Consider the following 72,089-nt stretch of genomic DNA (forward strand, 5'->3'; position numbering starts at 1 on the left):
CTCACTAGACTCACCAGAGACTCTTTTGAAGTACATTGGTGGTCTACACAGCTACATGAGGCATACCATCCTCATGTTTAATCCCACTAGTAAAGATGAGGTATCTGTACAAGCTACTCATCTAGAGGCTAGAGGAAAGAATGGCTATTTGGAAGTTGGGGGACCATCCCAACCCACTGTAAGCAAGAGCAAGGAGAAAAGAAAACAGAAGTGGAAGGAAAGGAAGGCTAACACTGCACAGAAAGCCAAAGCTTCATGCACTCACTGTAAAAAGGGGGGGCATGATGATGAGCATTGTTGGATTCTGCATCCAAAGCTGAGACCTAGGAAGTCTGAGGGCAAGAAGAAGAAGACAGTTGTAGCTATTCAAAGATATTTGGGGTCAAAATCAGGAGATGAAACAACTATAGTAGCCATAGGTATAAAAGGTAAGAATTCTGAAGCATCTACTAGTAATTATGCTCAATTTGTTATTGATGAAGAAAATGAGAGAAAAAGACATGAGCTTTTCCATATTCAAGTTATTTCCAAAAATCAAAAGATTGATACTTTGTTTGATAGTGACTCTCAAGTAAATTTGATTTCTGAAGCAATTGTAAGGAAATTTGGATTAGAAACTACATCTCACAAGAAACCATACACATTCAGATGGTTGAATGATAAAGCGCAACTACAAGTGACTAAATAGTGCAAACTCAAGTTTTCTTTTGGGTCAGAATTTGTAGATGAGGTTGAGTTAGACATAATTCCTTTGGATATATGTGGAATTGTTTTAGGAAGTCCTTACTTGTATGATAAAAAGGCTATTTTCTATAGAGCCGAGAACAAGTATCTACTAGTTAAAGATGGAATCAAATACTTTGTAAGAGCTCATAAGCTCCAGAATAATTATACTCTCATAAAATCAGGACAGATGAAAAGAATGATTAATTCATGCAAAAAATTCTTAATAATGGTTGTAAAGGAAAAGAAACCTGATAAAACCAATGTATTTGAGGGCAGTAATGTTGAACAGCAAGCTGATATAGAAAAGGTTGTTTCAAGAACCTGAAGGTCTGCCACCCAAAAAGGGAATAGTACATGATATTATTTTGCAGCAAGATGTTCCATTGCCTAACATTGGGATGTACAGGTTGTCTGCTTTAGAGAATGCTGAAATCAAGAAGCAGGTGTAGGAGTTGCTTGAGAAGGGCTTCATCAGGCCTAACACATCACCATGTGGGTCACCAATCGTTTTGGTGAGAAATAAAGATGGCTCTTGGATAATGTGCATTGACTATCGAGCACTAAATAAGATCACAATCAAAAATCGTTATCCCCTTCCTCACATAGATGATCTTTTAGATCAATTAAAAGAAGCTATTTATTTCACCAAGCTAGATTTGCACAATGGATACCATCAGGTCAGAGTTGTAGAGCAATATGCATGGAAGACTGCTTTCAAAACAAAGCAGGGATTGTATGAATGGTTGGTTATGCCTTTTGGCTTAACTAATGCTCCTGCTACTGTCATGATATTAATGAATGATGTACTCAGACCTTTTCTTGATGATTTTGTTATTGTGTATCTGGATGACATTCTGATTTTTAGTAAAATGTGGGAAGAACATTTAAAGCATGTTAAGAAGACATTAGATGTTTTGAAAAGATAAAAACTTTATGTTAAACTCTCAAAATGTGAATTTGGCAAAACATCTTGAAACTACTTGGGTCACATAGTAGGGGGAGGTGAATTGAAAATAGATCCCTCTAAAGTGGCAGTCATTGTGAACTGGCCTAAACCCAGGTCTACTATAGAAGTGAGAAGATTCCTAGGAGCAGCACAATATTGGATGAAGCTCATCTCTAACATCTCCTTGATTGTAGCTCCCTTACATGCTTTAACAGGATTGAATAAGGTGTTTTAGTTGGGAGGCAAACATCAGAAAGCCTTCGACACCTTGAAAGAGAAAATAAGTACAACACCTATACTAGCACTGCCAGATTTACAAAGACCATTTGAGATCCAAAATGATGCCAGTGACTATGCCATGGGAGCAGTGTTGACCCAGCATGGCAAACCCATATGTTATCATTCTGAGACTTTTAATCCTGCAGTAGTTAACTATCCTACATATGATAAAGAATTGTATGCATTAGTTGAGAGTGTGAAAAAGTGGAAACATTATTTAATGGGCAAAGAGATAGTAATACATACTGACCATCAGCCACTTCAATATTTACACTCCCAAACTAAGTTGCAGCAATCAAGACATTACAAATGGATGGGTTTTCTACAACAGTTTCACTTAGTCATCAGATATAAAAAGGGCATACATAACAAGGTTGCAGACATGTTATCTAGACCCATTATAAATGCATCTACCATACTTAAGCATAACTCTGTGCTACATGAAAGCTACATAGAACAATATGCTCAGGATATGGATTTCAAAGATGTATATGCAACTTTGAGTAAAGGCAAAAGAGTAGAAGAATTGGATTATCATATAAAGGACCGAATCTTATATCATTGTGGGAAACTCTGCATTCCAAAAACTGAGAGGGTAAAGATAATTAGGGAAGCACACACTTCTTTGATATCAGGTCACTTTGGGGTATGTAAAATAGTTGCATAGCTGCAAAGATTCTGCTATTGGCTGAAAATGAATGAGACAGTTTCTAGATATGTAAGAGGGTGTGCCATGTGTGCTAAAAGCAAGCGCAGCAATAGAAAACTAGGCTTGTACACTCCATTTCCAGTTCCTTCTCACCCTTGGGAGAGTGTTTCCATTGATTTTGTTGGAGGACTGCCTAAATCTAGGAAAGGTCATGATTATCTATATGTTTTTGTGGATAGGTTTAGCAAAATGTGTATTTTGATACCTTGTAGTAAATAGATAATAGCTGAACAGACTACAAAATTGTTCTTTGAACATGTATGGGTTCATTTCGGATTACCCATTTCCATTGTATCTGATCGAGACACTCGATTTGTGGGGAAGTTTTGGTCTAGTCTATGGGAACTGATGGACACAAAGTTGAAGAAAAGCACATCTTTTCATCCACAAACAGATGGCCAGACAGAAGTAGTAAACAAGACTGTGATCCAATTACTGAGAGGTTATTGCAGTAAACATCCTAAGCTTTGGGATGAACACTTGTGTTATGTGCATCATGCTTACAATAGAGCCAAACACTCTTCTACACAGAGATCTCCTTTTGAGACCTGCTTTGGTTTCACACCAAGGTCTCCTTTGGATTTTGTCTTTGGTAAAGATACCATGGTTGATGGACACAGTGATGTGGACAAGGAAACTAGGTTCATTGAACAAATCCAGGAGATCCACCAGGCAGTACAGGAACAACTGGAAAAGAGCCAGACCAAGTACAAGGCTAGGCATGATAAGCATCAGATGGAGCATAGTTTTCAAGTTAGAGACCAATCTAGCTATATATCAGTAAGCACAGGATGCTAGGTGAAGGTAAAAAGCTAAAGCCTATCAGGTATGGACCTTTTAGGATACTTGAGAAGATTGGTGAAAATGCGTTTCACCTTGATCTACCAGCTTACATGCACATCTACTCAGTAAATGCAGACTGCTTGAGATTGTTTGAACCTTCAATGATTGAGGACCCTGAAGAGCAAAGTCGATTGCTTTCTATTGATGACCTACTACCTGAATACCTCAATGTGTTGGAGGAAGACACAATGCTAGAAAGGAAGGTGAGGACAATGTGTAGGGGAGAAGTTGAGTACCTCAGGATTGGGCTCAAAGGTTCAAATCCGAGTAGCGCAAAGTGGATTGATATTGGACAAGTGAAGAAACAGTATCCTCACTTAGTTGATGCTTGAAAACCAACTTTTGGTGGTCCAAAAGCTTTTTCAGTAGGGAGGCCGTGATCCAAATTGGATCCATAGAAAGACTGTCGAGAACCATGACTGAATCAGGTCAAACAAATCTCTAAGAAAATCCAAAACAGTATCAAAAACACATTGAACTAGTGGCAATGGCAGCTGACGTGGAACGATGAGGACCTCAGTCAAAGCGCGCAGACAGAGCCCCATGGAGATCGCACAGGAGGCCAAAGTAGCCCTTAGCAGCCCCGGAATGGGAAAAGGATGAGGTTCTAATTGCGCATCACTAGGCGAACAGGGCCCTGGAGGGGAAGCCCGAGCACTCAGTCACATTGGGAGCCAGGAGACCGCTGGTGGAGAAAGCAAAAAATGCTAACATACGAAGGTGGGACCTCTGCACTAGAAAACCGATGGTATTGATCAGGGCGCCCTTGAACGGCAAGAGGTTTTGGACAGGAGTGGAGCGATTCCATACACCGATCGACGAGTGGTAGACGGAGGTGAGAGAAAACCACCGTTGATCATGCGCTATCGGTCGAGCAAGTTAACCATGCGACACGTGCGTATGGCGTCAAATTTGGAGGGCCCAGATCAGATGACTGACATCGCACCTGATGGAAAGAAGCAAAATCAACAGGGAAGTAAGTTGCATTCTAAAGGGATTTAGAATTCATTTAACTGCCACCGTGGAGAAAGAACACATCCATGACGTAACTGAAGAAATGAACCGACGAAGTGTGCTGGCGCCATTTAGAGGAGGACAAGTGGCCACTCCCTGAGCATTCATGATGACGCTGAACACTGGGAACTCCAAGCGTAGCTACAGAAGGTGAGTCGACAGGCAGAAGAGGAACTAAACAGGCATAGGGATCGAATGGCTAAAGTAATGAACAGAGATAGTAGAATCAGTTAGAGGTGATTTGGAGTCAAAATTGAGAAGAGTCCAAGCGACCAAGAGAGACAGTGAATAGTGAACCCTGAGAGGAGGATTGAACACAATGAATAGCAAAGCCAAGCAGAAGAGACAGTGGGCCGAGCTGACCAAAGGTAGCATCGAGCACTAGAGAGCTTGAAGATTCAATCCTTCCCATAGAGGAATCTGTCAGGACTGAGCATCACATTTGGCTCTTTCCACTATAGACCGAAGGGTCATAGAGCTAGTAGGAAGAAGAAGAGTCTGTGTACTCCAAGTTGCTTGGGGAATCCAAGAAACCACCCTGCCAAGCTAAATCTGCTTCAGGAGAACTCATATTGAATCCCTGTATTGTAATTTCTCTACTTGAAGACACAATAAAACAAGGCCACCACTGAAAGTTGGACCGAAGATGTAGCCCTGGAGAATAGGGTGAACTCCTTATTAAAATTGTTTGTGTCTTTGTGTTGCTTACTGTATTTCTCTGCTGTCTTTCTAATTTATTATCTGTGTATTGGCAATCTAATCGATCCGTTGTTTCAATAACACAGAACACACACCAGCACATGAGTCTGTAATACCTTTTGTTTAATAAATCTTTAACTGTTGTCACTCATAGGGTGAATATCAAATCAACATGTCACAATTCTAGTGGACCATGTGACCTCTCCTAGATCATTGTTCAAGATAAATGTGTAGTACACTAAGCCTACCCTTCCTTCACAATGCATTGCACAATATTAGTCAGCAAGCCATCAACCCCTATCCACTAGACTTCTCCACTTCATAAAATATTGTCCTAACCCTCCTACACTATGCACTGCATAGTTCTAATCCATAATTGTATCTCCCCATAGTCACTGTGAAGCTCAATTGTGCCATCATTGCCTTCCTTCCCCTTGATCCTGACACATTTTGTAGCTTCAGTCAGTAGACTCATCAACCTTGTCTCTTACACTTTCCCACTGTGTTAGACCCTGAAGAGTCCCTCCTTTTAATGCATTGTGCATTTCCAGTGAGCACTGGTGAATTTTTTCAACCACTTCTTGAGCTCAATTACACAATTCCTATGAAGTATTTCCTCCTCAATCCTCACACAAGCCCATCACAATTATTCTCTTCCATGAGAAAAGTAGGGGTAGATAGATGATTTCCGAACTAATATTTCCTTGTCATTTGTGAAATTCATTGGTAGGTATAACTCCTTAACAAGGAAAGGAGATGCTTAAAGAGAAGAAATAAAGAAGCACTTGCAAAGAAGAACCATCATGAAGAAATGAATAGATCATGTACCATGACAGAATGATGAAATTTCATGATGACCCAAAATATTCCAACACTCACCCAATACCCTTTGGAGGGTGAAGCTTAAACGTAGATCAAATCTATCATACAAGACATAGTAGAAAGGAGAGGAAATTGGCACATATGCATCACAATGAAGTCTTATGGCATAGTGGCCCACTCATGGCCTCTCAAAGTGTCATCACATAGTGATACCGTGTCCATGTACTTTTCCACATGATGTGTAATGTAATGATGTACTTTCAAGAAAATGAAAAAATTGTAAATGTGTGGATGTCCAAGAGTCACATGTACAATATGGAAAGTCACATATGGACCAAAGAGTAAATAAAAGTTCAAAGGTAACTTAGGAGCCCAAGAGTCATGAGGGTAGCTCAAGAGTAATAAGGGTAGATGAAACTTCATTCCTCTTTTTATGAAAGGAACCTCATAACTCAAGAGAAGGGATTTTTGGAGGCTTAAAATTTGGAGAGTTGGATTTGGCTTCTCTAGCTTGACATAGGAGAGAAGATCATTCCTTGGAGAAGTAAGAAGTGACTTAATGTTCCACTATTTGATCTAGTGTCATCATTGTAACTGTGTACTTGAATCTTCCACCTAATAATCAAAAACTCATTGAGCCAACACATTTTCATGCGTGTATCATCAATATTTTAAGCCTATTCTTTAGATGTTTGTTGTATATGTTATGTTCATATGTACAAAATAAATTGAACTACTTCATTGTAATTGGTGCTTATATTGTTGAAAGTGTGTTTTATTTTTTTAATGATCATTGTGATTATGTGAACTATTTCACTGGATAACTAACAAATCTTTCCTTGCTCTTATGTTCAGATCTTAGGATAGTACTATTACTTTTTGTCTAGAGAATCATTCTTGTCTCCCCTCTCGTAGAAGCCTCCTTTTACACATTGTAATTAGTGTTTCATAGTGTCAACTTAATTTCTAATTTCAAAGGTTATGCAAGTAGTCTATTATGTTATCCATTACAGTCGAGGAAAACGTTAGATTTATGGTGGGCGGGTTGCTACTCCGGCTGGGGCTCCTACTCCAAATAGTGTGTGGTCTAATTGGGACATCAGATAAGGGAGACCCCCTACTATTGGCAGAATCCAACAACGTCAACTGATTCAAAAGGGGCAAATATATGTTTATTCTTATTCACTACATATGTGGAGTAAATTGATGTAAGACATCTAAATGTCCAAAAAATCATATAATGCATCGATAAGATGTGAATTTTGAAAACAAGTCACATAGGAATGTCAAGAAACCATTGTTGGTGAAAATTTAATGGTCGTTCAATAAGAAAAATGTGAGAATTTAATGGTTTGGACAATGTTATTTAAACCTAAAAAGAATAATACAAAAGTATAAGATATGAAATACAAAAGTAAGGTTTATAATTGAATGTAATGCTCATGACAAATGTTATAATATAGTCACAGATGGTGGGACTATAGAAAATTTGGTCTCTAAAAAGTTCATAGTAAATGTAAGTTAAAATGTATTCCACATCCCAATCCATACTACATTTCATGGTTACAAAAGGGACAACAAGTGATCATCAAAGATCGTTGCTTGTTAAATTTTTAGATTGGAATCTTTAGTGGACATGTTTTATGTGATGTAGTGGAGATGGATGCATGTCATGTATTTCTCAAAATACCATGTTTATTTGATAGAAATGCAGTCCATTATGGTCAAAAGAACACTTATGAATTCACAAATGCTAGACAACAAAATAAGTTACACAGAATGATGGAAACTACAATGACACTAGCATGAAGTTGTAGAAATCAAGAAGAAACAATAACAATTGAATTATGTTTTGTTCATCTAATGATTTTCTGAAAACGGTCTTCTTGTGATTGGCCATAACTTCAAACAAGTCCAATAAGGTGTGAAAATAAAATATATACCACTGCATATTCAACAGTTGTTGAAATAATTTGAGGGGATCACTATGGGTGATTTTTCAATAGGAGTAAGTCCCATGAAGAGTATGTCACATTAGATTGAATTGATACTAGGGTTAATTCTGCATAATAAAACACATTATTGTGACTCCAATAGACAGTGGTGAAGTGAATAAGGAGGTAGAAGAGTTTCTTAACAAAGTATTAATCATACAAATATTAAATACTTGTGGTGTACCAACAATATTGGAACCCAAGAAAGGAAGTGATTGGTTAACGTGTACATATTCCTAGGCTATTAATGGGATTATTATCAAGTATAAATTTTTCATTCCTAGGATGGATGGCATGATATATTGTTTGAGTGGATCCCAGTGATTTTAAAATATTGATTTGAAGATTGAATACCATCATATTTAAATAAGGGATTATGATGAATGGAAGATAAAGATAAGATTAAGCGTGGATTGTTTGAAAGTATGATCATGCAATTTGGGTTAACCAATTCTCTTGTTACATTTATGACACTTATGGATGAAGTCTTAAAACCATTTTTGTGAAAGTTTTTTGTTGTATACCAGAATGACATTATAATATTCACTAACATTTAGGAAGTACAATTGGAGCATGTGATACGAGTGTTTTTGGTTCAGGGAAGAGAAACTATTGATAAATTTGGAAATGTGTATATTCTTAAATGAGTAGTTAGGGTACTTGGGATTTAAAATTTCTTGGTAAGACTTGAAGATGGATCTTGAAAAGGTAAAGGCCATTTTAGATTGGCCAGAACCTAAGTGTACCTTTGACGTGAGAAAATTTCATGGTTTAACAAGCCTCTATAGAAAATTTATCCAAAATATCAATGATATTTGTTCACCACTTACAAAATCTATGAAGAAATGTATTTTCTAATGGACAGTGGTAAGAATGAAACTATTTGAAATCTTGAAGAAAAAGGTACTCTAGAAGAAAATATGTTCCAAGTTGTTTTAAAATTTTGTATATCAACCACAAATGTAGGAACTTATAGAGGTGGTTAAATAGATCATTGGAAAATTGTTAAGTAGATTGAGATGAGAGAAAGAAAGAGATTAGGATTTGGTTTTGGTCTGAGCTAAATTTGTCTACAATGATTTAATCCATATATTTGTTGGAAAGATTCCATTTCATATTATTTATGGAAAATGACAAAAGGATTTTTAGATTTCGTTAAGTTTCCAAATATAGAAGATAAAAGGAGTGTTGATACAAGTGACTTTCCATAAGACATGTAGGAAATGCATGAGTACCTCAATGTATGACTACAACAAAGAAAGCTAAATATAACCAAGGGGTAAAAATATGAGGAATGCAAAAGGATTTTGATGAAGGAGATCTAGTGATGGCACATTTAAAGAATGAAATGTTTCCTAAAGGTAAATATAGTAAAATCAAGTGCAAGGGAATCAGACCATTTTGAGACTTAGAGTGGATTTCTAATAATGCCTATAAGTTGGAGTTAAAGAGAATTTTTGTATTTCTTCAATATTAAATTTTTTTGACATGTATAAGTTTCATGAATGGGAAAGGGATGGTAAAAATGGTACACTAATTATGTGGAAGAAACATTATTCATTTCTTTTTACTTGTATAAGTTTCACGAAGGCAAAAGGGATGATAAAAAGGGTGTTCTAGTTATGTGGAAGAAACAATTTGTAATTAAGGAAACTAAAGAGTTAAAGTAGGTCATACTGAAGAGGATTATCAAACAACATTTAAAATAAGGAGTATTATGAGAACTTTTTCAAGTGGAAAAATAGATATTTTAGGGTTGCACCATGGGTTTCTAAATAAGAAATGGAAAACCTATGACGGGATTACTTCTTTTGTAATGGTTACATTCATATCCAAATGAGCTAGAAGCTCATGTTTTTCCAAGCAAGGATGTCTAATGTAGAAGCATCTTTCACCTGCAAGCATTTTGCATCAACAAATGTTAGTTAGTACCTTATAACATGAAATAAGAGTTTTGCAATATAATTCCACAACACTTTCCCAATGTTATAATGATACTATACAATTATTCTTAGAGTGTCATGACTTCATTATTACTATGGAATCAACTCATTATTACAGTATTTTGACATCATTTTTTTAGCAATACCTTGAATTCACTACTACTGTGACATTGTTTGACTATTACAATGTGATGACACCATTGTTATAATACCACACTACCATTACAGTGTTTTAACATCATTGCTATTTCATTTCCACAACTTCATTGTTGCTACAAAACTATTATCATTACAATGTTATGACTTTACCATTGTTGTGGCATCACCTTGATGTTACAATGTTGTAACTCCATTGCAATAGTACAGATCATTACCTGTAGTGATTACACCTTTATTAAGGGTCTTTGTGTGAATGGATGGGAATCCTCTACAAAAAAATAATGATTATCTAAGGAACCATGTGAGGAAATAATAATTATTTTTTAAGTAGAACCACTATGACCATTTAGTATGCAAAAGAATGGTGACTAGATTGGGATATGACTAAGGAATTTGAACCACTATGACTGCTCAATTTCTCAACCATCATTTAAGAGAAAGGAGTGAACAAATAGATGAAGGAGAGAGGTGGATGAAGTAGTTGAAAAAAAGGAAGAGATACAAAAGCTAAAATTTCAGTAAAAGAAGACCATGTGTAGTTTGGAAAATGAGTTCGGAAGAAAACAAAAGAGGAACAATTAGGTGTGCCTAGTGATGAAACAAATGATATGTATGTAGAGGCATAACATAGAATATTATTGCACACTAGTTGTGATAACAATTCAATGTGCATGTGGATATGAGATGAAGATTTGTTGTTGTATATTATCTTCTATACTATAAATTTCTCAATTTTCTCATTCTATGTGATAGAATTTAATTTCAATTAATGCAAGAGAATGAGTAATTGTGCACTCTATGGGAAGAGACCAGATTCCTATAATTGTTTTGTACATAATTGTATCCTCACATATGTTACAAATGAAATTTAGTAAAAGGCTCATAATTTAGACAAACATAGTTGTTAGATATAGTGTCCTAGTTAGTTTAATCAGGAACTTGATGAAGGCTAGGGAATACAAGCTTTGCAATGACATAAAATATTGTATATGAAGTATTCCAAATTTTATTGTTATTTTAAACACTTTATGAATTTATGCTTACTAAATTTTTTCCAAGTGTATATTCAAAGAATGTAACTTGGACCTCACAAAATCAAACTCAAATATACATTTTACTATGATGAGGATGATATGTTTAGAGGTAATGTTTAATATTAGGAGTAGATAAGTTTATTCTTTGCAAAATATCTAAAATATAATGTAGAAACTAGATAATTTCAATATGTTTTTAGATATATATCATTATATTTAATGGAAATCTAGTACATAGATTTCTCTTGTCAAAGGTTACATATATATTTCAATCCTCTAACCCTAGGCCATGAATGGTTCCACTTATTAAGAAATCCTAATACCACTTAACAAGTTGTTCATACCACAAATATAACAAGTCATCCACATAATTATAACAACACACAACCCTAAACTTGTTACATTTTCATAGAAACTATTCCATATATATATATATATATATATGTGTGTGTGTGTGTGTGTGTGTGTGTGTGTGTGTGTGTGTGTGTGTGTGTGCAATTCTATACCCTATGGTTATTAGACATCCATAAAAAGAAATTAAAAAAGAACTAATTTTAGTTAGACGCATTGAAATTACATAGCGATATTCTTCTTAAATGTGCATCTAATCTTCACTCCTTTTCATCTATGTGGCAATAATAAAGATATTTCGAGATTTTCTTTCCCTCTTTCTTCAACGCAAGGAAACATTTCAGCCATTTGGTATCTTTTCCCATTCTAGAATTTCAATTTTAATCTCACAACCCAATTCTCAACACCTTACATAAATGATCGAGCAATATCCATTATATTCTACATCCACAATATGCATGACACAAACAAAAGCCACATGAGTGCAATGAGGACTAGTATCATAGTGCATAAACAACATTTGTATTTGTAAATACATATAAACATAATATAGATATGGAAATTTATGAATTTATATGCATTGAACCTATTAACTTCATATAAAAACAATTAGTCCCCAACTAGCTAAAAATGTTGAAAATGAATGTGCAAGATACCCAAAAAAATTCCCATCCACATCGATGGAAAACCCATTAAATCACCTCAAGCTCAGCCTATGGTTCTGTACAAAATAAAATTTTGGTCTCTTGCAAATCCTATCAGAATTATGATTGTTTTGAAACATTCCCATGTGGGTTCCTTTTTCTTCTGGAGGGGCGTACTCCTCTTGCTAGGTATATTTTATATTTTGTTTGTTATATGAACTTCCCAATTATAAATATGATTGAATTACATATGTACACTTAGTATAGAGAAAATTGTGTTCAATCAACAGAAGTGTCGCACAACCTAGGTAGGAGGGTTGTCGGTCTAAGTAAGGGACAACTCCTAGAAATGATAAAATAACAAATGCATGTAAAAACTTGACAATAGGAAAAGTAGAAGCCATTGATATGGGGTTATATTAACATGAATTAATTATATGTAAGTATGTATATATCCTTATTTACCTCTACCATATCTAAGACATTATATTCTATCATTAGTAAGACAAATTCATTACTTCTCCTTTTGTAATAAACAATTTTGGGAAGAAACAAAAATAGAGAGTCTTAGGAAAATGTTTATCACCTTTTGCTTTTGCTACTGTAGCTACCTCCAAATTTGGTCCCAACATTATTTTCTCCTTTTCATGGGATATTAGCGTGATATATTTTCATTTTCCTTGAATTGGGATTGATTCTCTAAGGTGAGAAAGAGGTATCTCATGAATTACTTAGGTTAAGAAGACCTTAGTGCATCACAAGAAATATTTGGTTATTCTTTAGGTAAAATTTAGTTTCATTAAAAAATTAACGGCTGTTAATACATGTCTGTGAGGACAAGGAAATTACAAGAATGAGTATATAATGATTTAGTTAATAGAAGACATGGAAATTGGAGAACCTGGGACAATGCATAATATTATAGGTTTAGAAGAGGCTTAAAGTCATTAAAACTTTTATAACTTTTATGCCTTTTTAGGTTAGAAATGTTTTAGGAATCTTTTATAGTATATAATGCAATGATTAAAATTGTAAAAAAATTTATAGTTGATATTAGAAACTTTGTGTTTCAATTTTGATATGTGTAAATAATTTCAATAATGAAAATGATACAACATTTTTTTATAATAAAATTTACAAACTCATTAGTTTCTATTTAAGAAAAGGATAAAAATAGTGAATGACTGAACATCAAGAGATTACCATGATGAGATTAAATGTATCTTTAATTATAATTGGCTTAAAGAAATATTGCTAAAATGATAGACCACATGATTTTGTCATCCTGGTAACACTAAGAGAGTTGAAGATGAAATATTTGTTATGAAACCAACCTTGCTAACTTTCTTGCTTGTCCAAATTATAACGATTTAGGAATGTTTTTCTTAAAGTTTGTAATGGTGGGAATTTTTTATTAATAAAAGATTAAAGTTGAGGCTTAATGCAATGACAACAAAGTAATTCAATCCACCATGATGAGATTTTACAAAATTCCAAAAATTAGTCTCTTAACATAAACTTGATATTACGTAAAACAAATGCTAACAAGACTTGGTCTAGAGCCAGTATTTGAAAAAGGATGACTTATTGAGAGAGAGAAAATGAAAATAGACATTAAAAAATATTATTGAAGCCTAAGAGTAGTGTTAGGATTAATGTTGTGCTTCTATGAAATTCAGGTGACCAATGAAGGTGGTGAAAACTTGCTCAATCCTCTTAAGAAATTGATGTACCTTCTCATGTCTCTCATTTTGCATCACATTTTCTAGGTATTAGAGGTGTTAAAGAGAGGGTCCCAAGAGATAGGGAGATACCAGCCCATGAGCATAAGATAGAGATGTATGAAGCATTCAAAATAGAGTTAGAGGATGACAAAAGTAACTATGAGATTTGGTGCACTCATGTTTAGAGTAAAGAATGAATACCATTAAATTCCTAGAGAGTAAAGAAAATATGCCAAACTTTTGGAGATCGTAATAGCTAAGATTGAGATTATTTTACTTTGCTTAGCAAAGGGTGTGGAAATCTTTCATCAATGGTGAATCCATCGTTCCACCATGATGCCAAGATATGAAGAAGAGGCATTTATTAGATCAACCACAAATTAAATGTATCATGAAAAATGGGTGGTGGTGTCTTATCTATCTCATTTCAACTAAGCGTGGAGCACCTATCAAACATATTGGCATTTGTATTGATGATGTGTTGATGTGGTTTGATATATGTCATTTGTTGGTTGTGAAAGTGGTCATTAACTTGGATTGCACCCCCTTTTTCCTAGTTGCATAATGGGCCTTTCAATCAATTCGGCCATTATGTTCACATGGATTATGGAACCAAGAAAAAATTCAATGGAAGTACCTTATTCCATGGCATTGTATAAAGGCGAAAACAAGTGGGAAGTCGATAGACTGTGTGCTTGATGATGATGCAAAAATCCCTTAACATTGAGACTGTGTGCTTGATGATGATGCAAAAATCCCTTAACATTGATTGTGCATGCCTTGATCAGAGATTTGTATGATTCCTTGAAGAAAAACATAAGCTTATAATGTTATGTTATTAGTAATTATGGGCACATTCCATTCAAAGGTGTTGACAATATAGCCCCTTAGACTAATAATGATCATTCCCTCACATGAATAAAATTTTAAAATAAACCAAATAACTACTCATATTTTCTTTAAAAATTTTATAAACAAATAATACCATAACCACCATTATCACCCTAATATATTTAGGCCGATAGGCCTTCCTATGCATCAACACAGTCGTCAATACTTTCAATTTCTTGTTGACATCTGGCATGGTTTCTTATTATTTTTGTCTGTCTGCGAAAATTAAATCGTTGTGGTCCACGTAGCCCTCATTAGACGGTGCCGCATGTTTCTGGAACCTACGATTCAAATACACCTACTTCAGCGCTGAGTAATTAAGATATGGAACCGAATATATGGATGGCGTGGAGGGTAAAAATTCTCAATGTGCGTAGGTAGGTCGGATTATTCTATTGATTCTTGGCCGGGAGGTTACTTGTTTTTCTGAAGATTACCTCCTGTTCGAATGCTTTTCTCAGTTACAGAGTCCCGACGTATTGGAAATAATAGCTACTTACGGCTCTGTCTGTATCTTTCCTATTTTAACTATCCGGGAATCAAATTTCTATAAAACATTCTGATCGACTTTTAAAGGAAAGACCTATAAAGCCGTGAATCCTTCCGCCAAGATTGGAAATAGTTTAAAAGTATGAATCTCGAAATATAAAGCTGCGGGATCTCCTCATATTTTGTGTTTGTGCTTTAATGTTTTTGCATCTTAAACTTGAGCACGTTAAAATCCTCACTGTTTAGCCCTTAAACATTAAGTCACCCTCTTTCTATTAAATGTTTAAGCTCAGATCAAGTTCCACTCTACTTGCCAGAGTAATAGTTTTTAAAATTTAGGAAATATCCTTAGAATCTGTAATTTTCTGCCATCTATACACCTTCTATTTAGAAAAACGGAGATACTTAGAGTTTCTTTCATGGGTTTTGCAGTGTTTCTATCCAGTTTCTTAAATAGAAGGTACCAAATCTTCGTTTTCCACAGAAACCCAATTTTATCTTTGCTTATTAACAACTTGTAAGATCCAGAACTTTTATTCCTCTAATACTTACCCAAAGGACAAGGAAAAAAAGTGAATAGTTGTCAAGGTGCATGGTGACAACTGTTTGCAGTTCTTGTTTGCGAACTTTTCAAAATTACAGACTTAAATTATGTAAACCCTAGTTCGTTGGCACACTATGTACATTTTTTACAGACTTGAATTATGTAAACCTTAGTTCGTTGGCAGACACTGTACATTTTTTATCCTTGTCATTCACCGTAACTCTTCTTCCTTGGTGTTCTGCCTCGCTCCTTCTTCTGTGGCATTGCAATACTTCAAAGAGTGATGAATATTGTGTGGTGGGAGGCAAGAGATATTGCAGAGGTGTCTCATGTCGCCTAAACCTTTTACATCGCCTGCTTGAGTAGATCGTCGCTCCCTCATCGGCAACGCTCTTTGCACAACGGCGCGTAGCCTCCCGTTGTCGCCTCTCACATGGTGGTACTTCACCTCCTCTGCACCAGTTTTGACCTTGATCCCCACCTCATCTCTAGGGCCACATGACGCTCTCTTTCTCCAGGGCTTCTTCTCTACATGATGGGTGTGCACACTGTTGTCGTGAAGGCACACATATCTTCCCAATGAACGCAGCAGCAGCAGTACAATTAATCTGTTGCAAACTCTGGCTCATGATGTTCCCATCGCTGCATCTTTCTGGTTCATGTATATTTTGGGCACAAACAGAACAGAGATTCAAAATCAAAATCAAATGCGCAGTAATGGAAGTTTTTGAATAATTTAAAATGGGCGCGGCGGTAATGAAATTTGAAGCTCCACCTGAAGGGCAGACGCGACACTAATGGCAAAGTGGAAATGGTGAAATAACATCGTCGTCGACAGAGAACATAGTAACTAGAATCGTTGATCGATGGCGTCGTAGCCTGTGGAAATCATTTGTGTTTCGCCATCATTGGAAAACAATTCTTGGGAAAATTAGTCCCCTGGGTAGACCACTCCTTATGCAACTAAAAACAAACACGTTGTTGTTGTGAGTATAACTACACTTGTGCATAACGGATTGTTGGAATTCACCATTAAATTATCTATGATTAGAATCCACTAGAGAGGTTTTTGGTTAAAATACTTGATAGACATATTTAGATTTAAGTTTTTTTTATTAATTATAAATCTGGCTATCTTTTTATAATAAAACATAATAAAATACTTGGTTGAACTGGAGGCAGGCAAACCTGGGCTTCAGCAAGGTACTGACCTTGTAGAGAAACAAGAATCAAGAAACCAAAACCAGGATCTTGGAAAATTCTCCACCTTGTTTCTCAACAAGATGTACTACTGTTCAGTAAACATCAAATACAAGATCCATAATCAAAGGTGGTTGACATCATTACCTTTCTCAGCAACCTGGGTAAGCCTCCATGACTGAGGTGCCTAGCTTCAAATATAGTGGCAGTAAGAGTACCATGAACTACTTGGGATGCCATTGGAGACCTGTATTAGAAATCTGTAAATCACAAAAGTAATGCAATGCACTGACTATGGAGATGTTTCAAGCTACACAAATTTATAAGAGTACAGGGAATTTGAAGACCAATGGTGGACCTACAATAGCATAATTGATTCCAAAACATTGAGGTCAAAGTTGAGAATTGATGTTTAACATCCAACGACATCTGTTTCTTATTATCCCGAGTAGCAGCTGATGGGAATTTCTGATAATTCCAAAACAACAATGAACAGAGAATAATGCTCTATTTTTAACACAGGAAACAAAAAAAATGTTTCTAGAGGATAGAGTTTTACACACACAAAAGACTTCTATTCATTAATAAAACTGACTGTTACAAAATTCGCTCACGGAAGCTGCAAATCAAAAACAAACATCAGAGCATGCCACGCCTGTGTAAAACTTCCTACAATCACTGGAGCCCTCTGCCTCTGCACTGTTGTGCATTACAAAAACACTCTGTCTCCTCTGAAAAATTAACACTGCTGTATGTGTAATTTTTTCTTTCACTTCTTACATACGCGCATATTACATTACATTCCAAAACAAAACAAAGAAAATTACGTTTCACTTGTTCTGTAAAAAAAAACGACTCCCGTGAATAAAAAACAATAAAATTAAAAGTCTTCACCTACATTTACCAACCGCAGTAAATTTCCATTAATTACTTCACATGGCGATAAATTAATTTCTCATCCTTCACCTCTGGTTCGAGAGATCCATTCCCTAGATCTTCGATGAGAGCAAACATTCCACTTCCAAAAGCCTATGACTGTCATTAATCCAATCGTAGCAGCTACATATCGCACGGTCAAACCATACAAACTTTACACGCCGGGGGAAGTTGTTTTTTGCAAAACTGCTTAGGGCACGTGTCAGCTGATTAGTGTGATCGCTGCCTCCGGAGAATTACCACCATTTCGTAAATGGTGGTGCAGGGAATCCTCAGACAGTTTTCCAAAAAAATAAACGCTGCAGTTGAAAGCAACATTTCAACACTCCCCTTTAATTTCAACTGCTAGGTTATCAGCCATACCCAAACATTTCCTCAAAAACTCAAAACTTTTCTGCCCCAATGGTTTGGTTAGAATATCTGCAACCTGCTTTTGAGTTCTGCAGTGTTCTAAAACAATTTCGCCATTGTTTACCAATTCCCTGATGTAATGAAACTGTGTGTCAATGTGTTTCATTCTCTTATGAAACACAGAATTCTTGGATAATGTAATAGCTGAGCTATTGTCACAAAAAATCACAGTTCCTTCTGTTTTCTCTTGGCATAAACTCTTTAACGTCCTTCTCATCCAAATTACTTGGCACGCTGCTACTGTAGCTGCCACATATTCTGCCTCTGCTGTAGACAACGCTACAATAGGCTCTTTTTTAGAATCCCATGAAATGGCTCCTAAACCCATGTGAAAAACATAACCAGATGTGCTTTTCCGATCATCTACACTTCCAGCCCAATCACTATCAGTGTATCCAATTAAATCTGAACATTCTGAAGTAGTATATAAAATGCAAAACCTTTTAGTACCTTTAACATACCTCAAAATCCTTTTTGCTACCTGCCAATGTGCTTCTTTTGCCCTCTCCATGAATCTGGAAATCAAACTAATAGCATGCATTATATCTGGCCTAGTTGCAGTCAAATACATGAGGCTGCCAACTATGCTCTTGTACAAACTAGGATCAAAATCCTTGTTGTTGTCCTCTTTGTTGAGTTTTAATCCCATCACTATGGGAGTGATTGTTGCTTTGCTCTCCTACATATTAAATCTTTCCAACACTTCATTAACATATTTTGCTTGTGAGATAAAAATCCCATTTCCATTTTGTTCTACTTCTATTTCTAAGAAGTATCTCAGCAAACCCATGTCAGTCATTTCAAATTCTTCTTTCATGACTGTTTTGAAATTTTTAATAAGGTAATCATCATTACCTGTGAAAATAACATCATCAACATATAACACAACAATTAGTATTTTACCATCCTTTTCTTTGATGTAGAGATTGGGTTCTCCCTCACACTTTTCAAATCCATTTTCCAGTAGATAGGAATCTATCCTATTGTACCACGCTCTTGGTGCTTGCTTCAGCCCATAAAGAGCTTTCCTCAATCTGCACACTTTGTGCTCTTGGCCTTTCTTTTCATAGCCTAGAGGTTGTTCAATGTAAACCTCTTCCATTAACACTCCATTTAGGAATTGTGACTTCACGTCCATTTGGTAAACTTTCCACTTGTTTTGTGCTGCTATGGACAGCACTGCTCTCACGATTTCCATTCTAGCAACCGGTGCAAAAGTTTCCTCATAGTCTCTCCCATGCTGCTGCTTATATCCTTTAACAACAAGTATTGCCTTGTGTCTTTCTATTTTGCCTTCAGCATTACTCTTGGTCTTGTAGACCCATTTAACTCCAATGACTTCTTTTCCTTTTGGTAGTTCAACTAAATCCCAAGTCTTGTTTCTTTATATGGCATTGATCTCCTCATCCATAGCTTCTATCCATTTCCTATCCTTAATTTCTTCTTCGAAATGAACAGGGTCATCAACATGACAATATAAAGCAAACAAAGAGTTCATACCTTCATTTGTTGCCTCTTGTTCATAAATGTCACTTAAATTTCTAAACTTCTTACTTCTTTCATTTGGTGTACAAGTGCTTGAAGAAGCACTTGAATTTCCACCTTGTGGTGTGCTTGGAGAAGCACTTTCATTTCTCCTCAAGGGTGTCTCTTGCTGCCCTTATGTTGGTGCTGCTATTTGGGGATGTATTTCAGCCATCTTCTCATCATCTTCATCATCAAACAAAGAGTTTTTAACATTCACTGTTTTCTCTATGCTTCCATCATAAGATTCGTCCTCAATGAACTGAACATCTCTACTCACAATAAGCTTCTTGGTGGATGGGTTATACAACTTATAAGCTTTGGATTCCTCACTGTATCCAATGAAAATGCATTTCTCCCCTTTGCTGTCCCACTTCTTCCTTAGTTGATCTGGAATGTGTGCATAAGCCACACATCAAAAACTTTCATGTGGGTGACTCTTTGCTTTGTCCCACTCCATGCTTCTTCCAACACTCTGTTCATGACTGCTTTTGTAGGGCATCTATTCAAAATGTACGTTGCACAGTGTATAGCTTCAGCCCAATAATCATTTGGCAAATGCTTTGCCTTTAACATACTCCTTGCCATATCCATGATTGTCCTATTCTTCCTTTCGGCAACTCCATTTTGCTGCAGAGTGTACCTAGTGGTAAACTGCTTATGAATTCCATTTTCTCTACAAAAACGTAGAAATTCTTTGGAGATATACTCACCTCCTCTATCAGTTCTTAGAAATTTGATATGCAGCCAGCCCACTTTGGTTTTCTACAAGTGTTTTGAAATTGCAAAATCTTTCAAACACTTCACTTTTGTTCTTCAAGAAATAAACCCAAGTTTTTCTAGTAAAATCATCAATAAATGTTGGCATATAGTGGCTGCTTGCAAGTGATGGAGTTTGCATCGGTCCACATAAATCTGAGTGGATAATCTCTAAGGGTGCTTTTGTCTTTATGCTTTTCCTAAATGGAAAAATTTCTCTGTGTTGTTTCCCCAAGATACAACCTTCACAAAGGCTGTCTGGTTTCTCTATCAATGGTAATCCTCTTACCATTCCTTTTCTATTCAACAAGTTAAGACCTCCAAAGTTGAGATGTCGAAAGCTCAAGTGCCACAACCAATTTTCATCTTTTGGTTTGCTTTGGAAAGCCTCTTGTGTCACTGCTGCTATTTCTTCTCCATTTTTTAAATTTGCTTTAATTCTGAGAGGGAACATCCTGTTCCTTGTCATCTTCACTTCAGCAATACATTATTTGCTGGGTGTTTTATCCATGATGGTGCATACATCATTCATAAAGAAAACATTGTACCCCTTTTGAATAAGCTGTCCAATACTTATGAGGTTACATTTCATTCCAAGAACATAATAAACATCTGATATGGTTTTCTTTTCACCTTTCTTTGTCAAGACATTTACTTCTCCTTTTTCCATAACAGAAACTTTACTATCAGTCCCTAGTGTGACTTGTGACTTCACACTCTGATCTAACATAGAAAACAGGGCTATGTTTCCTATCATATGGTTACTGCAACCGGAGTCTAGGAACTATACATCTTCACTCTTCTCTTCAGCCATATTACAGGCTAGAAACAAATTATTTTGGCTGATATTTTCTCTAGTGAAATTTTCACTAGTTCTATTACTCATATCATGCTACTTCTTCCTACATTCATTTGCATAATGCCCATATTTTTTACAATAGTGACATTGGACATTGGATTTATCATACCTTTGTCCTTGAGCATGATGTTGTCCACTTTGTTGGCTGCTGCCTTGGCCTTGGTTCTGATTTGGATTGCTGCCTCTTCCTTGAGCATTTGCTGGACTGTTTCTTCCACCTCTGTTTTGGCTTCTGCCTCTTCCTCTCTTTTTTCCTCTGCCTTGACCTCTTTCTCTTCCAAAGAACATCTGGGTCTTAAAGGCATGCTCTAGAGATGAGTTTTCATTTCTACTCAATCTCTACTCATGTGTCATCAGTGATGCATGTAGTTCATCAACTGAGAAGTTTGTGAGATCCTTTGTCTCTTCTATGGTGGTGACAATCACATCGAACCTTGAGGGTAGGATCCTCAATAGTTTCTCCACAATCCTCCTTTCTTCAAGAATCTCTCCATGAGACCTTATTTGTGTGACCAGACCAATCACATGTGTGAAGAATGAGTCAATATTATCTGAATCCTTCATGCAGAGTTTCTCAAAATCTCTCCTCAGCAACTGTAGTTTTGTTGTCTTCACTTTCTCCATGCTTTGATAGGCTATCTTGAGAGTTTTCCATGCTTCTTTGGATCTCTTGGCTACTACTATTCTTGGAAACACACTCTCATGCACTGCTTGATACAAAAAATAGAGGGCTTTAGAATCCTTCTTCTTATTTCTCTTCAACAGATATTTCTCTACCTGAGTTAAATTATTAAACTCATTTTCATCTGCTGGTTCTTCAAAGCCATCCTCAACAAATTCCCAAAAGTCTTGGGAAGCAAGCAAAGCTCTCATATTTATTGCCCAATAGTCATAGTTTTTTCCATTAAATTGTGGGAGTTGAGTATTACAGATACCCATGCTAGTGCTGACTCCAGCCATTCTTGCACTCTTAACTATGCTTCAAAATACTTGACTGTGTATTTAAAATAACTGATTGTCCTCAACAGTAACACAAAAAACTAACTTGAGAGATACCTTCAATTCTTTCTTGACTGAGTCTTCACTCTGCTGGAGAAGCTGTTGTAGCAAGAAATCCTTCCTTCAGCTTCTTTGACACCTTCAAAGAGCCTGGACAAGCTCTGATACCATGATGGGAATTTCTGATAATTCCAAAACAACAATGAACAGAGAATAATGCTCTGTTTTTAACATAGGAAACAATTTTTTCTTTTTTTTCTTTTTTTTTACACACACAAAAGACTTCTATTCATTAATAAAAATAATTGTTACAAAATTCGCTCACAGAAGCTGCAAATCAAAAACAAACATCAGAGTGTGCCACGCTTATGTAAAACTTCCTACAATTACTGGAGCCCTCTGCCTCTGCACTGCTGTGCATTACAAAAACACTCTGTCTCCTCTGAAAAATTAACACTACTGTATGTGTAATTTTTTCTTTCACTTCTTACATACGCGCTGTTGCATATTACATTACATTCCAGAACAAAAAAAACATTACATTTTACTTGTGCCATAAAAAAAACGACTCCTGTGAATAAAAAACAATAAAATTAAAAGTCTTCACCTACATTTACCAACCGCAATAAATTTCCATTAATTACTTCACATGGCAATAAATTAATTTCTCATCCTTCACTTTTGGTTCGAGAGATCCATTCCCTAGATCTTCGACAATAGCAAACGTTCCACTTCCAAAAGCCTATGACTGTCTTTAATCCAATCGTAGCAGCTACATATCGCACGACAATATTGCAAGGTAAAACCATACGAACTTTACGCGTCGGGGAAAGTTGTTTTTTGCAAAACTGCTTAGGGAACGTGTCAGCTAATTAGTGTGATCACTGCCTTCGGAGAATTACAACCATTCTGTAAACGGAGGTGCGGGGAATCCTCAAACGGTTTTCCAAAAAAATAAACGGTGCAGTTGAAAGTAACATTTCAACAGCAGCTTCAGGAGCAATGACAGTTCCATTATTCTTACATTCATCTCCTCCAAGTCCATTCGAATCTATGATGTTAGACCTCACCTTGTGCCGCATAAAAAACTTGGGCAATGACAAACATCTCAGAGGGGGAGCTCGTATATACAGGACCAACCCACCAATCCCACAAACTATTTGGCACAGGGGACTCTATGTGGACTGGACTAGAAGCAGGCTTGGTTTCAGATTTCACTCTGCATCAACCCTGGTCACCAATTCTGGCAAAACTACTAGCAGATTTTCATCATTAATTTCCTCTGAAGACCTATTTCTTGTCGAAGCCGAGCGCAAGATGCCTGCCGATACTTCCTTTGAAATCCTGCTCGGATCTGGTCCCAAACGATCTGTTGAAGTTACCACAAAACCATTCCCGAACTTATCCACCTCATCGACACAAAGAGCACCATCAAAATTATTAGACTTTCTGGTTGAATCATATGAAGGTGATACAGGGCAAACCTGTGAAGTCTTAAACGGGGCTTTAGTCTTCTTTTTTTGCACGAAATTAGTTTGGTCATTTTTTGTCCGTCTGCGAAAATTAAATAGTTGTGGGTCCACGTAACCCTCATTAGGTGGCGCCGCATGTTTCCGGAACCCTCAGCGGACGTTATAGCCGTTCAACCAGCTTTGATTGATTTAAATCTACTTCTCTTAGCTTCATAATTTTTCTTACTCCTTGCTTCTGTAAAAGCTTCAATATTTTATACTTGGTGTATTACTGTGAGCCAATGTCACTACTTAGCTGTGTTCAATTTCAATCACTCTGCATATTGGCTGAAGCTGTGTCTGAAGTTGAGTGGAGTCCATGTAAAATCCCTTGCCAATTCATTGTATAAATGTGAAAGCCATTAGTGGTCACTCGTTTTAATGACCCACTGGTGCTCACTAGCGCTGAAAATTTTCTTGTCCTTGCCTTTGGAGCAATTGTATGTATGTGGAAGGAAAAGCAATTATGATATCGCTATTGATTTGCCAAACCATTGTTATGTACTTTTTCAGGGTTGAAGATGTGTAACTTGTGGTTTAGCTTGGTACATTCTCTTGTATACCAGTTTACTTTGAATTTGTCAATATCATAAGCCCAATAGTGATTTAAGTGTATGTCTGCATGGCAAAACTACATTGGGCTTGAACTTTTCTAAAAAATTAAGTTGTATTTAAAGAAATATGGTGTCCAAAAAGCATAGAACTCCAAACATCAAATCTCTTTGCTCCTTGTAGACTTGAACCAACATTTCTTTTAGAGAAATTCAACAATTCTAATTTAATAATCCTATCGGCCTCTCTTTGTACCTTTTGGGACAATTGCTAGTTATTATAATAACAACTTATTATCTAAATTATTATAAGAATGCAACATTTTCAAATAAATTTATTATAAAAAAGTTCTATTAAAATCTAACCACATTCTCTAAAGAATATTGTTAAAAAATTAATTATTCATAAAATATATATATATATATATATAAAGTTAATAATTTATTTTATATAATTTACCATATCAATCGGAGGTATTTTTAAAAATATATAGGGGAGTTTTATTATAATCTTGTCATTAATTAATTTTTTTAAAAAGTCAACTATTTTTTAATGAACAATTTCTTTGGTAAATATTTTTTCTTTAAATTAAAAATTTTGTGAAAGCTCTCTGAACTATTTCGATTGTAATTGGGGTTCTTTTTTGAACTTTTAATAGTTCAACTGTTGTCACGAGTTTCATGTACTTCTGGTACGAAAGGAAGGCACCGAGATTTATTTTCATATCACAAGTTGCATTTTGGCCAGGCAAGACATCCGCCGTCCACGTCTTATAAAGTACAAACATGTATAGGTTAGGATTAATTATAAATTTTTAATATTTTATAAATTTGGCTAATAATAAATTATTTATTTTTATTTTTATATAGGTTAATTTTATTAATTTTTTTTCTTTTTTCCGAAGGTGGCAAAACCTATCAAACTCAGGTGTCAAACCAACAGTGAGGACAACCATCTCTGGCTGCTATCCGCGAATGTCGATTTGACTCATCACCGTTATCAAGGAAAACCACGCCACCTGTAATAACCCGTTGGCGGTCCGTAAGGGAGCAGGCTTTCACTCCTGCCAGATGCCTTTGGGTCTTGGGCCGTTAACCTGTTTCCTTACGTCCGAGGAAGACGAGCTCTTAGCCAAGCAGAAGTAGTTTTACGGCATACTCCAGGCCGATTATTATATAAAGGCATACTCCAGGTAGGTTAATTTTATTATATAAAATTAATTTATTAATCATTTGTATCTAAATTTTTAGGCCGATAGGCCTTTCCTATGTATCAACTTTTCGTCAACACTTTTACTCTGATCCGTTAGATCATATGAAACACTTTCAACCATTGATCTGAACCAGAAAACAAAACAATGGAAAATCAAGAAAGCACGGAAAAAGCACAAAAGTTCAAAAAAGATTCTATGCAAAAAAAATCAAGAAAGCATGAAAAAGATCATAAAAATCAAAGATCGAAAGAAAAAAGCTCAGAAAAGCAAAGATTTTTGAGGATTTTTATTTTTATTTTTATTTTTTAAATGCAATGTATTATTAATTTATTTTTATAATTTAATTGAAATATAAATTTTAAATTTTAAATTTAAAAATTAGTTTAGATTTATTTTTAGTTGTAAATTTATTATGTGTTAAGAGGGATTTTTTTTTTGAGGTATTGATTTTTTAAGAGTGAAAAGAGATTTGATTTTTTTTGGCATTTGGTAGATGTAGAGTTAAAATGAATTTAGATTAGTTTAAATATTAACCTTTAAATAACTCACATTAGAGAAAAATACCATGGGAAAAAACTATAGATTAAAAATATAATAAGGAAAAACCACGGGTTGGAAAATTTTATATTTTATATTTTAATTTTAATTTGACTAAGTCAAAATGTTAAACATTGTAACATCTCCCTAAAATAATTAAATTCAATTTAAGTCCATGCTAGCTCCCATCATTTTCCTGCTCAAAAGATAGGTGTTCTCAACACCTTAGCTACTTCGGCGGGCGTTGCAAGTTTATGATGAAAATCACCTTGAAGATGAGAAAACTGACCTCCTGGAAGTTTTTAATAAGAATGGTTATAGTAGGTCTCAAGGTCTTAAGGCTTTTCAAAATGCTGAAAAGGGTCCTAAGAGTAAGATTGACCCCAAGGATTGGTCTTCCGGTGTTCATCTTCCCTTTATTCAAGGGACCACAAATAAAATCGTTAGGATCTTGAGGAAGCATAAGATTCATTCTTCTTTTAGACCTCTTAACACTATATGAAGTTCTCTTCATTTTTTTAAGGACCCGATTAACCCCAAGGATTAGAAGGGTGTTTATATCATTCCCTGTTCTTGTCGAGCTCCTTATATTGGTGAGGCCGATCGATCCATTAACCAAAGGATTTGTGAACATGCTGCCAACATCAGGCATGGAAGGCCTCGCTCCTCCCCTTTGGTAGAGCATGCAGAAAAAACCAATCATCACATCTCCATTGAAGAGGCTAAGGTCATTGCGAGGATTGACCATTTTCATTATCGTAAATTTAGAGAGGCCTTAGAAATTGAAAAAAAGACTTGTTAATTTAAATAGAGATGATGGCTAGAGTATCAATAGATGCTAGATTCCCGCGCTTTCTTCCTAAAAAATTATTCTTATTTATTTATAGATTAATTAATTAATTTTTTTTGTTAATCCCCATATTGATTAGTTTATGACTCTCTTAAATTATTTTTGGTAATGTGAATAGGATTAAACCTTAATATTAATATAATATTATATATAATAATATTCATTAATAAGATTATATAGGGTTATGAATCCTTTCTCACCTGAGGAGGGATGTGAAAAAGAGAGTGATGAGGGTTCCGTCGGTAGGAGGACTCGAACCAGGGCAGCCTAGGCCATCGGCCTAGGGTGTTGCAGACTAGACCTCATTTTGGATGACAAAGACTAAGAGGTACGGGGTGGGTCAACAGGTTTTCTGTGGAGATGGTCCATCAGATGGTCCATACAATGGCCATGTAGGCCGTGGGTTGGATCCAGGGTGCTCAATCTGCAAGGATCCCAAGGAATATGTTTACTAGGACAAATTTCATCCAACTGAGAGGGTACAGTGGATGATTGCAGAGGAGGTTTTGGGCAGGGATTCTTCCTTCGTTTCTCCCATGAATCTCAGAGGCTTGATACAGTACACAAACCCCACCCCTTCCCCCTTTGATCCTTTGTTTACGTAATAGATTATACCCTAAATTATTCATTAATCGAGCATGTCCAAAGGTATGAATCAACAATCCAACTGTATATATTTGTGATGCTTACTGGTGCAAATTTTCATTTTTTCACAAACGCATAATAGCGAATAGATTTACCTTAAATTATTCAACGTCCAAAGATATCAATCAACAATCCAGCTGTATAGGTATATGTGTGACGTTTACTGCTGCAAATTTAAATTTTTCACAAAAGCAGAATCGTTGTCAGGGTTTACCGGGAAGAGTTGTGGTAGTGTAGGCGACCACGCTAATTGAACCAATATCTCTTCTAAAAAAATTCAACAATTCCAATTTAATAATCCTATCGGCCTCTCTTTGTACCTTTTGGGACAATTGCTAGTTATTTTATTTATTATTTTTTACCAATATCTCTTCTAAAAAAATTCAACAATTCCAATTTAATAATCCTATCGGCCTCTCTTTGTACCTTTTGGGACAATTGCTAGTTATTTTATTTATTATTTTTAGGGCAAGATCGTCTTCGATGTTGAATTGTAGAAGAATGGTGGAATTGTGGTGGCTCCCACTTTTTCGCCCTTGAGGTTTAACAACTATTTCTATATAACGAATCATTTATATGGAATGTATAATATAAGAATTTAAATATATTAGTTGAACATTAAATTTTTTTGAAAAGTACATTATTATTTAAATATAATAAGAGCTATATAGTAGTGGGTATGTGTTGTTTAGTTTAAATATTGTTAAATGGAACAAAAAAATTAATAAGAAATTAAAATTATAGATATTTAATTCTGTAATAAATAAATAATTATATTTATGCAAAATATATATTTTTCTGTGTCTAATGTCAAAAATTGAGGTGAAATCTTGATTTGTGTTATTTAAACTGGTTTTTGATTGTACATAGAAATTCAGTACTCTAAAAAACTTTTAAGATATTTCAATTGTGCAAAAATTATCTATCAAACTTGTGATTTCAACAAATTCCTATAATATTTTAAAAAATTTACACTTAAAAAACTTATTCAAAACATTTCAAAATTATTTTACTAAAAACAAGTTGTCAGGGAAAATAGCCCCGTGCCATTAGAAACTTCCGAAATTGAAAATTCTGTCTCTATATGGTTCTTCGTTGGAATTCATGCAACCTGACAAACAAATTGATACTTACCTCAGCGAAAGTGAAATATCTGCCAAACAAACTGATAGTCTGCTGAGCGAAAGTGAAATATCTAACCGTCTAGGTTGGCGAGTTGAAACAGTTTGACATGCTTGTCAATAACTTCTCCTATTCGTGAATTGCCATTTGGCCGTGTGGAAAAGGTTCAAAGAGACCGCAGATTGTTGGACTCCTCTATTGACAACTGCATGCCTAGGCTCATTGGCATAGACCCGTCGAAAACGAGAATCACTGAAATATGTTTTGGTGGAGCTGTTTGCCTAGTTCTTCATTGTCTCAATCTCAGTTACTGCGATGATATAGTTGAAGTTGTGCATTATCGGGTGAGCAAACGGGTTAATATTTTCGAGTGGGTCTAGTAGTTAATAGTATGTCCTTTACAAACAAAAAAAAAAACAAATTACAAGTTTAAAACCACAAAAATTATATATATATATATATATATATATATTTAGATTTAGTAATCAAATTTCTACTCACATAACTAGTTTGACTACTACATAAAGTATGCCATCCCTTTTAAATGATAGATTAAAATTATATGTTAACTGACTGATCGAATCAGTCAGTCATTTAACACAGATGTATTATATCTCAAGTGTTTAGTTGACTGATGGAAATTTTTGGAATTGTCTCGTAGAAAAAATTGAGGTGAAATCTTGATTTGTGTCTTTTAAATTGGTTTTTTGATTGTATATATTCAACACCCATAAAAACCCTTAAGGCACTTTGACTGTGCAGGTTTATCTATCAAACTTGTAATTTCACTAAATTCTTGCAGAATTTTAGAAAATGGAAAAGAGAAAAACCTACCAAAAAATATTTCCAAAAAATTATTAAAAAACAACTCCTAAACTTTTTACCACACTATTCTGTTTTACCAGGAATGTCAGAACAAACTTACGCAGGTAGTCACTCGCTTTCCAGTGGAAATTTTTTCCCTGAATTCCGAAGAACTTTCACCTAAAATCACAAGTTAACTGATTGAAACGGTGGTCTTGTTTTCTTAAGTATTCAAAACTTTTGATATTAAAAATTCAAAATTATTGATATATTAAGACAGACTTAAAATGCTGAAATCAGAAGAGACTTTATTGAGTCGAGTAAGTAAAATGATGTCATTGAATTCATTAAAAATAACCTGAGTAACACAAGCTAGGAGAAAGCCAGTTGGTTATTTGAGTTCAATCACAAATAACCTGTGTAACACAAGCTAGGAGAAAGCCAGTTGGCGGTGCGGATGAGATTGTTGGCCAAAACATTGCCAGCATGGTAGTTTGAACAAAGGGCTACCGGAGGATACTCTGTGCAGAACATCAAACCGGGCTGTATTGTAAAATGAACTTCTAAGCTTAATAAACATATTTAAATATAATTAACAAAGACAATAAAAAAATAAGCTTCTAAAATCAGCAAAACATCAAAATGAGATCACAAAATAACCCTGTGCCAGTCCACTGCCATCAACAAACTGATCAAACACCCTATCATAACTTGTTTCATATGATACTTACTTATATGAAATTTATTTCTTTTAATTTATTAATTTAATTAAAAGGTTAGAAAGGACACAAATAACATTGCACATAAATCTTAAATTTTAATTAGGTATTATTAGTAATATTCAAAAATATTTTATGAGTGTTGAATCCTTACTATTCACTTAATAATTATTTTGTCCATAGGTGTGTTTATGGTGGAATAAGATTTATCTAATTTTAGTTCAATCATCAATAATTATTAGATGGATGGTAGGGATTTAAGCTCCACTAAATAGCCTAGAATATTCATAGTAATATACACAAATCTAAGGATGGGATTTACCTACAAAGTAGTTATGCTCTTCCCCTTTTAATTAAATTGATTAATTAGAAAAAAATCTCATATAAACTAGTGTCATATGAATGGAGTTATGTTTTTTTGGGCATTTAGTATTTATAAGCCAAAATATTCTTAAAAAAAACGTATTTACATATTAAATATTTCCTTAGTATAATGAGGATAATATTTTTGATACTTATTATGAATTGATTCTTATAATGTTTACTGCCCATTATTTATATGGTTGTGCTCATTGATAAATAAATTGAAATTACTTTTCCAAAATAAACACTTATAACTTTGTGCAACTAATGTATTTAATAATGATTTAGTTAAAATATTATTTTGAATTATGAACACCTATGTGTTTACTTACTTTAGGAAAAAAAATATCATCAATTATAAATATTTCAAAGTTTTATAAAAAAAATCTCAATATTTTCTTTATTTTAAATAAAAATAATCAATTCACTAATCAAATGATATTTTAACAAATTGCTTTATTAAAAGTGTAAATTTTTTATAACATCCCAAAATATCAATGGTGTAATTTAACTAATAAACAAAATGGCTTTTTGGCTAGAATTGGACAATCTAATTTTCATAAGATTGTGACTTCTTATAGTTTAAAGCTAACTTTTAAATGGATTCAACATCCTTGAAAACCTTAATCTTTGCAAATTAGAAAACTTAAAATTATGATTTAAAATTTTTGAGATTAAACAACTTAAACTTATTATTCTAAAAAATATCTACCCAATTTTAAACAGATTTGACCAGAAAAAGTGTTTGAAGAAGGGTCATTTCATATTATAGTTAGACTAAGTTAATATCAAATATCTCTTATGTCTTCATAATTACATCACTGGACATGCCTATTTTTGAATACCATTTGCTAAATTTTTATTTTAATTGTAATAATTATTATGTGGACAATAGGTACTTAACATCCACCTAATATTCTATAATGCTATTGTTAGTATTGACAAATCAATGATTACTATTTATCTCAATGTAGTTATTCTCTTTTGTCCCTTTTAATTAAATTGATTAATTTAAAAAAAAATACTATGAATAAGTGTAATATGAAATGAATTATATTTCTTTGAGACTTAAATGATAACATTGGCCTCAAGTATTGTAACATGGTAAAATGAAGATGAAAAACCATATCTATGTGTGTGTGTAATTGGACTAAAATGATCAACCCATGATTTTTTACCCATAATAGTTTTCTTTGATATGACTAATTTAAAAGTTAACAATTAAACTAGCCTAGATCTATATTGCACTCTAAAAAGGGCGCAATTCATGAAGTGTGATTTTCACTTGAAGAGAAAAAATTATCATAAAGTAAATATCTTCGCCAACTATTTAATTTATATTTCTTCCCTAATTACAATAAAAAGAAAATCCTAAAATCAAATATCTCACTTCCTTTCTACAATTTCTTCTCTTATCTTGTTTTTTATATATATCATCCAGGGACGAAAAAAAAGTGTAACATCAAGTAATATAATTAAAAAATGGATTTAAATTTATATATTATAATAATATAAAAAATGTGTAAGTTTGATGATCCATGGCATGCTACAAAGGAAATTGGGTTTTAATTATCCTTTCACATATTCTCAAAGATTATTTTAGAATGTTCCAATGAATGTATATTGAAAATTAAATACATATGTAATAGAGTTGCATACTATTTTATGTTTGAAAGTATACTTATTGACAGAATATTAGTGAGTTTAACTATGAAAATAAGAGAAGTAATCAAAAGGATCGGTGAGATGAGGGATGCCTCTAGAACTTTTCTATTTGTAAGTCATCACTTCTTTATGTCATCGTTGATAATAATGTTGTGGGTATTTGTACTCTGAGATGTGGAAGGAATCATGAACTCTACCATTTCATCGCCCTATCAAATCCTTCACCATACACCTTGAAGTAACGATTTAAGGATACTCTATAGAGGATCGTGAAGGATTTTAACATCTTGATTTTGTGTAGTGCTTTTGGTTCATGTGTCTTCAAGTTATCTAATGTAAAAATAACAAATTAGATTTTATTGAGATAGTAAAATTCCATACCTAATACCGTTAATTCTAAAAATCCATGTCCATATACTATGTGGAGGTTTGTTAACGACATTGCTTCACTAAATTCACCAATTATTCTACTATATTTTATGATTTGTGAGTAACTCTATGGTTGTATTGAAAATTATATTGTCTAGCAATTCTCTTTGTAGAAATGTAATAAGGATGTGGAGAAGAATGTCTAGAGGAATTTTTGTGCTTTTTTATCCCCTAGCTGCAATTTTAGTGTTGGATTTAGGCTCATCTAACTTGGCCATTATTTCCTTTGAATAGATACGCAATTTTGACAAACCCCAAAAAACCCTAGCAACCTTAATTTAGTAGAGTTTGTAGCCAATAACCGTAAGAAGTAGAAAGCCTAGATAACTTATTGTAGTTTGTCCAACACAAAATACAAATGGTATAGTCAAAGGGAGAGGAGAGAAACTTCAAAACCAGTAAATAGTAGTACGAGGACCAAAACATTAACCCTAAAACTAAAAAAATTTAAGGGTGCTCCAAATAAAACTAGCTTCATTGTCTCCTTTCATCATCACTACAATATAATATATTGCACTTATAAATATGATTGCTAACAAGAATGACTCAAAACCACCATATTGAATGGTTACAAGGCCTTTGGTCCCATCATTTATGTGCTTTCCTCATGCCATGGCCTTTTCATAAATGCCCCTCAACTTGCCATATTATTGAACAAAATCCTAGCCTGTGAGATTCCAACCAATATAGAGGTAACATGTGCACATTATTCACTGTGTCATAACTGTAATTTTTTTCTCAATAGTAATTATGTAGTCCATCTTTTTTTCATGATATCATTATTTATTTGCACTATATAATAAGCCATTTTTGTTGTACATGTTACCTAGGAAGTATCATCATTTCATTAGCTTTGCATGTCATTATTACTTAGAGTCTCTACGTAAGATTTCCACTATTTTATTGTGTATGTATGATTTAATTTGTATATGTCAGAACATTGCTATATTAAGTTTTCTTTTCTCCACCATAATTTCATTATTTTAAGTGTTGATCTATAAATTACTATCAATATTCTATTTAATACTTTATCATAATTTATCTGATAAAAGTACATTGGAATATATACTATGGGGTTAATTTCCTTAGATTCCAAATTTGTTAATTACTATATTTTATTTAAGCATGTAATAGATAAAATTTAGAAAATAGCGAAGAGTAAAATCCAATGATACACCAACCACAATCAACACTAGAAATGCTTGAAGAAACCCTTAGAAGAGAAAAAGTAGTTGGAAGGTGGGGCTTCTTTGTTGTCTCTTTCTTTGGAAAGGGAATAGTGAAATCATGAAAGCATAAGGAACTCTCTATGAAGTTACCAAAGACTTGTGGTTGCATAGGATGCTATAGATGTTAAGCCCCCGAGCTTATGCTCTCTCACTCCCACTGGCAATTTTTTCTAATCTATTGATGAAAATGATACAATTGAAAATGAATGGAACATATTTTCCTCACAGTGGCCCAATGATAACATAGCCTAACAACAAACTAGGGGTCAAGTTTTGACTCCTTTAACTCTCAACTAGAGATATAACTTTGACCCTTCTAGAGTCTCCTTCATAAACTTTATGTGGGTAACCCATTTTCCATGAGTAGTTTGGGTTGACATGGAATTCTCTCAAAATATGGTGTTCATTCATGATAAGTGAACTTCTGAGAGGCATGAAATTTACGTATGAAATCCAATTGACAAGTTTCTTAGATCATTGAAAATGCCTCAAGTGTAAGATAAATTCATGCGGTCTATTTCTTAGTTGAGAAATTTTTTCCCTTAAAAAAATCATTTGAGGCCTAAAAATGGATCAGGAAAGTTTAAGACCCTAATCCTTCAAATTGGGTCCCACTGATAAAACTACTCCTGTAAGTTGACATTCATTCAATTTTTCCACTATGAAAGCATCAATATGAATGGAAAATTATAAAGTGGTGTGATCCAAATCAAAAAGATTTACTCAATGAGGTGAGGAATTTTTTTCTCTAACTGCTCTAGAGAGTACCATTCCTCTTTACCTTGAATTTGTCCTTTCAACCCATTCTGCCATATGTCATGCTACCCATGTCTTTTAATTTTTTACCTCTTCTACAAAATTTTATCTTTTCCCAAATCTACATGGGAATTTGGAAGTATGTACTTTATGGAAGTCAGGACATGCTCCTCTTCCTTATCTAGCATTGAAGGGTAATGGATTTTGAGATTTTCCACATTCACCACTTAATAAATGTGCATGTACAAGGAGAGATTTATTTTTTACACATAATCTTCGACCTTTTCTAGTATCTCAGAAGGACCATATCCCAAAGCCTTGTTTTTATGACTAGCACATTGTAGCCTCTCCTTACTCAATTGTAGCCATATTCTATCTCCCACTCTCAATAACTTCTTTATTCTATGTTGGTCACACTTGTCCTTGTACTTTTCCTAAGACTTCTTCAATGTCTCTTGTATTTGCATTCCATCTCAATAGTGACCCTTCGAGAGTCTCCTTCATAGTCTCCACGTGCCTAACCCATTTTCAATGAGTATGGGGGGCTTAGATGACATCCTCTCAACTTATTATGTTAATTCACAATCGGTCAATTTACGAGAGGCATAACATTTGCATATGAACTCTGATTGACATATTTCTTAGATTGCTAGAAAAATATCTCAATGTAAAATAGATTCTTGGGACCTGTTTTTTAGGTGAGCAATTGTTTCCCAAAAAATAACATTTAAGGCATAAAATTGCTTGGTAAGGTTTTAGACCCTAATTCTTGAAAATAGGTCTTGCTAATAAAACTGCTCCAATAAGTTGATCTTCCTGTAATTTTTCCACTATGAAGGTATCAATATGAATGAAAAAAACATTAGTGATGCAATCTAGATCATACCTCCATATATTGGCAAAATTTTAGTCCCAAAAATATTTATCGAACAAGGTGAGGAAATTTTCTCTCTACCTCTTCTTGGGAGTACCATTTATCATTACCTAGAACTTGTAATTCAAACCATTTTTCCAAATGTCATGCTACCCATGTCTTGTATTTTTGTACCTCTTTTACAGAATTGTATCCTTTTCAAATTGTACTTGGGCATCTATACCTATTTCCTCTATGGAAGGTGGTACCTACTCCTCTTCCTTATCTAGCAGGGAAGGCACGTGGAGTTTGAGATTTCTCACATTCACCACTGAGTAAATATGTATGTATGGGGAGAGATTGAATATTTAGGTATCATCTCCCACTTTATCTAGTATCTGAAAATGACCAATCACATATCCTTTTTTTTGTTACTAAGACCCTGAAATCTCTCCTTATTGTACTATAGCCATATTCTATCTCACACTTTGATTGACATATTTATTTTGTATTGATCATTCTTGGCCCTCTAATTTTCATATTCTATTAATGTCTCTTGTACACGAAAATGGATCTTCCCTATTTTCTTAATGATTTTTTTTTCCTTTAAGGACTTCCCTATGAAGTCCACCCTCACTCCTCACTGCCACCTATATGTATTATCGAAAGGTGAAGTTGGAAAATATCCATTTTGTTTTCAAAGGGGGAATCACTAGTATAAGTACGGATTGATCTACTATAAGAGTGGTATATATCATCCCATCCCTTTGGATGCTTATGATAGTAACCCCTCAAAATATGCACCAAATTATTGGTGACTAGTTTCGTTTACTCTTTTATCTGTCGATGGAATACAACAAACCTCTTCACCTTTGTGTCCACATTATCCCACAATGTAGTACAAAATTATTTGAGAAATATGATATCCCTTTTTGAAACAATGGTCCTTGGTATCCTAAAGTGTACCCAAACCTATTCAAAGAATGATTTTGTTGCTTCATTCCATCCTATGATATTTTTATAACATGTGATAATGCACATCTTGTTGAACCTATCAACTACCATGGACATTTATTCATGTCCCTTTCTACCTGTTGGTAATCCTCTCACAAATTCCATGTAAATGCTTTCCTTAGGAAAAGTGGGTAAATGTGAGCAACATCACAGACCTAATTTCCTATTACTAGGATTATTGGTACAAAGATGCATACATCCTCTAATGAGTTTGGCCGCATTTTCTTTCATTCTAGTTGAGTACACATAACTCAAGATGTCAGCTACTCTCCTCGCTATACATAGGTTCCCTACAACCTTGGATGTGTGAGCCTCTCTTATTAGCTACAATAACTCACCTTTAACTAATATAACTTATGGAGCCTATTGTGCAATCCATTTTAGAGATGATAGTCAACTAAGTTATCTCCATTGTCTACATAACTCAAGCTCTACAATTACTAAAACACCTCTTTAAAGTCCTCATCCTTTATACATGCCTCCCCATATGTGTCATGGGTCAAAGAATCCATGAGAATTAGAGTTCCTAATGCTACAATTTTTTGTGTGGGAAACTATGAAGGCTGTAATGTACCTCACTTTACATAAGATTTTTTTCTAAATTCTACTATCAAAAAGATAATTTATCCAAAGAAAAGATAATTTCTACTTAGTTTCTTGAATTTTAACCTACTCCCCATATTCTATATAGCTTGGAATCAATTATATGCAACTCTACAAATATTATATAGGTCCCTTTGTATGTCTATAATTGTTTTACATTTCAGAATTGACATAAAACCTATAATGTAGAGCACCTTTACACCATCTATCATATGATTATAATTGTGTACCCTTTTCTTATGTAGATTTATCCCCTTTAATGTATATGAAATTGGAAATTGCATAGTTAACACTTGCTTCTAGATCCAAATCTGGAGATAAGATTACACAAAATATAGAATAGTTTACTTCATAATTTTTTAAAGACCATTAAAATTTACATAAACATATGTTAAATATTATGTAATATTTTTCCCCATCCTAACTTTGTCCAGGTCCTAAGACAGAAGATCTACAAAATTACTGATGGAAGTGATAATATGATATTCAATGCACTATGTACCAAAGATCTAAAAATGTAGTGATGAATGCAATAACACACAATATTTAATTCCCATTCTCTACATTTTTAAAATTCAAATGATCGATGAAGAGTTCATTTATCAATGCTATTTTGACCTTCTCTCCTCACTATAAAGTCTACATTTATGACCCACACAGATGTGGGTGTATTGCTTACCTAGTTCATTCCCCTACTCTACAAATTATTTCAAGTTCCAAGATTTCTTATATTCAAGAATTTTACTGAGATAGTTAGTGCATCTATGCAAACCAGTTATAAAAATTCATACTACTTAGTTTTTCTTTGTCAAATTTCAAAGATCCAATAGATCCCATGGCCCTATCACTCTCTAGATGAAAAACAGTTCTCTAAATGTTATCTTTATCCCATGGAAATGTGATACTCATTGCATACCTAATTTGAAAAACAAATATCATGGATTTAGCTCAGAGAAATTACCTTGATTATATCATTCAAGAATTAATAAATAATGTACAATACATACATGCATAAGGTGAAGTTATTGGAGTTGAAGCTATTGGAGAGGAAGGGGGTGAGCTCATATCCAATGACAAGGAACGATTGCATGCATTGGCAATAAGAATGTTTTTCAGCATAGTAGAATCATGTTCCTCTGTAAAAGTTAGATATATTATAAAAATTCACCCACTTACATAAAATATTTTCGATCCTAAATTTCTTAAAATTTCATTTTAAATTACTTTACTATAGATAATGGAGCTTCAAGTTTGAAGTAGGGAGTCAAGGCTCTTCCAAATATTGGTGATATGCACAATTTTGTAGAGGAGGGTAAGGATCAATTATTTGAAAATAACAATATATTTTCTAATCCATTTCGAGAGGAAAAATATGATGTTGTGTAAGTCCATAGGTCAGGATATGTTGGGGAAGCAATTATGGAAGGTCATTTTTTAACCTATATTCTCAGCCTATAGTAGCATATGTTTATTTCTATCCACATGATAGACTTCACATTTTTTGAAGCTCATGAATGTGACAGTTCGAATTTTCGTCATCACTATGATAAAGATGAGAGGACCGTAATAACAAATTGTTATGGGCTGATGCAAGAAAAAATTGTTCCTTCGAATTTGCAAGTGATGAAACCCTTAGTTTGTCATTGGAATAGGAGAAGCATAAATATTATTTTGTGAATGTTTAATACCCTCCAGTGTATGATACTAAAGGAGAGGATGAATATGGTGATGATAGTGCTATTGACATGTGTATGAAAGCGAAGAATGCAAGGAATAGGGCTTGCAAAGAAACACAAGAACAATATGGGAATGAAGCACTCATTTTTTAGCACAAGAAGGATCAAATTGCAAGTAAATGTTTTGAAGACACATATTATGAGCTACTAGAAGCCCTATAGAAGTGAAATATTCTTGGTCTACTTAAGGATAACATAGGAGAAATACTAATAGATAACTCTAAAATTACAAACTCAATTTCTAGAAAGGGGACTCATGCACCTGAAAGTTTTGGATCCAAGGATATTGAAGTAACATGCATATAAATTCAAAAAAAATGTATTTATGTAGAAGGATTCCTTGATGAGAATTAAAACCAAAATTTGGGTTAGACTAATCTTGAAGTTGATCATTATATGAATGAAAATAGAATTTCTTTCAGTGAATATGATGAAATTTGGGATGCTAATGTTACACACTATAATCATTGTACATAGAAATACAATAAGAAGTAATAATTTCTTGACAGAGGTATAATTGGCTTGATGCAACTTGAGAGTATTCTTAACAAATAAGGAATTCATATTCTATCAATTATTTATGGAGAAAAAATGAGCATGATAGAATTTTAGGTGTTCATGAGTTCCACTATAAAGATGATAAAAATTTTAAAGAAGGTAATGCTACTTGCCACACAAATGATAGAAATGATGCCTCAAGTTAGGAAGAGAAACATGAGTCTTCCTAGATTTATGATTGAGGTTCTGTTAATGAATTTATTGCTTTAAAGGAAAAAATATGCGGAGACTTTGGACTGAGCCATGTTGTTCGCTCATGGATAAATCTATCTTCCCCATTCCTGTTCATAACAAGAGTTCTAGTAACATATATCTATGTTGGATAATGGGAAAGACAAGTGATGTGGATAGAGAGTAGGAGCCAACAAACAAAGAGAAAAATGTTGGTTTCCTAAGGGCCTCAAAATTAATAATATTGAGGGAAAATTCTATGAATTAGGAAGTGAAGAAAAAATGAATTCCAGAAACATTATTGAAGACCATTGTCATGATGTGGATGAAGAGATTAATGGTGAAAATATTGATACGGTGGTTGATGATGATTATGGAAAATACGTAGAACTTGATGCAATGATATCACCTATCCTAGATGAAACAAAATATGCATAGGTAATTGATTTTTGCAAAAGTAAAAAATCCATTGACCAAGAGGTTATAGATATTGGTGACCTGAAATATGTTTTTTAGAACAAGAAACAAATAGAGATATCTATTTTTTATTTGAAATTTGATCATAAAAATACTACTACAATGAAATAGACACTAGCCATGGAAAGTTCAACAACATATATCAAGAACATAAATTTGTTTCTATAGTAGGAGGACACCCATAATGCACAAGAAGCAAGGAGGGGGGAAAAACATGCAATTCAGAGGATCTTGGTGATTATTTCAAGACCAAAATACACAATTGCTATGTTGAAATTGATGATAGATGTGATAATAAAATCTCTTGTTTCTTGGAATATGAATTTGGACAATTTTTAAACGTCCAAATAGAAGTTACTTCTCTCTTTCCCCTAGCATTCAAAATTCTATAAATATCAAAATGGGACAGGTATTCAAGTAGAAAGGAAATGAAAATGAGAAATCCCCAAGCCACAAGGATGATGAAGGTACATAAAAATTATGTGTCAGAATTATTTGAGAATATAGATGTTTCTTTGTTCAATTATGTGGTGACACCTAGCTCAAAATTCTTCGGTAGAACCAAAATTGAATATGACAAGGGGAATGAGCATCAAGAGCTAAAACAAACCCTTTGGTTGTTAAAGACATTACAAAGCTTTTGTAGAGTGTTAGAATATTTTTTTAATTTTCTTTGTTACCATATGCATCACATGTGTTAGGATATCCATGTGTTGAAGGATTTTCTACTGTCCTAACAAAACATGCCATTAGTGGCACTGATGGAAGCATAAATGGTGTTCCTATTTGCATAGTATAAAGAATAACCATTGAGGTTGATGAGCCTACTCCAAATAAGAGAGGAACCTACTCTACATCTATATGTAAAGCTCATATCAATGAACCAAACATGAAGAAAGATAGATACTATTATACACATAAGCCTTGTATAGTCAGCAAAAGATACATTATTTTGTGGGAAGATCTAGGTCTTGTTTTCTTCCATTCATCAAAAGGAAGCAGCCATAAGTATACTTATAATGAAAAATCATTATAGTCAGAACAATATGCAAGGATTGATGGAGAAATGATATGGGAGCTCACGCAAATAAAACATGAAAATGTTTTTTTTTATAAGGTTCTTTAATTAGTTTTTTAAGAAAATATCAAACAATGTTACAACCTACAAGCATGTAAACATTGACATTTCCCTATTTTGTATGATAATCTAACACACTAAAATGATACTGCCTCTTTGAGAGATTGAGGTGGCTACATTGGATCACATATTTCACTTTAGAAATATTATGGTAAGGATGAGATTATTGGGTTATCAAGTGCTCCCAAGAAGAACACTTTTCTCCAAGTTTGAGGCAGATGTTAACCATAAACTTGTGGGGAAACTTCAGGTGTTCCTAAGAATACTTCTTGAAGACAATGATTTTGTTACTGCTAGTGGAGCGATATTTGGATTTGAATCATGTTGAAAGTGTGAGGATATTGAACCATGTACATGAAATATTGATGTCATAAATGAGAAGTTAAAAATAACAAAGGGAGCTTGTGTGCCCCATTATATAGATGGAAATGAATAAGATGGTTGCTTGCCATAGGCCAAAGTAGCAGGTTGATTAGGGTATGCTATATGCAAAATTAACATAATTTTTCAAGAATTGCATTTAAAAAAAGAGATGGTGTGAGATATTTTACTTGAAATTAATCACATGTATCTGGGTGAAGTTGTGCATCAAGTGTTACTTGAATCATTTGTTTCAGTGGAAATAGTATAAGGCAATGTCGAACCATGCCATGATCAGATCTTAGAATAGTATGCCTCTCCTCGATCACTGAAAATATCCATACATATTAAAAAACAATGAGGTATTCCATTATCAACAAGTAATGAGTAGATATATCATTTTCCAAGAACTCAAATGAGTCTTAGAGTGTATTTTCATAACAAATACTTGGAATTATATGCAGTAAATGGATGAAAGAATGCATAATTCACAAAGGACACCAAATCTCCAAATAAGAGATTTGTTGAATGATGAACCTCGACAGATTTGAGCTTTTCCTTGAGGTTCATCAACTTTTAACTTCAAGGTTGAATTTGATGAACCCCATGACTTTGGTCCAACTTAAGTGGTCATACAGATATTTGGCTTCACATCAAGCTAGCTTTAGCCTTTTATGATACTAGATAATATGCTTAATTGCTTCCATGACACCACAAATAAACTAAGGGTGGGAACACAAAGATTGTATAAACAACTAAGTCCAAACCAATAAACTAAAGATCATGTAAACAAGATTTTTTGAATTTAATGGGGGACCCTAGAAAACCTTAATTTTGGGGTGCCAAGTCAAGAGCATATATTTAAGGTTATAAGTTTTGTAAGCTTGACATCAATCTAAAAATCTCCCCTCAACCATTGGTAAGCATTAGCAAGCTTATATTTCTAGAAGGGTTTGGAATGATTCCACTTCTGATCCTTCCATCAAAATAATTTTATCCACAGTGCTTGCTTGAATTGGCATTTAAGTTCTTTCCAAGACACCTCTATCTTATTCTCTTTGTTGCAAGAAGTATATAAGTCCCTGACTATCTTAATCCTCATTTTGAAAGGGTCAGTAGTGATAACCAAAGGATGCATGCAAAATATTTCAACATTTCCTATAAGCATAAACTACCACCAAAGAGTTTTCTCATTAAAACATAGCCATGTAATGAATTATTCCCTCTCCCAGCGTAAGTACAAATTCAAAACTCCTTAGTATTTCTAAATGTTCAGCAACAAAAATGATTCCATTTTCCACACTTCAATGAATGTTGATGCAATATCTTCCTAAAAACTGAGGCCTCTCTGACATCTTCTGTTATATGGTGTTGTTGCAATTGCACAATTGCATGAGAGGATCTTCTCAACTACTTTTCTCTCTCTACATATGATGATCTATTTAGAAAAAATAGCTACACTCTTCCTCAATAACTCTAGATATCTCCCCTCTATGAGCTTTAGGATTGATAATTCCTAGAATTACCTCTCTTGAGGAGAAACACATGTTCCAAACAACTCTATGGACACACTTCTCCCCATCAAGCTTCAACCATAAGAAGGATGGGAGTAGTTTTATAAGAATTTTATAAGCAGTTGTTAGTGGGTGGGGGAGGGAGGTGTCAACATTAACATCAATGTGTGTGATCACTAAGACTATGGTGCAAGTCTGGTGAGACTTCTTGTGGCATTTTCTTGCTCAATCACCTAATATTTTTTTTCTAGCTCTTTACAATATCTATTATCAGAGATAAATGATGCAAACTTGAAAGAGTAAAGATAATGCCCAAAAAATTGAAAAAATTCCTTGGTTTTATCAAAGCCTACCACAAGTTCTCCAACCACTCAATAATTCACATAACTTTTTCCAATAGTAATGATTTTCAACCCATCAAATGTTGGAGCCAAAAGCTCACAAAAGATATCCAAACTTTCTAGCATAGTTTGGAATAATTCCTCATCCTTCATAATTGTGAGAAACATGTCCTCTACAACATAGCCATTAATAAATTCACCAATATTTTTCTTAAGCAAATTGATTCCTCCAACTTCACTTTCATCAGTTGCCCATGCTAGGTGATAGCCAAAGGCTTTGGTCATGGAGAATCGATACATACGAAGTCAAAGCAAGTAAGTAACTCTGTCTAATTGATCTTTTTTATGTAAGACAAGTCAACATGTCTAAAAATATTCTTAAAATCATTTAAAGGATAACAAGCCATATCCTATCACAAGAGGTTAGCACAACTAATTTTTGTTAGGCGTTTGACTAGTTTCATGACAACAAGCCAGCAAGTTTACTATGGATACAATTCAAGAATGTGAAAAGGCATCATTTGGGTTTCTCCACATTATTTTCCTTTTATGAAAAGGAAAAACCAAAATGCTATAGCATAAATCATTCTCAAGATAATAAAAAAAAAAGAGGACAAACCCAAATCCTATAGCATAAAGCATTTTCAACATAAAACACCAAAATTTATAGAATAACGAATTAGGAGGATCAAAGGTTAAAACATATATAGCATAAAACGTTAAGTATATCGAACAACAATGCAAAGATGTTGTCAAGTATATCACACCAACGATGTTTTCAAGGTGCTATTGTTTGTAAAATTAGTATAAAAGAAAAAACTTCTAATTACTATTTTCCATCAAAGATTATAGAGTGAAAACAGTGTCTCTAATACAAGCAAATATAACTAAGATACGTATCTCCTCCCATACAAAAATAGAGTTAAACTTTTGTTTTAAATTCGTGGTTCTCTTCCACTCTTAGTCAACCTTCGCTAAACTTATATGTTCACATAAAAATTCGTCCAAAATACATATTGAATATATGATTTAAAACTATGAAAATACTCAGTACATCTGGAGTTACAACTACCGATACCTGTTTCCTACCCTATGCCACTGTGAAGTTACAGCTTTCGTTGATTACATCAAATCAAAGTCTCATATTTCAATCATAATAAGTCAATTGTTTCTTGAAAATTCAAGACAGATCTATGCCCTCGATTTAAACCCATCCAACGGCGTGGATTAGATCCGGAAATATCTTGGTTTCAATCTTCAAATTTTGAACCACGGTTTTTACTTGTTCTCAATGTTATCGATCTACGATTTGGAGCATTCAATAGAACCGATTGCAAAAGAAATCCCCAACAGAAGATAACCATTGCTTTTAATACATCGAGGAGAGAATTTACAATATGTGAATGGATGGATATTTCAAAATTCAAGATTTGCAACCACGCTTTTCCAACGGGGGTTCAACACAATAGCACAATTGTGTTGTGCTATAGCAATATTTTAGGTACTCATCCATTTTCTAATATGTAAGAAAACACAGAGTTGTGGCACTTACCTTATCAGAATCTCTATACAAGAAATTTCACATCCAGTTCTTTATTATTTATGATCCTTGGAAAGAAAAAATTGCTTGAATTAATGGGTACAATGGCATTTCATAAAACTAGTTATCCAAGTCCAAATTAAAGTCATCACATGCATAAAACCTATCAACCCCAAATGAAAATTGCAAAGACAATCCATAATTTTCATTTATAAGTTTCTCCTATATTAATGGCTTATATCTTTGTTTATTTTTCATGACAAAGCATCATAGAACCCAAATGTCAAGTTTTACATAACATCGCTTCTCATAGAGAAATGAGTTAACCATTTTACACCATCTATAATAATATTTTCAGTTCCATATTGTTGATTAGGGCTACAAATTGACAACTCTAAATAATATCCTAGTTTGAGTTCTCCTCTGAACTAGACAAACAGGAGTCAGGTCTAGTCAAAAATTAAAACCGCTTAATTAATCAGCCAAATGAAAAAATATGATTAGAAGAAAGATAATCAGATGCACAGTCAGTTTACTCAAGCAGCAATACTGATCTCGTTCAAATAACTTAGGGATGACTCAACCCCAGAGGAGAACATATCTAAATAGTACATAATGGTGCTCTAATACACCCTATAGGTCAAGAAGATGGAATTTTCCTCTCGTCCTCTACCTACAATTGAGAGAGATTTTTAAATGTGGAAATTACATAAATAATTATTGCATTATAAAATCAGATAGAGCCCTATTCATTCCATACCGAAAACCCCAAATGTTTCACAGAGGCAATAATAAGTTATCAAACAAGTTTGAGTCGGAAGAATACCTTAATGCCAACTATGAGAATAAATACTAAACACTAAATATGTTGATTTGAAGATTCATTAGACAACCACTGCCGAAGGTTCTAAATATCCTCTTGGAGGAACTAATCGACTTGGTTTATGCGTTCTGCTAGAATGTCTACATTCTCAACAGAAGAAGAAACAACTGCAGTTGGCCCCGTGGATGTCTCAAAGCGGATATTGCACTGGATTTCAGAAGCCTAGGAGGATGAGACCATTAATCTCCTTGTGTTGTCAACTAAATCCTATATCTCTCAACTAAATCCTATATCTCTCTATTCATCATCCAAGGACCCTTTCTTGGAACCCATCTATCTCTCCCTTTTTCTTCCAAATATGTATATCCCTTTATATTTTAGATTCTGAATCCAAAAAATATTTTGGATCATGAAAATGGAATCAAAATCATTGTTTTTGCAGCCGTACAAACCGTTGATTGAGATATCCTCCATTGATTTCTCACAGAGAACAAATGGATGAATCCCCTGCCCGCTTGCAAGGGTATCATTGAGGAAAAACATGAACACAAATATGTCTCAGCTCCCTCACTCTTAGACTAAAATACAAACCAAAAATATATAACACATGTTGATATGTCAACTTAAAAGGAAGAGGGTAGTTTAAGACAATTTAAATGTTTAAAGATGAAATGTTAATTTTCTTTAAAGAAAACCTCTTAAATTTCCCTATTTGTGTAGTAGTTTTTGGAAAAATGGTAATAGAACACATCGTACCATATTTCATTAAACGGTCCCCATTTATAGCACTTAATAGTATCATCCTTAATCCATCATATCACACTTGAAAACGATTGCAAAGGTTATAAAAGTGAAGTATTAGAAAAAGTTTAAACAATAGGTTCTGAAACTATTGAAAGACAATTTAGTTATAGCATAAGATAAGATAAAGAACAAGTAGATCAATATTGTAGAGCAAGGGAGATTGAAATGGGTTATTCGTACTTTTGAGAAAACAACCATATAAACAAATGTCTCTCAAGAAACTAATGAAGGACATTACATTAGCATCTAGGAATTATGGACCTTGTAATATGTTGTGGAGGATTCAAAGTATGACCTAGAAATTAGAGTTACATCCATCCTCATTTGTACATCTAGTCTTCCTAGTCCAAATTTTTACCGTGAATTAACTAAGAAAAAAATCGTACTGGAAATAGAAACAATCCTCTAAATAAGAATTAAGGAACTACAGAGTACTTTTCTAAATGGAAGAACTTACTAGTGGAAGAGGTGACATGGGAAGATGAGTTCTTTATGAAAAACAACTACAGTTAGTCTAGTGTCAAAGATAACAATTGTTTCAAGTGGGGGGTTGTTAAACATAAATCCCCTTATTAAGCACTAAATATTGATCTACTATATTTCTAGCATTATATTATATGTTAGTCAAAATCTTTCATTGTATGGGTTTTTCATTATAATTGTACTCTTTGTCGCTTCTCTCTCTCTCTCTCTCTCTCTCTCTCTCTATATATATATATATATATATATCTATATATATATATATATATGGGGGATCTAGTCTTAGAATCATCTCATTTTGCTTCTCGTATTGGATTCATTGTAATAGGAGGTTTCTCCCTCAAAGTGAATTGAATTCATTTTTTATAATTTTGATGGTGCCAGTATCATTACACAAGATTGTTAGTGTTTTGCACATGAGTTTTAGTGCAAATCATATCCTAAGTATGTTCATCAGAAGCGGCTCGGAAATAGCTTTCCAACAATATATTGTACGCCCAAAACGGTTCCTAGATCACAAGATATGATCGAAATGAAGGATTGATTCTTGGTTATGCATGTTTTGAGGACATTTGCTGCACACAAGGACAAGTTTACTACAAAATCTGTTTTTGAAGTAATGGACATGAATTTTACAAAAGTGAAAGGGGTTTTGTCAATCACATACCAGATAACAAAAACCTCCTTCAGTTTATGCACAGGTGTTACTATGTGGGAGATATGCAATGATATTTGAAGCCGCATTAAAACAAAACAAATTTTGCATTTGTTTTACTGTTTTAGTCATTGTAGTGCGGCGCCATTTTACAACAAATGGAAATTAATTTTGAGAAACCCATGGAGGTTTCTGTCAACTACGAGCCATATAACAAAGACCTCTTTTAGTTTATTCATAGGGGTCATAAATTGGAATATTTTACTAGATATTTACAGCCTATTTTTGCGGATTTAAATATTTAGTGATTTCCTATTTAGAAATTATTTTGTGGCAAAGATTCTGAGCAAATGGAAACAAATTTCCAAATTTTGAGAGAGGTTTTTCTCACACATGACGTTATCTACAAAATATCTTTTAGTTTTGTAACAAGTATTATGATTCAAGAGATATGAGTTCATCTTTGAGCCCTATTTTCAAAAATTCGGTCCAAATTTAATGTAAATGATTCTATCTTGAGAGAGATGGTTGAGCTCAACTCTCTTAGCACAAGGATGAGTTAATTGTATATATTTGATGAATTTCAGAGTGTAATGGTTGGATTTTTGTAGCAGAGTGAGGCTGCCATTGGACTGTGTAAATTTTTCCTTGAATATTATTTTATTGAAGATTTTTCTACTCTTTAAATTTGGGATTCATCACAGTGTTTAATGTGCATCATGTTTTTCTTGTAAATTCATTTCCATGCTTTGTTTTTCTGCTAATTTGGTTACAACGTTCTCTAAGGGAAGTGTTAGGAATCCATCCATGCACGATGCTCCTTTCAAAATGATTATGTTGTTTGATGTAGTGGTTATCTTTTTAGAATCCATCCTCTGTTAGATGAGCTATTGAGTAATCGTGTGCTTCTCTTTCTTCTAAAGTTGCCACTGTAGATCCATCCCCTGATTGATGCTTGCAGGGTAGTGGTCTTTTCCCTCATTTCTTCTCTCATTATATATTTAATCTAGCTGTACATTGCACTTACTTTGCCCCAAGTTTTCCTGTAGAAACTAGCCTCAATTCCATAGCCCAATGGTCCATTCTCTTGCTGTTTTCGACCCAAAAACCTTTTAAACAAATCCCCGCACTCCATAGCTACCCTAAAATTCATTTATTGCAGCCACATATTATTAGCAAAGAGAGAGCCCTCTCTAGTCTGGCAGGGCTAGATGCCAAATCGAAAGCATGGTCTATGGTTACCTCGGAATTGCCTCTTCTCAGCCTTGAGGTTCATTCTGAGTGCTAACATCTTGGCACCATTGCCGGGGAAGAGGTGACAGATCTTATCCGGGAAAGATCGTTCAAGTTTCAGATCTGATTGCTGATGGTGGACAACAATTAGACACGTATGAAGGTTTAAATCATTCACCTGGTGACTCCATTGTTCAATATCCTGAGCTTCAAAGTTCAGAGCGACTTCACCGCCAAAGAATCCAGATTTCAAGGCGTTGATGGTAATCACCAGTGACAGGGTATGTGGAACATCCTTTATCTAGGGAAATATTACTAACTTTAAGGAATAAGTTAGTGAAATTTCAGATTGATCAGAGTTTCTCAACATTAATATTTCATTGTTTGAAATCTAGCCGACTCACACCTGAAGGTAAAAATTGTTTTCTTGGTTTAGTTGTTGAAAGAAAAATGAAATTGAACTATTGGATGTTCAAATTGAATCATATGATTTCCAAGATCCTAAACAGTTCTTGGAAACTCTCCCTCCTCCCAAAGAAGAAAAGGTAAGGCTACCCTTGGAAGGTTAGATTGAAGGATGTTTTGATTTATAGCAAGGATGTGACAATCTCCAGCCAAGAGCATATGTTAATGAGTTGGGGCAGTAGATAGAATTTGGTTTTTATGATCCTATAGCATCCTATATGGAATATTTTCTTAAGTTGAATGAAAAGCTAGATTCCCTTTTATAGAGCCATAGGTACTATGTGTATATATTGCTGGTAGAATTTCCAATTATGTTCTGGTTCAAACACCATCAAACAACCGCATCATTACAACAACTACTTGATTGGTTGATATGGCACTTTAGTATCACTTGATTCAATGATTTTGTGGTCGATTAGTGTAGGATAAGTGTGTAATAAGCTTGTTGGACAGACATCATTCGGCATCTAGTATACAGTTTACAGTGTGTGATTTTTAGTGTTTGGTTTGGTTGTAAGCTTTTGACCATATTAGCCCAATCAGCTAGGAATTTCTCTACGGTGTTCTTGACACCTCCAAGGAGCTGCCATCCCTAATAAGCCCAATTTTAGTTCCAGTCTTCGCAACCTGTCACCAGGGATCAAAATGGGCTCTTACTATGTGTGGTTTTCAGAGATGTTTTGCATGTGAGTTTTAGTGAAAGCCATATCCTAAGTATGTTCATCAGAAGTAGCTCGGAAATAGCTTTCCAACAGTATATTGCACGCCTGAAACGATTTCCTTGATCAGAAGATATGATCAAAATGAATGATTGATTCTTGGTTATGCATGTTTTGAGGTCATTTGCTGCACACAGGGACAAGTTTAATAAAAAATCCATTTCTGAAGTAATGGACATGAATTTTACAAAAGTGAAAGAGTTTTTGTCAATCACATACCAAATAACAAAAACCTCCTTCAGTTTATGCACAGGTGTTACTATGTGGGAGATATGCAGTGATATTTGAAGCCTACATTAAAACAAAACAAATTTTCCATTTGTTTTACTATTCTAGTCATTGTAGTGCGACGCCATTTTACAACAAATTAAAAGTAATTTTGAGAAACCCAAGGAGGATTCTATCAACCACGACCCATATAACAAAAACCTCTTTTAGTTTATTCACAGGTGTCGTGAATTGGAATATTTGACTAGATCTTTATAGCCTATTTTTAGAGATTTAAATATTTAGTGATTTCTTGTTTAGAAATTATTTTGTGGCACAGATTCTAAGCAAATGGAAACAAATTTCAAAAATTTGAGAGAGGTTTTTCTCACACATGACCTTATCTACAAAAAGAAATTCAGTTTTGTAACATGTGTTACGGTTCAAGAGACATGAGTTCAACTTTGAGCCCTATTTTCATAAATTTGGTCCAAATTTAATGTAACTGATTCTATCTTGAGAGAGATGGTTGAGCTCAACTCCCTTAGTACAGGGATGAGATAATTGTATATATTTGATGAATTTCAGAGTGTAATGGTTGGATTTTTGCAGCAGAGTGAGGCTGCCATTGGACTGTGTAAAGTTTTCCTTGAATATTATTTTAATGAAAATTTTCTGCTCTTTAAATTTGAGATTCGTCTAGGTGTTTAATGTGCAGCATGTTTTTCTTGTAAATTCATTTCCATGCTTTGTTTTTTCTACTAATTTGGTTACAACATTCTCTAAGGGAAGTGTTAGGAATCCATCTATGCAAGATGCTCCTTTCACAATGATTATGTTGTTTGATGTAGTGGTTATCTTTTTAGAATCCATCCTCTGTTAGATGCTCTATTGAGTAACCCTGTGCTTCTCTTTCTTCTAATGTTGCCACTGTAGATCCATCCCCTGATTGATGCCTGCAGGGCAGTGGTCGTTTCCCTCTTTTCTTCTCTCATTATATCTTTAATCCGGTTTTATATTGCACTTACTTTGACCCAAGTTTTCCTGTAGAAACTAGCCTCGATTCCATAGCCCAATGGTCCCTTCTCTTGTTGTTTTCGACCCAAAAACCTTTTAAACAAATCCCTGCACTCCATAGCTAGCCTAAAATTCATTTATTGCAGCCACATCTTATTGGCAAAGAGAAAGCCCTCTTTGGTATGGCAGGGCTAGATGCCAGATCGAAAGCTTGGTCTGTGGTTACCTCAGAATTGCCTCTTCTCAGCCTTGAGGTTCATTCTGAGTGCTAACAGTTAGAATGACATCTATAAAATTTGGATTCATTGTAATAGGTGGTTTCTCCCTCAAAGTGAACTGAATTCATTTTTTATCATTTTGATGGCCCAATATCATTACATAATATTGTTAGAATGACATCTAGAAACTTTTGTGCCAAAAATGAAGTTTTTCATTTTAGTGTACCAAGATTAAGGAGATTAATGAAACATTTGAGTTTTTTTTATGCAAAGAAGTTTGGAGAAATTATAAACATAGTAGGAGGTTGTTCCATGTACCTCTTGTATATGAGTATGAAATAAGGTGGACCTTCCATTTGATGATAGAATCCTACCATTATTGATATGGAACCAATTTTATAATGCACCTCTACTCTTCCTTTCTATCTAGTGTTCTTTTCTTTTTTACTACATATTTTCTAGAAAGAGTATTTTTCTTATTGTGAAGGGGTCATGAGTTTTCATCCTCATTATTGATTTGGACTAGCAAAAACTTTTGTTAAGATTTATCATTTTAATGAGATTTCTATATTGGGCATGACTTCTCGGCACATAGTGGTCTCTATACATGTAAAATAAATAGAATTTTATATATCTTTCACTATTGCTTTGCAATCCTTCCTACTAGCTTATATGATCAATTCTAGAAGAATAAATCTATGTAAGGCCTAGTTGCCATATTATTCTAACATTATACTCCTACCTATACCACTTATCCTTAAAAGACGTTATCCATGAATTTATTAAAAAACCATGGTCCTTAAGAGGCATTATCTATGGCCTTATTAAAAAACCATGGTCAGTTTAATTATCCTTTCTCTACATGTTTATAATGATTTCTACTTCTACTTATAAATTTGCTTCATTTAAATATTATATTTATTTATATTTAAATTGTTAAATTAAATAAATGCTAAATTGTTCATTTTTAAAACTTCTCTCGATCAATTGATACAATTTAATTTATAAACCTATGACTTTCTTCCTCATCACCCAAACCCGAACTCCCTTTTCTTTATTTCATTAATGTTTTCTTCTCAATATCAGGAATATAACTGTCTTCCTCATCACCCAAACCCTAACTCTTTTTTCTTTATTTCACCAATCACTGTTTTTCATGTCAATGAGCCCACCAAATAAATATTATAAACATGCCTATAACCATATAAGCCTCATTATTAGTCCTTGCCTTTGACAGTGTAGGGGCTATAGCGATCACAAGAGTTTTGACTTTCCATTAATCTATGTTGACTAAATTCAATACAACCGATTTAACCAAACTTATTCACTTATTCACTTTCCTCTGATGTATAGAACTGATGCTAACTTTCGAGTTAGCATTAGAATGAAACATTAAATGTTTCCAATTATCATAAGTGAATAAGTGAATTGTGCATAAATACAAAGTAAGGATATTTTTTTTGGGCACTTTTGGAGACCTCTTGTCATCTTACCATCTACCAGTTAGAGGGCTGCCAGATGTAGTTGTAGCCACCTGCTGCTTTGCCGCCTCATCCCATCACCTTGCAAGGTTTCTTTGATAATCCAGATTGAGGTTTCTTCAATAATCCATATTTCTTCTCAACTCATTGCAAGGTTTATTTGATAATCTAGATTTCTTCCTTTGCATGAATTGTATTCCTTCCATTACCTGCATTGTATTACTTCCATCATTTTTTCTTTTTCCTGCATTGTCTTCCTTCCATGATTCCTTCCATTGCCTGCATTGTATTCCTTCCATGCTTATTTTTTAGTAGTTTTGCAAGGCTTCTTTGATAATCCAAATTTCTTCCTTTTCCTACATTGTATTCCTTCCATTGCCTGTATTGTATTCCTTCCTTCCATGCTTAGAGTTTAGTTTACTTCCATGATTAGAGTTGAGTTTACTGGAGAGTATTGCTTGGAACTAAGCTTACCTCAGAGGAAAAAGTCAAGCTTACCTAAGAGGAAAATCTTGCTTACTATAGATCTGATCTTATTGAAGAGGAAAAACTCGCTTACTATGGTGCATTTAGTTTGAAGAGGAAAAACTCGCTTACTATGGTGCATTTAGTTTGTATATGTATACAATATGGCATATTTGGTCTGTATATGTATACAAGAAAACACCGCTTCCTAGCTCTTGGCTCTCACTATATTCAATCTTGTATATTAGCTTTTTCCATGTCAAAATTCAATTCTGGCAAAAAATTCAATCCAAATCAACAAATTTAACAACCTACAATTTAAGAATAGAGAGAAAAAAGCAGAGAAACAAGAAAAAGGGTAAGAAAAATGGTTAAATAGAGAGATACAACCAAAGTGATTAATCAATAGATTATAGCTTCAACCAGAGTCATGAAATCAATTCCAGGTGTGAAGATAATTTACTTTGTACAAACATGTAATTTAGTTTCTTAGTTATATTGTTAATTATATTGGTAATTTATTTTCTTAGATATACCGCTAATATATTGTTGTGTGTGGGAGGCAAAGGCAGAGTTGAAAGAAAAATGCCATCTACTGCTCTCTGTAAAATGAAAAATTCAAATCTAAGCATTGTTGTGTGTGAGAGGCAGAGGCAGAGTTGAAAGAAAAATTCCATCTACTCCTATCTGCAAAATGAAAAATTCAAATCTAAGCAGATTCAAATCTAAACAGATTCTATTGGTAAGCTTTATTATACTCTTTGAATTCTTATTATAGACGGATTTATAGAACATTTCCCATTGTTTCCACAAAAACTCAACAACTTTTGGTTTAGTTTCCATGTTTTTGTACTATTCACTCAAATTTGAGCATTTGGTTATTGTTCATGACTCTTTTATTCATTAGTTGTTTTCATTCATTCCATTTGTACAACTTCAATTAATATTTGGTTGAAATTTAGTGTACATTAAGAACATGAAGGGATCACTTTAGAAGAAAAGAACTCACTGGAAATCACTCGAGGAAGCAGATAGTTAAGCAAATTTTCACCCTCTATTACAAAGGAACTCCTTAATGAGCTCAAGAAGGTTGAGAATCGTGATAGCATGTATAATTGGGTTGTCAGGCAGCTTTATCCCATCGAATTAGAGCTTCATAATGTCTTCAAAGGAATATAATTTGTTCTATTGGAACAAAGATTGATACAGAACTGAAATTGGAACTCTGGTATCAGGAATTAGACAACTAACTTGTGACTGATACAGAACAGAGATTGAAACTCTGGTATGAGGAAATAGACAACTAACTTGTGACTACCACTGTGCTCATGCCATAAAAACAACATGTGACTTTCATCGTTTTTTTTCCATAAAAACAACAACAATATGCAAGACATGCAACATAAATTTGATGTAAATAGGGGTTTAAATGAAACCCTTGCATATTTTAGAAACAAGCTAACATTAGAAAGTTCAAACAAAACCCTCCATGCCACTCTCAAAAGCAAGTACTTGAAATTTTGAAAATGACAACACACACTTACTAGAGCATAGCCAACTCCTATCCTTCACACCCTTCATGAATTTCACTTCTCTCTTCCCACAATAAATTTTTCTATTTTCTTCTATGAATGAGGGAGAAAGATAACAACTTTCGCATGAACTTAACAACTTTCACATGAACTTCTTCCTCCCAATTTCTCCATTTAGCTACTTTCCTTGTGCATAACGTGTAATAAGAACCTGTCACTCGCCATAGAGGGTGATGCGGCAACAACATTCACAACATAGCCATTACTACATATGCTTGTTGCATAACTTCACTAAAACCTTATCCACCTTGTTGATTGTTGATTGAACTGCATGCTTAGCCGTCCCGGAGGAAACTATAAAATATCCCAATAGGCCCAATAGAAAAATCCTCTAGTGTTGCCCTAGCTAACAAATCCATCCCATCTCACTCCTACCTCTCATGTTTGTTAAACAATTAGTTGCAAGGCATCCCTATGTATTTGAAAAGGTGAATAAAAAATTTAACTATCTGTCTTGAATCATCTAAGCCGAAGACAATGAAATGGCATGAATTACTCACCAGAACCTGAAAAACCAACCACAATCCATCTAATTTAAACAACAAATTGATTGAAATGCAAATTGAACAATAGAAACCGTGTCATCCATACTCCTGTATGTCCTACTGCTCATGCCTCAGTGAAATGAAATGAAATAAATGGGTGTTGAGAAAAGGAGTGTCGCCTTCTAAACAGAGAGAAGCAAAAGGAAGGAAGATAACAAGGCTATCTAGATTCTTAACACATAGACAAGCGAAAGGAACGAAGATAATTGAGGCTAGCTAGATGATTTACACATGTAAGTGATTGGTTCAGTCCTCTCATGATAAGTCGAGTGGGGTCCAGCTTCTATGCTAGTTTCATAATCCGTATAGCCAAGTGGATTGCATGCAAGGACGATATGTATAGCCCCACAAGTTTGTCATTTTGTTTATATCAATCTATATATTTTTAAATTATATAAGATAGAAAGCTTAACACATGGGCTACATGCAGCCTCATAGTTGTTCCACTCTATCAACTAAATAGTTGTTTCATAGTTGTTCATTTTCTTTGGGAAAACCACTCTATCAATTAAATAATCGTAGTGAAGTAAACCATGGGATTGATGCACATCTCATTGTACACCTACGACATACTCCTAATGCATTTGGACGCATAAGTACCCTCTCAGGATATAACTGTTATCTTCCACTATTCCACTCGGGGTACCTGGTATCTGCAACTAGGAATCAGGTTCGACATCGACATGCATTTTGGGCTAATTGTTCCGTGTCACGTAGTTTTACAAAATTTTCATGTCATTTTTCAGATTTTTATCAATTCCCTTTTTTGATGTGTTTCTCGAGCTGACTGTATGGTTTTTTTTTTTTTTGCAGGAAACAACTAACTTTATGGTTGCTTGTTTTTGGCAGGACCACAATATCTGTCTTAATTTTTTCTACATAGGCTTCAGAAGAAACATTTGGTGATACGACTTGAATGGCCATTAATACCAACCATATTGGTGGCAATACCGAGGAAGGAAATGTGTCAACAACCGTTTAATTTTTTAGATCTTCCGAATAAAAAACAGGGTCTTAGATGTGAGGGTTTAATGCACTTTTAATTGTTTTGGCCTACCCCTTTGTACTGGCCTTGGTTTCACAAATGTAGCTAATTCACATCTGCCGAGGGAAAGCTAAGAGTTGGTCTCCATTCTTGCATCCATTGTTGGTCTGGCTTAGCTCTGTGTATGCGTTGTACCTTTGCTTGTTTCTTGTGGTGGTTTGTTTGCTAGTTCATGGAGGCTTCAGGTCGACTTTCAATCTGCAAGTTTTTTCACCTATTCTTTGCTGCCTGGCTTATGCTTCATTTTTGTTCCGCTCGTGGTGGTTTCTCATGTTGGTTCGGTGTTGACCTGGCTCTGTGTATCCATAGGTTCTTCCCTTGCTACTTTTGTGGCTGACTCGGCAAACACTACTTCAAGTAATTTTTTGTTTTGTTTTCATTTCTACATCTCATTTTTGTGATTCTAACCCTCTGGTCCCTTGGTGAGTAGGTAATCTTACCAATGGCGTTCTTGCTGGGAGGAACCCTATGGCCAAGGACTTGGTTCTCGTCCTCTGACTCGGAGACAAGCCTTTTCCAGGTAAACCCTTGTTCTTCCCTTATTTTATCTTCTCTCTGTCATCTTACTTTACTTGCCTTTCCAATTTTTGACTACCCATCTCATTTTCATGGTGATGTGCAGGTCGTACTTAGAGAGTGCTGCTCCACGGCCTCTTTCTTGGGAGTCTTTGGGGCTTGGGAAAACAGGGTAGGATCCCTCCGTGATTGTCTTGTTGTTTTCTCTTGCGTTATACTTAGTGAGGTGTAAACCCTTGGGGTTTCATTTTCTCAGTTCTGTTTTGTATGGTTTCATGGTTTTCAAACCCTCACTGTCAGACTGGTCTTGGCCTGCAAAAAATTTTTTTTCGGCACTTGTGGGTTTTGAAACCCTCTATTGTTTTGGTCTCATAATTGTATGTTAAACTGTTAAATTTTGAAATGTAACAAATGCATAGATGTGCTTGAATACTGAATGTAAATGTACCTAGGTTTTTTTAGAAAGAATGTGATATCTTTGTCGGCTTTTCCTTTGTCTGGTTTCTGGTCTAAAATTTCTTCAGTTACGAGATTTTTGTCGATGTCATTCGGCCTCTTTAATGAAATACTTCACTATTTTTCTTAAAACAATATTTGAAGCACTAATTCACAGGAAAAAGAAATTGTCTTTCTTTCTTTATGATAGAGATTTTAGATTAATTTGCTTTCACATATACTCAAGAAAACAAATTGTAATTTCAATTTCTGTATTGTTTCTTCTCTCTAGATGGTAGCCTCCCACAGTGGGGATCTGGTTTTGCTTTTATGCCTTACCAGCAATCCCTTATAGTTGAGAAATTTTCCTTCAGTTACCTTACAATTATCTAACAGTTTCTTTAAACATACTCTTAACTAATCCTATTTTACTTGCTTGCTTAATTTTTAAAGGACAATGGTTGTATCAGCCTTAATTTAAGTAAAACAAAAATAAAACAAAATTCATAATGTTTTTCTTCCTTTTTATCAGAAAATAAAAAACCATTTCCAGTTGTCACCTTTTCAGTCTTATGCTCCTATGTCAGGCTCCCGGGGTAAATTAAACTCATGGCTCCTGTCCATGAGCTCTTCAAAAGAGTACTCGGCACTTTGAATCTGGCCAACATCTAACCAAGAACTATCTTCAATAGGATGGCCCTTCCACTTGACTAAGTACTGCAAATATTCTTTTCTTCAAGTCTGTCTGGCCACCTAGGTGTCTAGGATCTGTTCAATCTCTAAAGGCTTTGTTGGGGGCATCTGTTTAATCCAAAAGTCGTTCTCATTTTGGGTGTTCTATGTTCGTCTTTCTGAACTGTCTACTTCATTAGTAGCAATGTATGGGTACATATTTGCCACATTAAAAATGGGCGAAATTCCTATACCTGAACGTAACTACAACTCATAAGCGTTTGTAGAAAACTTTCGAACAATCCTGCAAGTTCCAATTTTCTTCAATTTTAACTTGTTGTATTCACCTTTAGGAAACCTCTCCTTGTGTAGGTGTGCTAGTACCAGGTCCCCTACGTTGAATTTTAACTTCCACCTTTTCAAATATGCTTTCTGTTTGTATCTTTGGCTGCTGTCTTGTAATTTTAATTTTACCTGTTCATGAAGATCACTGATTTCCTTTGCAAAATCTTCACCATCAGCACTCCTGTGCTCCAACTGACCCAAATCCCACAACTCATGTACTCCATGTGGGTGCATTTCATATAGGATCTGGAAAGGACTGTTGCCTGTGCTTCTGTTGGGCGAATCGTTATAAGCAAATTTTTCTTATGCAAGTGCATGATCCCACTATCGAGAATTTTCACCAACCACACTCCTTAGTATATTTCCCAGACTTCGGTTCACCACTTTGGTTTTCCCATTAGTCTGCGGGTGATAAGCTGAGTTGAAGTTCAATTTGATGTCTAATGTTTTCCATAAGCTTCACCAAAAATAACCTGTAAACTTTACGTCTCGGTCCAAAATAATAGACTTTGGCAAGCCATGTAATCTAACTATCTCTATGAAAAACAAGTGTGCTACATGTGTGCCATCACTGGTTTTCCTGCAAGGAATGAAATGTGCCATTTTGGTGAAACGATCCACCACCACCATGATGGGATCGAATCCCCACTGTGTCTTCAACAGACGTAAGACAAAGTCTAAACTGACTGAGTCCCATGGTTTGTTTGGGATAGGTAAGGGCGTATACAACCTTGTGTCTTGGCTGTGTCCCTTTGCAAGCTGACACACTTTGCATGTAGTCACAAACCTCTATACATCTCTACGCATCTTCGGCGAATAGTAAAAGTGGCTCAACTAATCCAAAGTCTTGTTTATGCCAAAATGCCCGGCTAAACTTCCATTATAATTTTCCTAGATTAAGTTCTCTCTCATAGAAAATTCCGAGATACACAACTGCCCTCCTTTGAAAAGCAACCCCTCCTGCATATTATAGTCCATCCATGAACTGTTATCCCTCAACAGTGGATTTTGGCAAGCTTCATAAGATTCATTAAAATCTGCATCTATTTCATAAAAGTCCTTAAGATGTTCGAATCCTAATACTTGTAACGTACTTTCTTGTAGGATCAAATTCCTCCTGTTTAATGCATCTACCACTTTGTTGGCTTGACTGCTGATGTGTTTCAACACAAATGTAAAACTCAGTAAGTACTCCACCCACTTCGCATGTTTATGGTTCAACTTATGCTATTGCATAATATACTGTAATGCAAAATTGTCTGAAAATAAGACAAATTCATTGGCCAGTAGATAATGTCTCCAATGCTTTAGTGCTTGGACGACTGCATAAAATTCTTTGTCATAAGATCTGTACTTCTGCCTACCTTCATTTAATTTCTCACTAAAGTAGGCTACTGGCTTGTATTCTTAGCTGAGTACTGTGCCAATGGCTATCCCACTAGCATCATAGCAAACTTGAAGAATTTTGTTAAAGTCTGGTAATCTTAAAAAAAAAAAAATAGTGATCTTCCTTTTGAGCAGCTGAAAACTCTTCTCAATCGATTCTATCCAATGAAAAGGCTGATTTGCCTTCTTAATGGTGTCCACCATGGGTGCACAAATTCCACTAAAATTTTTAATAAATTTGCGATAAAAACTCGTCAATCCATGAAAACTTCGTACCTCAAACAAACTCTTGGGAGATGGCCAACTAACTATGGCTACAACCTTCTTCGGATCCATTTTTAGTTCATTCTCAGAAATCAAAAGTCCCAAATAAATTAATTCTTTCTTGAATAAAGAACATTTCTTCAAATTTATCAGTAATCTATTTTGCTGCAATTTTTCCAATACATACCTGACATGTCAAAAATGCTCTTCCTTTGTTCTGCTGAATATAAGTATATCATCCAGATATACAATCACAAATTTACCAATGAATTCTTTCAGGATCTCATTCATCAAACACATGAACGTGCTGGGGGGATTGCTCGGTCCAAATGGCATAACCAGCCATTCATATAAGCCTTCATTAATCTTGAAAGCTGTCTTCCACGTGTCACCTTCTTGAATCCTGATTTCGTGGTAGCCGCTTTTCAAGTCTATCTTTGAAAAGTATGTTGCTCCACTCAAAGAATCCATCATATCATCCATTCGAGGTAAAGGAAACCTGTACCTGATAGTGATCTTGTTAATTGCCTGGGAATCAGTGCACATGCACCATTCACCTCCTTTCTTGGGAGCTAAAACAGTCGGAACCGCACAAGGGCTTAGATTTTCCTGAATCAACCCTTTATCCAACAAATCCTGCACCTGCTTCCTGATTTCCTCATTATCCTTCGGACTCATCCGGTAAGCAGCTTTGTTTAGCAAACTAGCTCCTAGAATGAAATCAATATGGTGACTAATGCTTCGCTTTGGTGGCAATTTGTCTGGTAGATCACCTACCACAATATCACTAAATTACTGCAGCATGTCCTGTATCTCTACAGGCAAGTCAGTAATCTCAGTGTGTATCAATACTAGTTTTGGCGTTCGCACAACTACATATTTTACATTATTATCCTCAATATATCACAAAAACTCTTTTCCACCTAACAATAATGCTTTTGTTCCACTGGTTTCTGCAGCATCCTCTTCCTTCATGGACACTAGTGTATGCTTTATCCCATCTTTAACAAACTTGTAACAATTTGTTCCCCCATCATGGACAACCTTCCTATCATATTGCCATGGTCTGCCCAACAGAATATGGCACACGTCCATCGGCATGATATCGCAAGTCACCTTGTCCTTGTACTTGCCAATATGAAACTCTACTTTGCATTGCTCATCGCCCAGCAGTTGGTGTCCTTTCTTGAACCAAGACACCCTATATGCAGTTGGGTGCTTCAACTTCTTCAAACCCAATTTCCCCACCATTCCAATAGCTACCAGATTATCAGTACTTCCACTGTCTATGATTAATTTGCAGCATTTCCCATGCAACTTGCACATAGTCCGGAACAATGCTTTCCTCTGTGTCTAATCAGCTACTTCCTTAGCTGGTTTCAATAACACCTTGTTCAACACCAAGGCTTCCCCTGTTTCAGGCATATTTTCCACCTCCTGTGGCAATGCCTCTGCTTCATCGGGTTGAGCAACATATGCTCCCCTCTGTCCAGTTTGTTCATCTTCAGGACATTCAAAGGACCTATGTCCCCACTTGTGACACTTGTAACTCTAATAGGTATTTCCTCTGCCTTTGTTGTTACCTCTTCCTCGTTGGTATGACCTTCCTCCTCTAGTGTGACCTTCCCTTTCAGTCTGTCCCGAATTTTTTGAACTGCTTCCCTCTTCATTGCTGTTGGCAGTTCTACCTCTGCTAAAGGACTTTCCCCTACCTCTGCCAGAACTACGTCCTCTTCTGGAATTTTGTTTCCTTGCAATCTTTTCCTCCATCTTCAAAGCACTTTAATAGGCTTCCTCTATGGTCTTAGGGGAAAGAATACTAATTTCTTCTAGGATCTCCATCTGTAGACCATTTACAAACCTCGCTGTTTTCTCAGGGGTATATTCAACATAGCCAGCTCTTAGGTTTACTTTATAAAATTCTTCAGTATATTCCTTTACGGTCATTGTTCTTTGTCTCAAGTTGTGTACTTGTCTATAAAGGGCAATTTGGTAATCTTTAGGTAGAAATTTTCTCTTTATCTTAGCAATCATCCTGTCCCATTTTTTAATCAATGGTTTGTTCAATCTTCTCATTTCTGCCTGCACACTGTCCCACCACAGTGTTGTATGTCCTTTCAATTTGCTAATAACAAACCTGATCTTCTTGTCTTCGTTGATTTCTTTATATTCAAAATATTTATCTAGTTCACTTATCCAGTCCAACAATGCCTCTGTGGACAAACTGCCATCATAATTAGAAAGCTCCAGTCTTGGCTTGCTACTACCCAGCAAAACTGATATCAACAGTTTAATCTCTGGTCTCTCTTCATCTAACCCATCCGTCGTGGCTGCGTTTTCTTCCTCAGTGTCATCCCCACCTTCCAGATCTCTGCGCGTTCCTGCTTTCACTGCTGCCAAACGTGAAGTTAAGGTCCTGATCTCTTCTCGTAGCCCTTCATCTACTACTCTTCTGATGGCTTTACCTCGACCTCTTCTACCTACCTCCATCTTTATTGAGAAAAGTAACTAACCTGCTCTGATACCAAAAATTGGTGGCAATATCGAGGAAGGAAACATGTCAACAACCGTTTAACTTCGTATATCTTCTGAATAGAAAAACAGAGTCTTAGGTGTAAGGGGTTAATGCACTTTTAATTGTTTTGGCCTGCCCCTTTGTACCCGCCTTGGTTTTGCAAATGTAGCTAATTCACATCTGCCAAGGCAAAGCTAAGTTTCGGCCTCCATTCTTGCATCCACTATTGGTTTGGTTCAGCTCTATGTATGCGTTATTCCTTCGCTTGTTTTTTGCGGTGGTTTGTTTATTGGTCTAGGGAGGCTTCAAGTCGACATTCAATCTGCAAGTTTTTTCACCTATTCTTTGCTGCTTGCCTTATGCTTCATTTTTGTTCTGCTTGTGGTGGTTTCTCATGTTGGTTCTAGTGTTGACCTGGCTCTGTGTATCCATAGGTTCTTCCCTTGCTACTTATGTGGGCGGCTCAGAAAATGCTACTTCAGGTAATTTTTTGTTTTGGTTTCATTTCTGCATCTCATTTTTGTTATTCTAACCCTCTGGCCCCTTGGTGAGCAGGTAAACTTACCAATGGTGTTCTTGCTGGGAGAAACCCTATGGCTAAGGACTCAGTTCTTGTCCTCTAACTCGAAGACAAGGTTTTTCCAAGTAAACCCTTGTTATTCCCTTCTTTTATCTGCTCTTTGTCACCTTATTTTTCTTGCCTTTCTGGTTTTTGACTACCCATCTCATTTTTTTGGTGATGTGCAAGTCGTACCTGGAGAGCACTGCTCCACGGCCTCATTCTTGGGAGTCTTTGGGGCTTGGGAAAATAGGATAGGATCCCTCTGTGATTGTCTTGTTGTTTTTGCTTGTGTTATCCTTAGTCAGGCGTAAACCCTTGGGGTTTCGTTTTCTCAGTTATGTTTTGTATGGTTTCATGGGTTTCAAACCATCATTGTCAAACTGGTCCTAGTCTGCAAAATAGTTGTTTTTAGCACTTGTGGGTTTTGAAACCCTCTATTGTTTTTGTTTCATAAATGTATATTGAACTTTTAAATTTTGAAATGTAACAAATGCACAGGTGTGCTTGAATACTGAATGTAAATGTACCTTGGTTTTTGATAAAGAATGTGATATCTATGTTGGATTTGCCTTTGTCTGGTTTCTGGTTTGAAATGCCTTCAGTCACGAGATTTCTGTTGATGTCATTCGGCCTCTTTAATGAAATACTTCACTATTTTGCTTAAAACAATATTTGAATCACTAATGCATAGGAAAAATAAATTTTCTCTCTTTCTTTATGACAGAGATTTTAGATTCATTTGCTTTCACATATACTCAAGAAAACAAATTGTAATTTCAATTTCTGTATTCTTTCTTCTCTTTGGATGGCAGCCCCCCACAGTGGGGATCTAGTTTTGCTTTTATGCCTTACCAACAGTCCCTTATAGTGGAGAAATTGTCCTTCAGTTTTCTTAGAGTTTCTTTAAACATACTCTTAACTAATCTTAATTTTACTTGCTTGCTTAATTTTTAAAGGATAGTGGTTGTATCAGCCCTAATTTACGTAAAACAAAAATAAAACAAAATTCTTAATGTTTCTCTTCCTTTCAAGCAGAAAATAAAAAACCATTTCTAGCTATCGCCTTTTCAGTCAGATGCTCCTGCATCACATATGGTTGCTTTTTTTTCAGGACCACAATATTTGTCTTAATTTTTTCTGCATAGGCTTTAGAAGAAACATTAGGTGATATGACTTGAATAGCCATTAATACCCTCGTGTAGTGAATGTATGGAATATATATTATGCCATTTAATATCCTCTTTAAACCATATTTCTCTGTTTCAGCGACATCTTTTGCTCATCTTTCATACTCAACCTCCAAAATAGGCTCCTTAACTATTGTCTCCCAATTTATAATTGCAAGTTCCTTGGAGTTTAAGGCTTCATCTAATTATTCAACAACTTCTAATTCTAGTCTTCATGTTTGATTGTTTCGAGAGAACATGTTATTCAATTCCCCTGGAAATTCACCACTTTTATTTATTTCTTCATATGCAATCATTTTCAAGCATTTAAATGAAGTCCCTAAATCCACCTTTTCCATTTCACCTGCCATCCTTGCTTGGCATCTAGATTCAGGTTCCAAAATATCCACCTTAAAGTTTTCTGCCGAGGCTACAGTGGAAATGTTTGGCAATATGACCGGGATTGCCGTTGATTCCTCCCATAAAAAATGTCCGGAAAATTTCTAAAGATTGTCTTTGAATCTTCCTTTGCCATTTTACCTGTCATCATGGGTTGACTTTCACATTCAGTTCAAAATTTTCCACAATTTTTTTCGGCAAGCTTCAGAAGAAACGTTTCGCAATACGGATTGTATTGCCATTAATTCCTGCTTGCAAAGAATGTCTGGAATGACCATTAAGTGATTCGATGTCATCTCCAAATCTGTGTTTTCTGCTTCAAAGGACTTCCTTGCTTGTATTTGAGATTCAAATTTCGAAATAGCCCTCTTAGTGTGTGCCCTTTTCCTAGCAGAATTCACAGGGAGTTATATGCATGGTAATTTTTGTGAGTCTTTTAAGCACCCATCATCATTCCAAATTCACTACCATTGTAATTCAAACTTTCAGGCGTAAGTTGCTTATTCCGAGATGGGGTTGAATGCTAAGTTGCTTATTCCGAGATGGGGTTGAATGCATTTGATCAAGAATGAAATTTGTTTCCGTACAGTGCTTAATAATTGGCATCTGTAGCAAGAAACATGTTTTCTTCTATGAAAGGGAACTTCTAATGTGCATATGGTTGTTTTATATCATGGAATGCATATATGCCATGTTTTTAAAAGCTTGTTTAACCTAGGAGATTCAAGTAATTTGTCATTGAATAATTTACAAAACATTAAAAATGCTTGAATGTACTCCAAACGAATGCCTTCTGTAAAAGTTCTTCCAGTAATGGTAGTCCTGTCGTGAATCATTTCAAAAACATTTTGCAATATGAATAGTATGCTTGCCATAAGGAGGCTACTTTGCTCGTGGAGAGTTGATGCATGGAATCTAAGAAGAGCTAATCAATTTTAATTGATATGAAGATATATCTGTTGAATGCAACCAGTTTGCTAAAAGCCACATGTGTTTTTAAGCCTGCAAGACAAAAGATTGAAGATATATCTGCTAAAAGCAGTAAGTGCTCAGCCCCATGTGCTTTTAACCTTGCAAGACCAAAGAATGCGCCTCAATAAGCATTGCATTACAAGTGTAGTGTAGTTGGGTTGAATTATGTTTTATTTTGCAGTAGAAAAAGTTATGTGTCTCTCACAGGAAATTCATTTATTTATTCATGGAGATAAGAATATATATACGCACGGAGTGACAGAGCAGCTTTGGTGTTCAAAAGAATGGTGATTTGGAAAACGAGTTATTACTCCCTTATAATAAGAACAGAATTGACGGAGCAGGTTTGGTGTTCAAAAGTTTACATGGGTCTGAAATGATCTCGGTTTTTCTTATCAGTTGTTTTCCCTTTGTTACTAGAGACGCTAAATTTTAGTTTCTGACAATCACACCATTTATATCACAATATTAATATATTTCTGTGATATGGAATTGCATGAATAATTCCGATAACCTAAAAATATTGATTGCGTTGTCTTTCTTGTTTTAACTTGAAAAAAATTGATTGTGTTGTCTTCTATGTTTTAACTTAAAAAAATGATAATTTTGTTCATTTTTTTTCCAAAAGTGTATTGAGTTTTCGGGTGCAATGCTGTGATAGTCGAGTAACCCTTGAAAATGTTCATGCAAACTGTAAATGAGATAACAGGGTCCAATCAAACGTGAAAGAGCCATTTTTTATACTTTCTCCCATAAAGTATCCAATTGTGTTCAAGGTAGAAAAATCACTTGAAATTCATTTGTACAAGTCCTTGATCGGATGCACTATTTCTGGCAGATTTTAAATGTTGCGGTCAAATACTTTGCACAACACCTTAGATGTAGTTTCATTACATCTACTATAGATTTTTTTCTATTGGCATTCCACCGGATCTCAAATAATTGTGGCATGTTTCATTACACTGTATGTGGACAATTTATTTGAGGCCCCGGTGGGGTGGGGAGACAGTTAGGTGCAAATCATATATAATAGTTAGAATTTTATTCTCAGTTAGAATTCTAATTGCTAACCAATCTCTCTTTAACATTTTAAAATTACAAATTGCTGCACAGCAGAATTTTAAAATTACAAATTGCTTCACAACACTGAAATTACATATGGGCAAAACTGAAATTACATGTGGGCAGGGACTACAGCGATGCCAGTTGCCCTTGTTTATAAGCCTCATTATTTCAAATCATCTAGTAGTTGAAAATTAGAGCTTAGGGCTCTAATTGCAACGTCCAGGATGTGTCTGAGAAGTAATCCTCTGTCAAATGCATTTCCTTCCCATTGATTTTGAAGGAAAAGGGAAACGGAACTAGTATATTACGAAAAGAAAAGTTTTCGTAGTTATGAATAAAGAAGTTATGGTAGTAGTTATGAATAAAGAAGTTATGGTAGGTTTTTACAGTTATTTATATTATTGGAGATTTTTTGAAAAAATTGTGTAATTGATTTTGGTTGATATAATATTGGGGTTGATTATTCTATTCATCATAATAATTTAAAAAACTTTGTGATAATGGTTTCTAATAATGAATAAAATAGCCATTTAAAATATTAAATGAATCAAAATCCATTACATAATTCTCTTCCAAAAATCTCCAATAAAAAAACTTTCTACTTCCCTATATAATTATTTAAGATTCAATATATAACTATGTCCAATAGAAACTTTCAACATTTTTTTGGTAACAACATGAGAAAGGCACATTATGTCCTAAGCTTCTTTATATTAAATTAGTTATGTTTCATATTCTTTATATTAAATTAGTTATGTCTCATACAGGGTTGGTTTCTTGTTTTACTATTTGGTTTTCAGGTTTCTCGGTCTAGCGTCGGTTTCTTTAAAAAAAAACACATTTTAAATTTAAAATATTTGTATAAAGTAGTATTAATGAAATAAGTTATTTGGTTTATTATATATAAAAATGTATAAAATTTAATTTAATAATTTCTAAAATATATTTTAGTGATTCAATAAATTTAAATAAAAAATTGTCAATTTATATAGATAATAAAATAATTAATATTATATAAATGAGAAAATACATATAAGTATAAATAGGTTTTAAAATATTAAAATTTATATATATATTGGTAGTAGTGGTGGTTAATTTAGGTCTGGGGTGTGTTCTAAAATTATTTTTATTTGGCTAAGAGCTAGTTTTCTTGGTACTTAAGGAAATAAGTTAATGGCTCAAGACCCACAGGCATCTTGTAGGAGTGAAAGCATGCCCCTTATCGAGCACCAGTAGGTTTATTCAAGGTGGCATGGTTTTCCTCAAATAATGGTGTGAATCAGTCTGCATTCGCTGTTAGCAGCCACAAATAGCTATCTTCACTTCCAGTTTGACACCTGAGTTATGATAAATTTTCCCACCTTTAAAAAAAATGATAGTGATTAATGTCCACAAAAACTAATATAATTTATAAAACCTCAAAACTGAAATTTTTTCATATTTTATCTCTATAATAAAAAATAATAAGATCGATCAACAATCGCGCTCGACAAATTGTGAAAATTGACAACACTTAAAATATTTGAACTGTTCGAGAGGAAAGACTGGGATCAATGATGCGTTTGGCATGCTACTTCCATGGGAAAGAATGTCCTCAGTCATGCAGGAAACCAACAGCCTTCTATGTTTGGCTGGTCTTTCATGTGGGCCCCATTGTCTCCCCATGGCAAATGTGTTACGAAACATATCATATTGTACAGACTCCTTTCCGAAGGAAAAAAACTAGTAGAAAACTTCTTCATGACCTTATTCTCTTCCTGTTTTCAATATGATACTCTTCCTCTGAATCTTGCTTGACCTGCTAGGAATCAGCAGAAATCATCCGAGCATAGGGCTTTGAGCATTTCGCCAACCACGCCATAAATAAATTCGGTTCCATGACTTAATACACTTGATGGAGGTCAGAAATATCACCAGAATCCATCTTTAGTAGCAATACTGCAATATGCAAATTGTTGAATCATTGTTTTAAACTATGCTACGGAGGAAATCCCACTCCTGGGATATCCCCATCTTCTAGCAAATGAAGATGTCGCAATCACAATTCACAACAATGCGTAGAATCCGGCGCAGCCCTAAATCCATATGCCCTTAACTCCCAAGCGCTAAACCGGTTTAAACCCATATGACTGGCGCGACGGCATAGTGCTGAGTCGAATGCAGTAAGGCCTATCGAACCCAGGTCTGGCTACTGATTCTCACGATAATAAAAAAACACCCAAAATAGAATTTGAGCCTTTCACCTCGCTTTCGCTCCACCCCACGAAGAGCTGGGGAACGAGACTGCTTGGATCTCGGATTTCAGCGTAAGTTTCATTAATTAAACAAAGAAACTCCCAATAAATTTCCCCCGATTATATAATCCCACCGCGATGGCTAATTCTGCAGCAACCGACAGATCCCGCTTGTACTGCGTAAAGGCTAATTATCGTTTGTACTGCGGTGCCCATAACAGTTACAATCCGATTGACGTACGCTCGACGTCACCTTTCACAGCACTTAGCGTATTCTTACTTCATCCACCGCAGTTGACATATTCCGAGAAGAGGATCTTGGATCGGTGGAAACAGTCTCAGAACATTCTAATGTTATCAGAACCCTTTGCATGGCCCGAAGGACCCAGAACAGAGATGCGGCAACTTCATGACAGGAATTCGCATTACGTCGACTGGCATGAACTGGCAATGAATCGAGACTAATCAAAATTGTAAAGCTTTATGTTAGCAAAACACCTAAACCCCAAATCCACTATGAACAGAATTGAATATGGCGAGGCCGATATCGATTACAGTAGGCAACTGGTATTTACGGTGATATTGACTAATTAATGCGCGGAGTGTATATGTCCATTAGCCATATTGACTAATTAATGTGCGGAGTGTATATGTATATGTTCACCCATGAATAATGTATTTGCTCAAATCTCGGTATATACAGTTTTACACATTAATGGTTTAATAGCAAAATAAATATTGGTTACCAATTACCATAATAATATAATTCTTATTTTCTAAAATATAATTTGCACAAATATAAACTTAGATCTATAACATAAACGATAATATGAAAGAAGAATAAAGCCAAAAAAGTAAGATTATGAAGTTAGGACTCTAACTTCAAAGTTTTGCATCACTCATATGCAAAGTAACTCTTCCTCTATCAGTAACATCCACACATATTATCACAAACCCACAAAAACAACAACACATATACTAAAATATATATATTCACATAGTTTTAATTCACACAATTCTTACGTTACAATTACTTGACCCTTCCTTTTATTCTCAGGCTTTTCTAGGTTTGGTGGCTCTTTTGTCTCTCTTGCTCTTTTTTTGTCGAGGATAATGCTTAAAATAAAGCTATGTAATTGTTGACAAATTAGCTAGCAAATTTTGTATTCTGAGTTATCAGAATTAGGACAACAAATTTATAGATGTAGTCAGTTATCATTTAACAAATTATTAGGGATAGTAGATTAGTCAGATAATAGATAATGAAATTAGAAATATGTGGGCTATATAATAATGTATTCATTGATCCTAAGAAGATATGAGATTCCAATGAGAGTTCAGTTCATGGATTGAGAACCAGACTTCTCTTATTTTTGTTCACTAGTCTTCTTTATGTTTTCATATGGATGCTCTTGCTAGATTTAACATGGTATCAGAGCTAGGTTAAGAGAATTGATTTATATGTAAAGTGTGTGTTGTTGGCAAGAGGTTTCAAAAGTTTGTGAAAGCCATTTGCAAGAGTTTTCATAATTTTGTGAAGCCTGTGCAAATTCAAGTTATTGGTGGGAGTGCTCAGCAATTAGCAGCAATGGCCAACAATATGAATATTTCTCAGCCACAAATACCAATGTTTAAAGGTGAGAACTTTGGTTTTTGGAGCATTAAGATGAAAACATTGTTTCTCTCACAAGATTTGTGGGATTTCGTAGAGAATGGATATACAGAACCAGATGCTCACACACTTGCCCACTGGACTCAAGACCAAAGAAACTAGCTAAAGGAAAATTGTAAGAAAGATTCAAAGGCTCTCTTCCTAATCCAGCAAGCAGTGCATGATTCTATTTTTCCTAGACTAGTTGGAGTAACAAAATCAAAGGAGGCATGGGATGCTTTGTAGCAAACATATCAAGGAAGTGATAAGGTAAAAAAATTTAAGTTGCAGTCATTAAGAAGAGAATTTAAAACCTTGTGCATGTAAAACTCTGAATTTATTCAAGATTTTCTCACTAGAGTTATGGGTATAGTGAATGAAATTAGGTCTTATGGAGAAGATTTAAAAGATCAAAAAATTGTTGAGAATATTTTAAGAAGTTTGCTTGCAAAATTTGATGGGGTCGTTATTGCTATTAAGGAATCTAAGGATCTAACTATGTTGTCTGTGAATGAGCTAATGGGGCCTCTTCAATCTCATGAGCAAAGAATCAATAGATCTTCTGAAAAATCTATTGAGCAAGATTTTCAAGCAAGAGAAAATATTTTCAAAGACAAAAGTGGTTCCTTTCATGAGGAAACCCAGAACACTTTTGGAAGAGGAAGAGGAAGAGGACAAACATACAGAGGAGGCAGAGGTCGAGGAATATTTTTTTCTGCATACAACAAAGGAAGAGGTAATGATGAAAGTGATGGAGGTAAAAGATTTAATAAATCCCAAGTTTAGTGTTTTTATTGTAAAAGATTTGGCCATTATGAAAGAAATTGTTGGAAAAAACAAACATAACAAGCTATTTTTTCTGAAGAAAAAGAAGAGGTTGGCACTTTATTCTTGGCTTCTAATTCAACTAATAATGTTTCCAAAGAGGTGTGGCTTATGGATAGTGGTTGCAACAATCA

The sequence above is a fragment of the Pinus tabuliformis genome, chromosome 9, assembly GCF_031772625.1.
Source record: "Pinus tabuliformis cultivar Carrire ecotype Pingquan chromosome 9, CPIR1, whole genome shotgun sequence".
NCBI classification, from domain to species: Eukaryota; Viridiplantae; Streptophyta; class Pinopsida; order Pinales; family Pinaceae; genus Pinus; species Pinus tabuliformis.